We start from the raw sequence: 71351 nt of genomic DNA on the forward strand, positions 1-71351 counted from the left end.
AATTCTAAATGGCAGGTGCTACTTTCTTTGAAATAATCTGGTTGGAAGGATATGATAAGACATTTCCCCGATGCACAAAAATATGTATTGTTGTTTGAACATATATTTCTTTAGATATAAGCTTTCAAACGTAAATTAATATTGAAAAAAAAATCTTTTTATTAGTGTTTAGCAAGCTTGTAGGAAAAATATTCTTCAATAAAGATAGTTCCTCTTACAGTAAGTCTTCTTACAGTAAGAAAAGGAATCAATTATTCTTAACAATGTGAGTACTTTGTAAAAATAAACCATTAAAATAGAAGCACATAGACATTCTTTAAGGAGGACACATTTCAAAAGAGATTTTGCCATAACTTTTCTATTCTGTTCTCTCTTTGTATGAACAGTCGTGCAAGTTCAGTGTGAACTTGAATGAAGAATTCTATCTTCGATTTATGTACGGTTATTTAGTACAACATTTTGTGTTTTATTTATATGCTCTGCAGGATAAATCACCATGAAATACCTCAACTTGGAAATCATGATTAAATTTGTTTGTTTGTTTGTTTGTTTGTTTTTCCAAAGGCTGTAGAGCCAGCACTCTTTCTCTCAACTTAGACCATTCAGTGTATGATCTAGTACTTTGCAGAGTTTGGATCCTAGGAGTTTTCAGTTAGAGGGTCGGGAGCTTGTTGTAACTAAAGTGAAGGAGATATGTGCCATGGTGAAGAATGGATCATTCTTCCTAAATAAAAAGCCTAGCGAGCTGTAGTCAGGAAACAGATTTTGAAAATGAATCTTGGATGACAGATTATTAAAAGAAAGGAAGTTAGAGTTCCAGAGTTCACTGCACTGTCAGAAAATGCAAACTATTTCTTTAGTCCAAGTGATGGAGGATGCATCAGGTTGCATGCTTTTAGCAGGAAGTTTCTCAGCTATGATCCCCGTTCATAATTTTTAACCACAAAAGAGGAATTAATTTCATGGTTCCATAACTTTTATTATTTTGAGGTCAAAGCAGAGCTTCTCTGAACGTTGACCCAGAATATCCAAAGTATATTTTCAATGGAGACATTCAAAACTGTATATATTAATGTTGTCTAGAAATATAAGCAATTATTAACTTATTACAAAAGCTACAGTGGATAATATATCACAGAAGTAATATTTGAATCATAGAATACTTTAGGTCAGAAGGAATCATCTGATTCACTTCCCTGTTCAAAGCAGGGCCAACCTCAAGGACAAGATGTAATAAATGATTGCATACCTTGAACAATTTTTTTTTAATTCCTCCTAAAAGAGAAGAAACTCTGACACACAAACCTGTAGATGGTTAAGTGCTGAGAATTAGCCGGTATGGTAGAATAAAATGGAGAATGATGTATGGTCAGGGAGTTCAGTGACAGTGCTTTTTTGAGGGCAGAAGTACGCTGTGCTACTTAATGCTAGGGAAGACAAAGTAAAAAGAGAGATAGTGCAGTGTATTAGTATTTGCAGTGCAAAAGATTGATGGTGCTGTGGGATGGAACAAAAACATAAGCTGCCTACTGTCTGAAGGAAAAGAGGTACAGTAGGTTTATGAAACAAGTAGGTTTGAAACTTTTTGTAGAAACTAATAAATTAATATGTAACTGTGTTTTTCATCTGGGCGTGCTTACTGGGGTTGAGATTGAAGCAACTGTTTTGATATAAAAATTGTGAAGTGTTTTTTCATAAATGTTTGCTGACAAATTGCCGAAGGTTGTGGGTTTTTTGTCATTTTTGCCATTACAAAATTGTTCTGCGCTACAAATTATTGGGGAAATACTAATTTCTAGCCTGGACGTGTGCATTAATGGAGTAGGAAATTTAGCCTTTTTTAGCTGGCAGCTTCTGTATTTTTCTGTAGTTCTTTAATGAAGGACAAGGAGAGATGGGTCTAAGTCAAGTTGAAAGCCTTTTATGGACATGTATGCATAAAAATACTAATGTATGTGTCTGCCTGCCACAGTGAAGCATGCATCGCAAATTAAGTTGCACAGGTGAAAACTCTACTTTGGGTTTTGTCCCCCCGTTCCCCCCTGCCCCCCGCCCTGAGTAAGTAATTTAACAATCTTGCACAAATGGTATCTAGTTCAACCCCTTCTAGGTAAAAATCAGTCTTGCTTATATGAATATTTCACCTTAGTGTTTGAACCCACATTCTCAGTGCTGAGAAAAACATTTCTATGACCTCTCTAAGGTATGTGCATTTACCAAGGGGATGAACACTGTTTCTGGAATATCGTTTACCTTTTCAGTGTACATGAAGCTGAATCTGTTGCTGGGGAAGTGTAAACACCGAACAAATTATTGAACTACTGCTTCACTTCCTCCTTTGAATTGCCAGCAAAAAAAAAGTTGTGCTCTGGAAATGTAACTATTCAACATATATTTTATTAATGGATTTCAACCTGTGGTGTTGGTTTGTGTGTGTACGTGGGTGAGAGGGCATGGAGGGGTAGGTGTTAAATCGAGCTATATCTATGACTGGTTACTATTTGTTGTTCTCAGAACATGCCTGGCCAAGAAGTCATATAGTGCTGGTTTAATCTTCCTGAAAGGATGAATTCAACTTTTTGAGAAGAAAAAAAAAAAACGACAGTAATTAAGTGCTAACATTAATTTCTTCCAGAACTTTTTTCAACTTTTACTGATGTAATTTGCATGAATATTGTAATAATTTATTTGTTGAGCTGTCTTCCATTGTACAGTCAGTAGCCAAACTGAAGAGAAATAGAGGAAGAGAAACTCTGTGCACTCACAATCACAAAAAGAGTACAACGTCTTCTTAGGTAGAATTGGAATGACATAACTTTCTTCATCTTTTAATTTTGTTTTCCAGAATGACAAGTCCCCAGGTCGTTCCGCAAGTCGATCGAGTAACATTTCAAAGGTATGTAAAATCTATTTCCTTTGTATAGAATTTAAAGAAAACTAAGTTTATCAAATATAATACAGTACTTTGCTCCATTTAACCATATATGCAGATTCTGATGTTTTCTTTATAAACATCAGATTTTAAGTTTTTACTGCCTAACATTATGGTTTCCATGTAAAATCTGTCTTAAAGTATAAATATTCAGTTAGTTATTACTGTAATATGTGTAATAATAATAAATAAATAATAGTTGCACTTTTTTCACCTGCTTTCCAAAACTTCTTACCATTACATTAACACTTTGTCTTAAGATAGAATTGCTGCTTGATTTTGCTCCCCCTGCCCTACCCAAATACTAACAGCTGTAATGCGTAAAGTTATGAATGTGTCATCATTTTGGACTGAATCCTGAATTCCTTTTACAGGGATTTATGGTTCACTGCAGCCAGGACTTTATATCTAGATGCTTTTTAGTTTCTAGGAAACGGAGAAGGGAAACTGTAGGGAGAAGCAAAATGTGATTTGTACTGGAGTTCTTCGTTTTTAACCCCCCTTTTTCTGTATTTTTGGTTCAGATGTGGCTGAAATCTATGCCAAAAAGCTAGGATACACAGGAGGTAAAAGCTAAAAACTCAATAATGTTTGAATCCCAGCCTAAACATCTGCCATGTATTACGTTTGTATCTAAAGATTACATATTTTGCATCCAGTGCAAGCACAGTATCCTTAGGTCCCTTCCCCGCAATATTATTGTCCGTGGGGTACACACTGTAAAACTGTTTTCTTCTCAGAGCTGTAAAAATAAAAATTGTGATTTCTTAATTAAAGAAGGTTAGGTTCTGCTCTTTTACATTAAGAAGGAAAAAAAATGCAAGGAAAAACATGTACAGTATATCCAGCCTGTTGTAGGAAATGGCTGAATCTCTTCCTGACTTGTTGCCTATTTTTAAAAAGTATATAGTTGTATACTTACAAGCTTGATCACAGTGAATTGTATATATTATTTTCACTAGAGTTTAAAGTGCATGTCTATAGTTATGATTACTGTAAATCTATGTTGATATTTCTTTTTCTGCTTTTTTAAGTCAGTTGCGTGGGTTACACTGTGACAAAGTATAAATATATTCACTGACACGAGACACATGGCGGTGACTAACATTTATTTTGAAGTAATTTCTGCAGAAATCAGTATAGGTGCTTATTAGAAAGGGGCGCTTGCACCTTTTTTAGTAGTATGTTAATAAGCAAGGTTTTCAGGCATGCACTTCATCTGTTTCTGATGTATAGCATCATTCATTCTTTGGGATCAATTTTTCTATGTGAAGCTACCTGCCAATGAAGCTTTTCAAATGCTGAAAGACACTTGATTGGAAAGCCGGTTTCCAGTTTATTGTCTGTTTCAAAACGCTTTTTTTGTAAAACGGGAGGGTATATACATGTGTATACATAGAAGAGCAAACACCTAACTTTTCAGGTTAATATCACATGGCACAAAGTAATAGTAACAAATATTGCACCTCAAAACAAGATTTGAAGCTTCTAGATGATGTAAACTATAACCCAAAGTCAAGAATTGAGTTCTGTGCAGTGTTGGATCTTGCACACCACAAAAATTTCAATTGACAGAAAAATTAGAAAGTCTTTATCTAGAAATACAAATTACAGTAATCAAAACATATTGTTCTGACTTTGTATCTTTTGCTGCTTTCATTTGCCTGTATGAATAAACTAAAAAGGGTCAAATAGAGAGTTACATTTTAATAGTTACTGTGTATAGTGTATGCCACCCTTGGTTGTATATGGGGCTCCTGGTCCAGAGCAGAGTAGACGTTCCCTGACATCACTGGATTTTGTACCACTGTATTTGTGAAATGGAATATAGCAAAGATTCTGCAAATACAGATTCATATTTCATAATGCCCTTAAGTTGTTTATTCAGAGAGGACACCTGAGGTTTGCAGTGTATGCTTGGGCAGTTTTGCGTACTAGGTACATTAACTCTGAATTACATGGTATTACAGATTACACTGAACTGTTGAACATTGAATATGTCTTATCAAGACATAATGAGAAGGAATTTCTTTGGTTTGCTTGTTATTTACCAGGTACTAGTTAGTATATACCTGTTAAATCTATAGATTTTAAAATCAAACATTCCCTAGACAGGCAGGGGGGAAATCCACACTTCAATTTTACCATTCACTTTTGCTGTCCATTGAGAGCGCAGAAATTTAGCATGTTGCAAAGACTTTTTTTTATCTTGCATATAAGTTTCTGGTAAGAATTTCAGTAATAAACTATTTTAGGCAAATAAAAGGACAAAACTTAAAATATTTAGAAATTATTTTGATACGAAATTATTTGTAAAGTCTACTGTAATACATGTTACTAAGTAAAAACAGTGGCTGGCCAATACGTTTCTGTATATGTAGTATGATAAGATTAAGCCAACTGGAATATTTACAAATTATTTTCATGTAACTACAAAATTATGTAGCTCTATCTGTGAAAGTATTTTTTTTTTTTTTACTTGTATAATGGAGTATTTCGTCAATATGAGGCAAAATCCTGCACTTTCATTCTGTTAATCTGACTCAGCGCTGAATCAAGTACTATTTTATTTGTGGGCAAGAGTACAAGAACAGTGAAAACTGAGTGTAGTAGGGCTATAGCTCCCACTGCCCCTTGTCCCCATAAGACACTGTGCTTTACCATTACTGCCCTTGGCACTCCTGTGCCATGCCAGCACCATTTTGCTTGGCGGGTAGAGAGAGAGCGCATTTGTTCAAACTAATTTGCTGATCCATCGCTGTGTTCTTTTCCAGCTCATTACTGTGACCTTAAATATCCCGCTTGTGGGGTAACCACTGAGTTAATTGCAGGTTTTTGAAAGTAATCTTGCATCATTTTGTACTCTCAATCTTCTGTACTCCGCCCAATTCTATCTGCCTGTTTCCCGGTACTCCTGACTGACAGTCAGCTGTGGCTGTCTTCAGTGAATATCCACCTGGGACATTCGTTCATTCGCTTCAGCCTATACATCAATAAAACTGCCCTGGGAGAGCAAGTGCTTCAGTTGGTTTTCCAAGCAGAGACAATTAGGAAAATGTATCAGTGTGATTTCTGCTGCACTTCTGGCAATAACCTAGATTTTTCCTGTAGAATCAATAAATCAATAAACAGGTCTTCTTGCCTTCTGCCCTGCTAGTTTTGGGAGTAATAGATTATATTTAGGACTTACCTGTACTTCATATTATCTTGTACTGACAAAGTGGAGCCCTAGTTACTAACTATGGCTTTCAAAACCTATCATCTACTGTAATACACATAAATAAAAACATAGAAATATTGGAAATGCGAGTTATGAACCAGGCTTGCTATTTTGAATTTTTTTTTTTTTTTTTAACCCTTAGGCTTTACTGTCTCCCACCCATATCCCATGGTGCTGGTAGTGGAGGCAACTTTATTCTTCTTTGTAAGAGATAGTCTTGTTCTGGATTTCAGAATTAGAATTATCTTATCTGGCTGTGTTTAAAATCTGAGTAAATTAAAAACTTGACCTTGTTCATTAGCTATTTGCCACTGCTTAGTTTTGTGCACTGTAGATTTTTTTGGTAAACTTTTTATGTCTTCCTAAATATGTGTATAATTTAAGAGGAATGCTAGTCTGAGAAGGATCTGGTGGATTCATCTCTTTCTGTTGTGGTTAACCAGTGGAACAAATCTTATGTTTGAATTACAGTCCGTAGAGGTTATGTTTATATGTGTTTCTGAGGCTGCCTGGTTATGTTCAAATGCTTTCTGGAAGAAATGTTTCTAACACATTGTAATTATCTTTCTGCATGTTAATTATGATACAAGAGCTCCTTAGAGAAGAATGCTCTCTCAGCACTGAGGTTTGAAATTCTCTGATGGGAACTTTGGGCTTATTTTTCAGTGCAGACAAACTCAGGCATGGAGCAAATTGCCTGATTTTTGTTTTGCCTCAGTTGCTTCTCAAAAGCCTGGAGCAGGTGTTAGAACACTTCTTATTTACAAGTCTCTTAAGCATCCATCTAATAAAACTCCATTGAGTTACATCAGGAAGAAGTGAGATGATCGTTTTGGAATATTCAGTGGTATAACATTCATTGGTCTAATTTAGAGTACGAAAAACAACAGAGAAAGGAAAGAAGGAAAGAATTTATTTTACTGTATGTTTATGCAATTTCTATCCTGGTTTCTTATGTCAGGTCAGGCTCCTTTCAGTAAGATACAAATGAAAGATACAAAAGGCCCAGCATGTCAAAGTAGTGTCCACTAAAGTTTTAGATGAAAAATTTATTTTGCCAATTTATTGAGTGTTGATTTGAGCTACTTGGTTTGTGATTTTGAAATATGTTTCACAAACTGAGTACCAATTTATGTAATATGTAATACAATATTTTATCCTTTTGAATTATAAACTTCCATTTAATCTCTTCCATTAAAATTGAATGTTCTTTCATATGAGTTTTGGTATTCTTTAATTTTTCATCCTCTCTCAGTACAAGGTGAATGTATGAAGAGTCCTGTATCACAGTTTGGGTGATTTACACAACTTGAAGCAGAACTCACTATTAAACACTATGCATTTTTTTTAATTGGGTAAACATACCACCGTGTCTTTGGCAGTGAAACCAACAGAGAATGCATAATATCTTCTGTCTGAATTATTGTAAGCACAAATGATAGGTTTTATAGTGGAAAAAGCATAATGGACCTTAAATGTTCTTTTTAAAGAAATTCGTATCTGGGACTTGATAGCCTGATAGGGGATTGCAGCATCTCCAAGATACCTGTTGCATGACTGAATCCGAAAGAGCAATTGTGTGACCCCTTGCATTTTGCTACCGGGGACTGCACTGCTACAAGTTGATCCACACTTGTTATTCTTCCTATTCTTCGCCAGTTTCACACTAATCATAAATGACAATTCTCTTCCAGATTGGTGTTTATTTTTCAGGGAACCATGTAGTTCCATCCTTTCCAACCGTAGCTTCTAGATTACTGTAATAAGCAACTGAGAGAAAACTTAGAGCTTTCAAAAAAGAAAATAAAACAAGAAAAAAAACAAGTCCTTGCTCTTGTAAAGTGTGAAATGTCAGCCTTCAAAAGTGCTATTACAGTGAATAATATCGTGTATACAAAACCGGCATTAAAATATGAGTGTAAATGTTATGTTAGTCACCTAAATGATTCTTCTTGCTCATAAACAGAATCATTAATATCAAAGGTGAAGACTAACGTGGCACTTAACTCTCATTATGATTCTGTTACTGTAAAAACCAACAGCACAAAGTAAACAAGTTAGTGAAAAGTATTTTGTTCATAAAAACATAAAGCAGAGAAAGGCAAAAAACTAGAACTGGATACAGTGGCATAATAACTATTGCTGCACTTTTTTTTCCTCTTAGATGTAAATGTTTGATTTCTTTGCCTAAAGAATACTTTGTGGCTTGTCCATACAATTTATTCTTTATTTACAATAAGCTTAAAAAAAGGCATGACTGCAGAATTTACCTAAGTCTGCCTGAAATTTGAACGTCTGTATAAAATTGCATTAAATACAGCTCAGTTCCAGGGGACAACTGGTAGAAAATAATACATTTTCAATTTATTCTTGGATGTACTTGACCTGTTTTAAACTCGTGTTCTAATGAGAGGGAATACATACAAAAATACAATTATATGTATACAATAATACATACAATTATACAGTTTCTGTTTTATTAAATCACAATTCTTACCAACAGCGTATTCTGAATGTGCCACATCTGCTCAGCCAGACAAAATTGCATATATGTTTGAATTGTGTTAAGTACTACAAACTTCGTGTGTTTATACAAGCTTACTTTGTGTGTAATGCCTATATATAATTTCCACTTCTGTAAAGACATTGTGTTATCGCTGATTTCAGTCCTATCCTATGATATGCAATACCATACAGGTGAAGTAGCTTTGATTTGTTTTCACTAAATGCGGTATGCAAGTTATGACATATGCTTATTGTTTAGTTTTCAACAAGAATTATGATCTGTAACATACCTACTCCATATGTATTCCTGGAAATTTTTATATGGCATTTATTTTTTCACCACAGCACTCAGAAGCACATTTCAGGTCTTTGTCCTAAAAATAATTCAATTAAGCAAGCTTTATTTTTACAGTGATACAAAATTATTATTGTAAGCTGAGCAGCTTTTGGAAATGCCTTCCTTATTCAGAACAGAGGTAGTAGAGGACTGGTGGTTATCAGTGAGGCCATTTTATAGCAGCTGTCCATTACATCTGGTTTGTTAATTTAAAGCTTAACTCCATTCAAATATGAGTGCTTTGCACTTGTGGAATGTGTTTTTACTCAGCTATTCTGTTAGGTCAAAGTAGAGCCCTTCTCTCTTCTGAAGAAGAGCACAACTTGACTCATGTTCTTGGACTAGTTTCAACATGATGTGTTAAGCAATAGATGGTCAGTGAGGACTCTCTTTTTTGTTACTATCTGGAAAATTCTATCAGATTCTGAACACCAAAGTAAAGGCAATCTTGATTTGAAATTGTTATTGTTTTCATCAGTTGAACTTCATTCTGTCCCCCATTTCTGTCTTTGCTGTAGTCTTTTAACACAGACACGTGTGTGTGATATTAAAGTCCTCTTGTGTCGGATAAACGATTATCATCTCGCTTGTCCTGAAAACTCTGTATTTACCAGTATTCTGTTTGAAAAGCATACTAACAAATCCTGTTGAACATATAAAAAATAATTATAGATAAGTGCCCTGTCAAGTCTGTTAATTGAATTGCATATCCTTGATGAAAAAGTTCATCTAAACTGGCCAAGACAGCAGAAGGTGGTGAGTGGGGAATCTCTCTCTACGAGCAATGTTTTTGAAATGCCAAACTTAATCAGCTGGAGTTGGCGTTATCCCTCAAGCATCTTCCTTGTGTTGATGGCATAGAGAAATGAGCTGCCTTGCTTATAAATGAATTGTCGGACAACTTTATTTTGAATTACCACATTTAATTATGCTGCTGATATAATTTGCTATGATAAAATTAGCACAGTGCTTGTTTAGTTTTCCCATTCCAATGAGCTGTACAATATAGCTGTCTGAAGTAGACATCTGTTTAAGGAGTACTATTTTTTAAAAAATTCATTATTCTGCCTGCCAAGTGGAATTGGAGTCCACAGCGTCAATCTGATCCCTCTATTCAATAAATACAGTATCTCAAAATATTCAGTGTGCTAAATAGCAATATAGCAATGGGATAGCAATTATAGCAATAAGATCTGTGTGCTTGAGACCGTTTCTAACATCTGTTGTGTATACAATCCCATAAGAGCTGGACTGATACGATACGAGCAGAATATATTCAAATGACCGTGTTTTGGTTTGTCAGATATGCCTTTAAAATAAACTTGATGCCACTTAAAGGATTTTGTATTTTGTTGCTAAAACCAGCAGTAAAGATGATTAAAATTAAAAGAAAGCTTATATTATGAGCAGGGATGATGGACTTGTTCAGTGCTGTGTTTTGTGGCAGCACAGTATTGCAGAGACTCTGAGGTAGCACCGGCTGCATGAATGTGGAACTTGTGCAGGGCAGCGCTTGGTTGGGTTCACCAGCCCACCCTGCCGCTCAGGGGAATCAAAACGCTGTACTGAGACAACTGTATCCCTTCTAGGATCTAACCTGGAACTTCCATATGGCTGTATGCTGTGCTCTGTAAATACACCAGCTGACTAAATGCTACTTTAGGTATCTTCACTGTGAGGCTGGACCTAAGAGAACACACTTTTTTTTTTTTTTAAAATGAGCTTGGGATGTATAGCTTGTAGAGGAGATGGCTAAGAGGGAATATTACCGAAAGAAATGAGGTAAGCCCAGAGGCAGTGTTGGCAGCAGAAAGCAGATGCAGTTTATGATGTCAGAACGTGGATAGAGTGAAAAAGCAAAGGGGTCTTGGGGTAAAGGTCTGGAATAGGCTTCCAGCTGAGTTGGAATTTGCAAGTTTTTAAAAACAGCTTGACTAGCTGTGAATGATCGTATTCGTATGACATGTGGTAGCAGGGACAGACCTGACGTTAACAGGTCCTTCCACTCCTATTTAATTTACAGAGATAAGACTGGAATCGTTTACAAAATAAGGCCCTCCGGTACCTGTGAGGTCATAAGTAAACTTCAGGTAATGAATAACAGAAACACTAACTTTCTCGGTTTTAGACATCACTCCATCAGTTCATTTTACCATTAAAAGCTATTTTAAAGTAGATAAAATCAAAATTTGTATTTAGAAGTTGTAGAAAGCTATTGAATGAAACTTGCTCACAGATAAGAATCTGAATTATCTTGTGCATAACTTGGCATGTTGGAGTTTTCTTGCTTTGTTTTTGAGGACTTAATTGGTGCATAAGCTTTTCGCCTGCCCAGATGTCAGGTTTGCTCCAATGGGGATTAGACAAACAAGCAAAAAGCATTCATTTTTTAAAAATAATTCGATGTAAATTATTTTAGAAGGGAATAAACCTTCCTCTGAGTTATGTGCAACTAAACATAACATCATTATGCCAGTACAGGGGAACTAGAAAGTAAATTTGACTGAGCAGGGCTGAAACAGTCCAGACCTCTTTACAGCTGAGAGTGAAATGTAAGATTTAAGCTATCAAACTGGTAATGTAATTTTTATCTTAAAATAATTAGATTTCCACCTGTCTCCAGTCCCAAATAATAAGTGTAAAAGCTTTTCAAGAAATTTGGTTTAATTTTTGGCTTGATTCCAGCCCTCTTAAGAACCCTCTGGCTGACTTCCTGCTTTAATAGCTGCTGAAAGTTTCTTGAACTTGTGCAGACCTACGGTACGGTTACTGGGCCAGCTTAGCCGTTCTCCTTATCCCTTCACAGGGTAATGCTTGTGGCAAGGTGACATACATCTTGCCTTTATGGCATGGGCATGACCTGACCACTGCTTAAGATCAAGCCAAACCTCTGCAGTACACAGATCCTGAAAGAAGCAATGGTACAGTCCTGCAGCTCTGAGGGGAAAAAAGATATGGGAGCTAGTCATAGGGGATGAATTCGGGAGTCCACACTTGATTCTAGAGCTGGATTTCTTCATCAGTCCTTCATCTGGGGTTTAGTCTGGAGGGACATTTTTTCACATAGCAGCAGCATGTAGCCCAACAACGTGCCCCTGGTGCTGATGTCTGCATCTTTCCTCATTAAGTAGCTGCGCGAATGGCTTAAAGTATGCCTAATTACTTAAAACTAATCACAGAGGCTGAGGTGGAAAAAGATTATATACCCAACCATACATATACCATTTGTTTCTAGTGTGTATGGAAGAACAATTCATATTCCTTCACAGTACGTGTAATTGAAATATTGCTTTTGTAGAAAAAGAGGTATGAAATACAAACAATTTCTCTCACTGATACTTGTCCTTTTTTCCAGCATTAGATTGCATGTAGACATACTAACGTTCCTCCTCTGCCTGATTGACCCAGGCATTGAAAAAACATTTGAACATAAGGATTGTCTCCAAATGCTTTATCAATTTAATTTCTCATGTTGGCTTAGTTTTCATACCTCTGAGTTTCATTTCGTGGAACTAGTACTAAAGAATTAGTAAAATTTTTGGTGTTGTGATATTAACACATCAGGAGGTAAAAAGGGTTACTTGAATTCCAAAAGCTAGAAGATTGTTTTCATGCAAAAGCACCGTTCTTAAGTCTCAGCTGGTATTCCATTAAAAGCAAAAAAGCACATAGTGGTGACTGATGTTTCCAAAAGATCTATGCATGAAATATAATGGATATTAAGAACCTGGGATAAAAGTGACGTGTCAGCAGGTATACTTGCTGTATTTATTTATTTTTGCTTGTACTATTAATTTTCAAACTGACACCACAAAAATGTCTGTGAAAAGTGAGCTAGAAATAATTTTAATTATGGACTCTATGTGTGACTGTCCTTCCGATTCTCTCCCCGTCCCACTGTGAGGGAGGGTGGTATTTGGCTGCCTGCCAGGTTAAACCACAACAGTGACTGAATTTGATTTGCTAGTACAAAAGATGACAGCCTTTACCTCTTTGTATTATTTGTACTTTCTACTCTTGCTTAATAGTCATTCTTCCCTTGCGTCTGGTGTGTGATCTTGTGGAACTCTTAGGCTTATATATTTTGTCTCCATTTGGTAGTGGTGCTCACAATGCGATAGGGTTGCATACTAAAAGCGTATCAGCTAAAGGAAGGTCATAGCCTTAAGAATGATTTGTATTGAACCCTCTTCCCACAGTACTATACCTTGTGAGTGATCCTGAAGAATCACAAAGCCTTGGATTTCAATTCGGATTCCATACAGCTATGCTGCCAGTAGGCTGGCAGTGAAGCAGATTGAAATGGTTTGCTGTTAACACGGTCAAAATATGTTTTCAGTGGAAGTAATGAACAACTGAGTCTGCAATTTGTAGCAACAATCTTATGAGCAAAATGTCACATACTAAACGTGTTTTGTATCTCTCCTGCTGTTTGAGAATGTGATCAGCTCTGTAGAGATGCAGCCTGCACTTTGGTCTTCTCAGGCTCATCAGTTTAACATTTTTCAGCTCTTCTAGAAGATTTGATTGCCTTGAAAACCTTTTAAAACATACTTTAATTTTCTCACTGTTCTGTCAGTCCACTTAACATAGGTTACCTTTGTGCTCTTCATCACTCAGCAAAATGTAAATGCACTTCACTCCATTTTGAAAGGAATCATCATGGCTGTTTGATTGCATGAAGTAAAAACAACAGCCTTTCCCATCAGACATTTACAGTAGATCAAAACCAAAATGAAAATTCAAATGTTGAAAGCTGCTTCCTCAAACAGTGACAAAAAGTAGTCATGAGCGAATGAGAGCTGAAACATTTCAGTCATATTTAGTTCCACAAATAGGTTTTGCTTTTGGTCAGGCTTCCTGTATTTTGTGAGCTTGCATGTGTTCAACAGTGCGCTATGAACAGCAGCAACAGTTACTTTAATTTTGTAATCATGTGGCAAAGCAGTAAAATATCTGCAATGTATTTCATGGACAAAGATTCCAAACTGTCTAACTTATTTCAACAGGCAAGCAGTCCTACAACAGGAACAGCTCCCAGGAGTCAGTCACGGTTGTCTGTCTGCCCTTCCACTCAGGACATTTGTAGGTATGTGCTGACAAAAATATACTCTAATCTGGCTGATACTTGTTAGTTGTTTTTATTAAATAATATGTAGCTCTTGCTTCTGCTTAACACTATTCATAATTTACATGGACTTTAGTTTTCTTTTGATCTCTCTTTGTTTTGGTTCTGTTTTTGCTTTTCAATCTCATGTTTTTCTATTAAAATTCATGTTCTCATTTTCATCCTTTTTTTGTGATTTCTCTCTTCACCCACCCTTACCATTTCCATCCCTTTCCTTTGCTTACTGCTTTGTCTAGATCTACTGCCTTGCATGATTTGTCAGAAGATGAGCTTGAACATGCAACCCCTGTCATGGTGCTGACCCCTTCTAATAGGGAGTCTGGTAAGAAACAAGTAAAACGAAGGTTTAGGCGGAAAAAAGAGACTGGAGACAATGGTGAGCATACAGAAAAGCAAGGAAAGGGGAAAGACTGTAAATTGCATCCTGAGCCTGCGAGATCCCGCTGGAATGCATCTGATTCATCATCATCTTCGGATGAGAGTCAGTGGGCTCAGGCTAGGAGGAGAGCAAGAGAAAAGGCCAGAATGCCCAGGAGAGGGAGAAGGAACAATAGGTCATGCAGAAACCAGGATGGGTCCTCAAACAATAACGCTGTTGAAGTTGTCACCTTGGGGACAATGGGGAAAAAGAAGCAAGAGGTATCTGACCCTGAGAATCCTACTTTAAATCACCGCCGAAGAAGGGTTCCAAGGCTTAAGGAATCGCAGTCTTCAGCATCCTCTCAGGAAGCAAGGATGTCCTCAAGAAAATGTGGGAAAAGCAAAGGGAAAAGCTACTACAGAGATCGGCAGCCTGCGTCTTTCCTTAGACACAGTACAGATTCGAAGGACTGCTTTGCAGAGGCAGGCTCTGACAGTGATGCTCTGGCAGTCCCAGATAACGGAGCACCTGCTGGGGCAGGGCCCAGTGTGACTGATGCTGTTCAGAAGCCTCCAGTGTTGTATGATGACTGGTCTGATGATTTAGAAGTATGCAGGTTAGTCCCTAATAAGAAAGATTTAACGTTCTTAAGAGGAGTTTCTCACCGCCATGGGCTGAGTGCCCTTCTCTTGACTGCTTTCTGTCACTGTTTCTCAGTAATAAACTGCTGGGCAGGCCATAAGAAATAACACAAAAACCTTTGCTACAGAGAAGCTAGTGTATCTCAATCTGAAGACATACTTCTCTTATTTAAAAACAGTAATCCTACAAGGGGACCAAATGTTTTTCTTTGCTCCATTTTTCGTCATGAAGACGGACACACTGTGTCCTCTGGCAGGGTATTACTGTGTTTTAAATCTCCAGCCAGAGGCAGAGAATGAGGCAGAGTGCCAGATAGCTCAATACAATGGGATATGGAGTTTTTCCTCCTTAGGTGATCGGTTCAAATCCAGCTTTGGTCCCTCTTTGTCATTTTTCATTGGCTTACATGAAATAAATTTATGGTCTTGATTCAGTGTCCTCTAGAGATGCCATTACCACAGCAATCTGAGGGACGCTGCCTGCAAAACACCCTCTCCAGTTGTACGGGACTTTGCACTGTGAACGTGCAGGGGCTGTTCGTTTGGTACCTGTCACAAGGATTGGAACGATACAAACGATGATGGGGCAGAATAAGCATTAAAATAATCTTTGGGAAAGAAAAAGCAACACCAACAGTTCTCTCTAGTTCAGAAGTTCAGGCTTCTGACAGTCTGATATCTGTGGTGTGAAGCATGCAATCAGAAGGTGAGCGTTTTCCCCTGGAAATGAGAGCAATCTGGCCAGTTCTCAGCGAAAGAACAAATTTGCACTAGGCAGCTGGGTGGAACTGAGTTACTTAATTTAGTGGTAAATGAAAATGCACCATCCCCTAAGTTTAACAGAACTGAAACAAGTGTGTGTGTTTTTTTTTTTTTTCTTTTTTCTCCCCAAACTTGTGAGCCAGCATTGACTCTCATCTACAAGGTACATGAGGATCAGGCTTAGTTTCCTGATATGGTAACCCAAAACTTCTCACTTTTCTTTACTGGGAAGAAATTTGCATGGAAATGTAAACACAGTCAGAATGAGGAAGTTCACGATGCCACATCATGCAGTTTCACGGTATGCTTCAACCTAGTAACGCACTACAAAGATCCTAGTTTTAAAAAGAAAAAAGATGACATGCAGCCATTGTGCTTTTTCACAGCAGGAGATAGAAGCCATTACTAATACAGCTAGTGCTATGCACTCCGTGTTACGCTTACCAATCAAGAATGGACATTTCAGTTGTCCGATCATTGTCATGATAATTTAAGATTCTTTAGAGTAAAGTCCAGCTGTGTTTGTACATCAGCTTGTACATCAGGACCACACCCTTGGCTTGGGACTTCTTCATCTTACAGAAATGCAAAGAAACAGCACATTTTTGAAGCACTTGGAGTATGTCTACACGGTATGATGTAGAGATGTGCACAGATAGCTACTTCAACAACTTCAGAGTTGTCTTAAATTTCTGAACCACTAAGCCTGCATGCATTAAAGATCCAGTGTAGCAGGCAGAGTACATATATAATAGGGCCATTTAATAATTATTAACTGAATATGAGCTACCCAAAAAACTGAAATAAATTATTTCAGTATGGGTCTTCATATGGGCATACCTATACCGTGTTAAAAAAGAGAAATTAAAGTCAAAGTTTTGTAATTGTCTCATGTAGATTAATCCTAACTGTTGCCTAAGTCCCCAGACTTAGACTTTGTTTTCAGATGGAAAGTGGACTCCATTCTTTTATCTGTCTTCTTGACCCATTCAATTTCATTATAATTATTCAGGCACTTTTTGTATGACTTGGACCTTGGTTCAAGGATGGACTTTTTGGATGTGCATGCAAACTTTTCAGCTAGGCTCTTGTTTAGTAGAGGAAGGTTGAAAACTTTTGATAGGTATGTGTACCTAGGCTCACTATCAGTGGAGATGCTCTTTGAACAACCAGAGTTAAATTCAACACAGTTGATAACTGGGCCTGTTGTGCAAAAATTGTCAAGAGAATCATGACTGCATTTTTCTTCATGTCAGGGGTAATGCTATTTTTTTTGTTGTTGTCATTACTAGGTGTATCATAGTTATGATAATACATCTAGGAATAACATTACAAAATCAAAAACGTGTTAATTTTTCATAGCTGGTACATTGTCTTACCTAATCAATTTGCAGACAGCTGAAGAAAACGGAAGACATGTTTTTACTATCAATTCAGTATAGATTGTAGTTTCTGTTTTTCAGGACAGGTCCATGCACTTAATTGACTCATGATCTGTGGTATGTTTTTCTTCAGATTCACAGTCTTGCATCTGAAACAAAAAAAGAATTACATTTCAACGCAGATGTGTGCATATGCAGTAATCATTTTTCTGCATGAGAAATAGAAAAAGGAGTTTTTTGTGATGTTTATTTTAAGACTGGAATTAACACAGCTGGTTGTGATGTGGAAAATCTGTTTTCTTTAGGTGTTTCTTCAAGCTTTTCATCCTAGGTATTCTAGTTGATGTGACAAAACTGGCTGAGAGGAACGGCTCTCATCTAGATGGGATTGTGTGGAAATAGCAGGGGAACAGGGATCTTAATCATCTCCTGGTGCCAGTTATTTTGTCTTTAAGTGTTTGGGTAGGCAATTTTTTTTCCTTTACTTCCTCATGAATTACTGGCAGTGGAACGCACTTATGCGTGCACATAAGGCTACAAGCAGTTTCCTCAATGTGCATTTAGCTGCATGAGCGGGAAATGTGACAGGACTCACCCAATTCTAGCATAAGCACATTAGTCAGATAAAGTATAGTACCATGGTGCAATATATACTTCAGCTAGTCTAATGTAGGCCTCTTGGTCACTTCAAATGAGACATTTCACCTTCTAGTGTCACTGGTCCTCTATTTCCAAAATGATGAAACAATGACATGACACCAGTGATGATCTTTACAATCTGTCCCCTGAACATACTCCTTTCTTCTGGAGTCCATTAGAAGGCAAGGTTTCTGCTTCTGGGATTAAGGACAGCTACATAAGTTCTGACAATGCTGAGTTGTTTTGGCACCTAATTTTTTTTTTTTTTTTTTGAGATTCACAGGATAGGCTTTCTAAATCATACAGTTGGATCCCCCTTTTCCTAAGTTGCCCTGTGCCTGAGATTTTCTTTGTATGTACTTTATTCTGGAATGTGCCATGTGGCTTGAGGCACAACCTCAGAAATAGCTTTCTTTGGTCTGCATGGGGGTAATCTCCCTGAAGGGAAAAGCTATGTGTGGGACACAATAAAGTGAGTGGATTGTGAGGATTTAGTCCCATGGATTTTCACATGGGAATTACTAAGGAAAGAAAAGTGGTTAGTTAATATTACCACTAGTGTATCATAAGTGCTTTGTGTATTGACTCTGAATTGCTGTCATGGTATTTTTATTATTTATGATTCTATAATTGAAAGATATTTTCTGTTTGACTAGTTATGCTTTTGGTGTAAAATCTTTTTGTAGTACTGATGCAGTCATTTCAGCAATAACACTGAACTGTAATTAGCTGAAAGAAACGACACACACTTAAATAAGGTGGAGGTTCTCACTGTGAAAAAAACGCATATCGGAAGTAGAATTTTAATTTTGTTGAACTCTATGAATGAATCTGTATGCAGTCAAGTAATGGCAGACCTTTATTTGAGGAGTAAATAGAAGAGTAAGGCATGCCAGAATACTGGTAGGAATGGAGAGAAATAGTAAGGGAGATGATGAAGTTAGTTAATGACATCTGCAGAATCTACTTCAAGTATAATTTTTTTTAAATCAGCTTTAAAAAGCTAGTGTGTTAATGAAAAGGCCAGTATAAACTTAGGAAAAGACTAATATGGGTATTTCTATGTGTTAACACAATCATAGCTAGGAAGAAATGGTGTACATTGCACTTGACAAGAGGCAATATGATTATGTAGTTTCTCTCTGTGAAGTCAAGTGTTGTAACAGGGGTTTTTTCATAATATTATTTAGCAGGACCTGCAAAAGTAGTATCTTGCATGAAAATTCTTACATCCTGAAATATTCATGTAGTAGAGCGTTCACAAAAAATCAACAGACAGAAAGCCTCTTGGGAGGAAACAAGTTCTCATGGACTTGAGGAAAAAAAGAGAAAGGTGAACAGAAGATAGATATATAGGCTCAAATACTACCATTGAAATTTAACACTCATTTTAAATATTTATACTGAAACCACGAAGTTGGATCCAGTAAATAATTTAAACTGTAGTGCAGAATACGTAGACTTGAAATACCATCCAGAGCCCTCTAAAATCACCAAACACTGGAGGATGCTGAACTGCCGGACTGTAGTGTTTGGCTGAAGAGGGTTTTTAACCTGTTTCCCCCTGGGATGTTAGTGCTTTCCCTGGGGTCTCAGGATGATACATTCCTTCATTAGGAGCCAAATCTCTGGATCTTGTCCTGCATGTTGGCTCCTCACCCCTTCCTTTTAAAGAGCTGTTACTGCTGCTTACTTTCGTGTTCAAAGTCATCTTTTTGCAAGGTGACTTTCTGATAGGAATCTCCTCCTTTTTGAGGAATCTCTCCTCCGTAGGATGGTCTAGTCGTTCATCAGTCTTTGAAGCAATATGAAATCCTGGTTAATTCTGTTCTCCACCTGATGGTTCAAAGCCCCATCTGTCACCTCTTTAGCCATCTGGTTATGCAGTCTCTTTCGGAAGCTCTCCCTGATTCAGAAGGATGCAAGGAGAGCCGAAACAAGGCAAGCATGTCTTTGTTGTGGTTAGGGTCACTTAACTGGGGGAGAACCGAGTCCTGGTTTTTGCTTCTTTCTCTCAACATCTATTATTATTTTTAATGCAAATAGGTGAAATGGTACCACTTCCTGCTAGAAAGTTTGGGTGTGAGGAGACCCTTGGCTTTAAGGGTCCCATTATTAAATACTTAAAGCTTGCATGTGTTCTGTAGGGACTTTACTTACTTAAAGCTTTGACTTTCGCTAGGCAGATGGGAGGAAATCTAAATCCTTTTTTAGGATGCAGTCCCTAGGTCTTTGAACTGTGTCCAGTGCAGTAAATCTTGTCTGACATGTATCTTGAGTTGCACTGACAGTGCATCTAAGGCAGGAATTACTTGTAACTTTTTAGATGGTTAGGTATCCTATTTATCACCTATAATGGAGGATTAATAGAAGAACAAGAAATGTTGACACAATGAAAGATTTAGTGTGCTTTTGCTAATGTTGTTTGCTCTTGGGTCTCTTACAAATTCTGATCACGTTTGCAGAAATCAAGAGAAAGCTTTACCTAGACCATTATGAAATTCCACTGGTGTGGTGCAACATTTTGAAAATATTTTTTCCTCTAGTCAGATAAAGGCAGCTGACTGTATAGCGTAATGGAAGGGCAGGAGTGACAGGGAAGAGGTATACAAATTGATTACATTCGGTACGGAGGATTAATGTGCTTCATTCACTCTGTGTTTAAATGGAGAGGAAGACCAATTTGTCATTTAGATTACTTTATGATTTAGCAGTGGAAAGAATGGAAATGAGATTAAAAAAAAAAAAAAAAGGCTGCAAAATGAAAGCAAGGGAAACATGGCATGCTGTAACCTATTGCAGGGTGAACATATTTAGTGAATTTAACTTCTTTTTTTCCAAGTGATAAATTATGCAGGACCAGAGTTTGATATTTTTTTGGTTTCTGTTTATGAATGAGTTAATTATTTGCTGTGAGTTGTTCATAAAGTTGTTTGGTTTAATTTTAGGTTCTATCTAAAAGCACTGTAAGCACTTTATAAATTGGCAGAAAGAGAAAATGACCTTTTTTGGACAGGAGAACAGTATTCTTAAGATTATCAGACAGTAACGACAGCAATTTTGTGCATTCTTTGCAAACCTGTGGAATTGGTTCCTTTTGGTCCAATTAAGATAACCTAGGAGCTCATGGTATTTCATGCTGGCAGCTAATAATCCTCACAGCCAAAAATCAAAGCCAGGGATTCAGTTGGTCCAACATTGTCCAACTATGCTGTTTCTCCCTGACTAAGCTCCTGTTAGTAATAGTGAGATATAGCGATGAGGTGTAACCATTGAACAGGGCAAGAATTTGTCTTTGCATAATCATTATGAGTCCAGGTATGCTTTCCAGTGAAGGTCAAGATTTTAACTGCCTTTTCAATCATTTCTCACCAAAAAAAATATTTTTGGAATTAAGGCATTATCTTCCTTGAGCATATTTATATGGAGAAGATATTTGCCCCTTTTATTATGGAGATTCGAAAGCATTTCTGTTCTGCTGGTATACTTCCAACCGCAGGAAAATGACAGTATGGGTATTGGGCATCTGCATTAGTTTATTATCATGCTCTAGTTTACAGTGCATAGAAATTGCATCACAGGGGCCGTAAACGTGTCACAGTCACAAGGTGGTAGCTCCTCCTAATTTTGTCAGTGAAGGGGTCTCCACTAGTGCTTTAGTTCAGATGAGGAGCCTGCTTTTGAAGCAAATCTGATCACCTTTACTTTTACCATGATTTAGACCACACTGAGGATGGGTCTCATGGTTCTCCAGCTATATTCCCTTTGAGTGAAAGTAAACTGAAAGACATATTCCTGGTCCAACCTCAAATCAGTATCAAATCACAGCAACCCCCACCAAGATGTCCCTGGTGTAGATATCAGGTTTTTAGCACTAGCTGTTTTTTTCAACAGATTTGCTACACTTTCACTGCAATGCTTGTTAACATAGACATAGCTGTATAGCATCCAGGAATATTAGAGAACAATACAGTTTTTATACAATTATGTCATTTATAGCCCTTAAACATTATCATACATCATTATCAGTATGCCCATGCCCCTGTATACACTGCTATTTCTGAAAGCCTCAGAGGCATTCCCCTAGGTTGTACATTTGTTAATGAGAGTAAAATTTGACCTGGTGTATTTTTAAGGAAGTCTGTAAAAGCTGTCTGCGCTATGTTACTGTAGCTAAACACTTTGTTTATATGTAATGGCCAAAAATCCTTGAAAATTTTATTAGGTACTGAGATGCAGTGCCAATCTCAAATACGGGATCCACTGAACGAGTTCTGATGGTGCAGAATTACTGCAAACTCTTTTCCACCAGTGCTGTTCCTAATGACAAGGCTCCTACGTAGCTCGAAGCACAAGCAGGACATGCTAATTCATTCTTAATCACCTTCCTTTGACAACAGCCGTCTATGGAAATCAGCTGTACAGATACTGTCATAGAGGAGCGCTTGCCAACTGGGTAAGGGTAGACCACTAAGTTTCACAATACACACAAGACTCCTGCAGAATAAGTGCATTTTATACTTCACTGCAGTGGCATAGAAATTGACCTGTTTTCTTAATTACTGAAGAGTAAAGTGGATTAATGAAAGACAGGTTAGGATAACTGCTGTTTTTCCAATGAGAGTTGAGATTAGCAGCTCTTCTCTTTAATGAGTAAAATTGTTACCTTGCATATGAAGGAAAAGCTACAAACCTGTTGGAATCTATCTGTATCTCTTGCAATAAGGATCTCGGATGGTGAGTAACCATCTAGATTGTAATTTTGGTTGCTATGATTTTGCCAAACTAAACCACTGTGGGGAAAACATGAAAATTTTCCTTGTGAACTCCTTGCTTCATACTGGTTTTAGATGACCTTTAAATTGAGATTATGTAAGAAATGTTTGTCTGTATGGAAAAAAAAAAATCTTAATTTGATGAGAAGCGAAGGACAGTCATCCACGATAGTGCTTGCTGTTTTTCTGAAAATCAGCCTAAATCCAATTAGCATATGAATGTCTACAAATTGTAGCCATCTTGTTTCGTACTTCCCTTCCTGCCTTCTAACTTTTGCAATGAAGAGGACCAGGGGAAACAAGGGAAAACAGTTCATAGTCATGGAATTAAAGACACTGAACAATACCAAATTCTGAAGATGCCTCACTTCTGAGTGCTTAGTTTAGCAGCATCTCCTGATTTTAATCCAATAAGAAATTTCTCTCATTTATATGTATATGGTGTCAATATGCCCTTCAGCGAAGTACATGGTGTACCTTAAACTGCTAGCAACTTTACCTACTCCTTTTGCATAGTCATTATGGTATGAAGTTTAATACATCACATACAATTTCTCAGTGAAGCATTGCATTATTATTAGGTTCTCAGCATCATTTGAATGTGCCTTGAATGCAATTAATATTTTGAACAAAAATAAATACTGAAAAATAATTCTAAAATGTTCTCAGTAAACTTCTTTAACTTTTCATTTTTACATACATCTTTATTTCTAAATTGAACTATTCTTTTTCTGTTTGAGAACTGGGTTTTATGTAGGGAACATACAAGAAATCTGCAACAGTTTTTATATGAATTATGCAAAATCTTTCAGAAAGACTAATTTTGTTTTCAGTTTAGCATTTTTTATTTTTTTCCTGAAAAGCGTTTTTCCTTTTTGCTAGTTTATTGCATTATAAGTTAACCTGCTATTTAGAATGTCCCTCAAAGAGTTTTTATGGATTTTTGTCTGATATATGCACAACATTGGCATGAATTTCTCTATTTGGTACATCTGTGTGCTGAAGGTTGTAGAAACAATTCTGTGCTAGAAAAATATGTGCTTGGTAATTAAAATACTGGCATATAAAGCAAAAACTTAAGCATAAGAATGACTGCACTGTTAAAGTATCATTTCATAAAGTTGCACAGTGAGCTTTCCTTAAAGAAAAATAAATATTCTGTGATCTCATGTGTAGGGATATGTCTGTAGGTGTGTATTATACACACACACACAAAATTGATCTGAATCAGAAGATCATTTAATAGCTCATATATGCTGTGTTGTCTGGTGTACACGTGATTTATAGAGCAAAAGCTCCTTTGGAGCCTGGTACTCTTCCCCTAGAGAAGCAAGGTCCTGTTCATAGGCAGGAATCTTGAAGCACTAAGCTGTCAAACCTACCAAAAAAAAAAAAATTATGCAGGCTCAATTTATGACTATAAAGGGATTCTAACTAAAAGGATTTGGTCAAATAGCTGACTTCCTTCCCTCCCCTCCATTTCCAGATAGTCAAAAGTATTGCTCTATAATGAAGGCCATTTATCTGCTAAAGGACTAGAAAGTTGAGAAAAGCTGAGTATGTCGATTCTGTAGGTGTGTCTGAACAGGTGAAACTGCAGCTATTAACCATGACCAGTGCTGTACTACAATTTGTATATAAATCAGTATAGATTTAGCAATTTTTTTTTTTTCTTTATAGTGGAGAGTGGCTTTTTTTCATTCAACTCATTTCTAAAGTATGTAAGCAAATTTTACTCTCAGGATAAAGACAGCCCTGTAAAGAGTCAGTCTGATGGGTGAAAATTTTGGACAGTTGTGATCATGCAAAAATAGGAACGTAGAATGGAAGTTCTCTGCCTCTGGCTTGGTTTAGACTCAGATAAGTCTATGCTTTGTATCCCTACCTCAGTTCTGTTTGCACAACACATTATTCAAAACCATTGTTTACAATTTATTTTCTGTAATTTGTGATAATTCCAATTTAGTACTCATAGCTAAGCAAGGGATTACAAGTTATCTGGCCCAACTCTTTAAAAGATATTTAAGCAGTTAGCCCACAGTCTGTTTCAATAGCTGTCAGGCACCCACATGTCTTTAAAGACTGTGATTGTGAGTTTAGGTGGCACAGATTTCTTTTATGCTAATTTCTCCTGGCTAAACAAATAATGAAGAGCTAAACTGTACCAAAGAGCATTCAATCTAATGAAAATCATGTGTTTGGTTATTTTCTCTGGACTTTAATTCCATTTGAAGTTTGTTTTTATTCTCATCACATATTTCATGGTTAGAAAGCTAGAAGAGGCCATTAGATTTAGTTGGAGCTTCTGTATAATGTAGGTTCTTAATGTCACCCTGTTATTTATACGTTTAGCCTGTAACTTCTGTACAATGATAGCACAAATAGAATGTATAATTCATATAGTGTTTTTCTATAAAACTATTTCTACTGAAGAATATTTCTATTCATTTCAGATTTGCAATGTCACTCTATTTGAAGATCCCAGTGGAGTTTTAAGCTTGTATTTTAGCTCTTAAAATAATTTTAAACAATTCTGGCAGCAGCAGAAAAAAAGTCTCTTGGGGACCTAGCTTAGTTGTCTAATTTCTAAATAGTTTAAATGCTAAGCCTGTAAAATAAATTATGTATAGCTTGAATTTAAATGAACAAATATGACTAGTTTTCCTTTGGGAAATAGCTTTAATTTAAAAAGAAAATGATGTTTTTTATGTAACTCACAGCTGGGAATGCATTTGTTAGCAAAATAGCTATTTGGTGTTTTGAAAATTTAGTTCTGCTTAAGCTACAGGCTCAATAAGCAGTCAGCACACAGACAATTTCCATATAAAAACTAAGCCACTGATGCACCTGGCTTGGCTGGGTTAGTAAAGAAATGACTGTAAATTGAGTTCTTGTAAAATGTGTCTCACAAATGATGAATGTGTGCAGGACAGAAGTTGTGGGTATTTTCTTCCCTCTACTCCCATGGGGTATAAGATGCTGATTAGTGTACGGGCACCACTGTAGACACTGAAAACCTGGCTTTTGCGTACCAGGTTTCCAGAGCTTCATTTTTTTGGCTGGTTTTTTTTTGTTTGTTTGTTTGTTTCTCATGCTATATTTCTAGCAAAGCAGCTTTGTTCTGCTTTCCCATTATTGTAGATTCATTTTCTCATGGCTCTAGGCTATGCCATGGAAGAACAGTGAAGCTGCTGTTTTTGATCCATAGATCTTTCACTTAGACACTGAAATCTCCTCCTCCCCCTGCTTCTAGGCTTGGCAGCCTCAGTGCTGTGCTGTGGCCAGTCTTCCACAGGGTGTCTTTGCTAGGTTGCCTCCCGATGTAGGCCAGGTGCTCCTCTGCTGTGAAGAAGGTCGCCCTTCTTCCCTAATCTGGCTGGTAGGAAGACAACCTCACTGCAGGGCCCTCCCCAGCCTTTTTCCTACCCCAGGAGCTGTGTGGCCACAGTTTTCTGCATAAAGGGGTGAGTTATTCCTCAGACCTCTTCAGCCTTCTCTGCATGCACATATCTGAGGGTGCCTTTCCTAGGTGCTAAGTTTCCAAGCTCTAAGTTTCGTTTACGTGACACCAGGATCTGTGCTGTTGTTGCTACTTCTCTATTTTGAAATAACATTTCTCAGGCTTCAGCTTCACACACACACACACCCCCTCTCCCTTACATGCCAATTTGACTCTTAGGACATTCGCTCGGGCTTGGGTGCTTTATTGTGTTTTTCTGGGGTGGGGATGGGAGGGAGTTACTCTTCGTTGAGGTGAACCTCCTTCACTTCAGGTATTTGGTTAAGCCTTCTGGTCACCATAGGGCTTCCTCTGCCCTCAGAGAGATGCTTGCCAATAAAGCTGTCATTGGTTTTGATGGGTGAATGTTTTCCTGATATGATCAGGAGTCTGTTTGGAAGGGGGAAAGATCACCAAGACATTTGGACATGTGTCACAGAAGAAAACCATCAGATTGTGATGTTAGGACACTGAGCATTTTATGAAAAAACACAACATGGAAAGCTCTGTATCCCATTACAAGGTAACAACAGTTCTGGGACCAACCCCTACCTTAGGGTCTGCTTACAGCTGTAGTTTTTGTTTTCCCAGATAACACAGCTATCTGCTTCAAAGGGACAGGGAAGAATGAAAAAGAGGAAGGACCATGACTTCTTAACACCTGCCTCCTAAAAAGTGTGTGCATGTGTGTATACGCTGTGCCATACGCATTACTCCAGAGTACTCAAAACTGTTCTCTAATCCTTTTAACTGTGTAACTCCAAGGAGGTATCCTAGGAACTTTTTGTACTTTTCATACTGGATATTTTCAGCTTGGGGTTAGATGCTGCTAACTTAGAGTATTTTATTGGCATTATTTACAGACCAAGAATTATTCTGCTCTTAGAAAGAACACTGGTATTTGTCTTGAAGGTTTTGCCATGCATAAAAGGGAAAAACAGTGTTATTTCTATTGATTCACCTTCAGACCACATAGAAAATTCAAAGAGAAATAACTAAGTGAAGAGAAATTACTAAGTGGCAGAAGGGAATGAGGAATATGTTCCTGGGCCTCAATCCGAAAGGTCATATACTTGGCGTCTTATGAATGTCAAGTCTGAAAACGAAAAAGCAATGTAAATAACCCAGTGCCTTTGCATTGCTGGTTGGCAAGTTCCCTCACTAGCTCTTGCTGTCCTTCCTGTCAGGATCTGTCACTGTGAGGGAGATGATGAAAGTCCCCTCATCACACCATGTCGCTGCACAGGGACCCTGCGCTTTGTTCATCAGGCCTGCCTGCACCAGTGGATTAAGAGCTCAGACACGCGCTGTTGTGAACTCTGCAAGTACGACTTTATAATGGAGACCAAGCTCAAACCTCTTCGGAAGGTATGGTGCTTTTGAATTTAATTACACTCAAGCGTCAAATGGCCAGAATGGCTGCGCAAAATACTGGCACAATTAAAGAAGCATCCGCCTGTCCAAAATGGCTTTGTATTTACTGTTGTTAAATCAGTCCCAGTGATTTTATTTCTACATTTAAGTTAGTTACTTTACAGCAGCAGAGGATTTTGACTAAAGACTTTCTTTCACCACACATGCAATATAAATGCACAAATAATAGGTTTTTGTATTTAGAATGTTTATCTTCAGCTTTTTGTTACTGGGTGATCTGCTTATTTTTAAGCCACAAAGAAACCTTACTCATCATGTTTTGCTCCTGAATAACACAGGCCAGTTCACCCAGTAATTTTTACATTGAGCCCATAACTTCTGGTTGAGAATGACGCTTATTCCAATGTGGAGACAGCAATTACGAAGTAACACGGTCAGTCAATTTAGCTGCATCTGTTCTGTTAGACTCGTGGGCAAATTAATCACTTGTACAGTAAGATTAATTAATGGAATCTAAACTACAGGGCGACCTTGCATCCTGAAAGGCAAATGTATGTTATCTGTGCTCATCTGTTTTCCAGGATAAATCAATTTAATGGTACACGGGTTGTCAGTATAGGGAAGGTGAAGAGTTTGTTAAACATATGTGGGGTTGGTTTTCTTTGGAGTGAATTATTTCTCCTCTGATTTTTCTCTAAAATTGCTCTCATCCTTTTTGGGTTTTGTTGCATCTTTGAAGTTTGAGTTAATCTAGAACAGGGCAAGTTTTGATTTAGAATAAATTTCAATGTGAGAGCCCTTGAAAAACACGTAGAAACTATTAGCTTATAACTAGTATATGCATATGTAGTAGTGTTTTGATGGCAAAAGACATTTTGGTTTTGTCAGCTTTGCACAGGTAGCAGTGCAGAGAAAAGAGAGCAAATGAAATTCCTTCTCATTTCCCATCCAGAGAAATTATCTAGTAAGTCCCTGATGATAAACCACTTTTGAAGAGAGAACTGGGATTGATTTGACAAGCAAAGCTTGTGATAGGAAAGGACACAGTTCTCAAGTGCCAGGTAGATCGTGCCAGGTAGACTGGAATTGAAACGGATGTAAATAAAAAACTGATGGCTAAAAACTTAATTATATTGACTTAGTTTTTAGCAATTGCAGATAAATTTTAGCTATTGTGACAGGAAGGAGATAATTGTATAAAATTCCCTGCCTATAGCATGCCTTTTGAGTTTTTTTTCTGTGTATGCGTTTCTATTTTCAACACAAATTGCTTTAACCTTCCATCTAACAAATACACTCGCAACAGCCACTTTTCCCAAGAGAATATACAGATATCAGTATTTTTAACAAAAGCTTTTTCCTGATTGTGTTAGATAATAGAGCGTCTTTAAAAAAAATGGAAATAAGATTTATGGCATCCAAGGAGAAAAGGAGTGGAAAATGTGCGTAACTGTTGATATCAGAAGTAGGCACTTTTAACTGTCTGTGTCTCATCATTGCCACCCCCCCGCCCCCTTTTTTTTGTTAATTGAAAGAAATTAATGGAATAGTGACAGATTTAGAGTGGTAATGTAATTCCTGCAAGTCTGTCACTGCTTAATTGAATGATTACCACCTTATTCATCTTACCGTTGTTTCTCAGGTGAGGTTTTGATTTCCGACATAGGAAAGATGAGCCTCTTCTTTCAGACAGGATATTTTTGTTTGTGCTTAAAGCAGTACTCAAATGTAGTTGATATATGCCTGACAGTAATGCTGGCAGCGTTATCCCCTTCAAATGCATTGCTAACAAATATTTGTCTGTGTAGTATAGACCCAGCATCTAATTACAGATCCCTTCTTATAATTTACACCCATTTCAGAAACCAAAACTTGGAAACATTTTTCAAAGTTTTCAAGTTAAAACCAGATATCCTTTTTGCATTTATAGCATTCAACTGTGACGCCCTTCATATGTTATATTAAACTGAATATATCGTGCCTAGTAAGTGTATGCACTATCATCGCCATTGTTCACAAATTTATGAAACACTAAACGGTTTATGAGAAGCTGTTTTGTAAACCAAGCATTTTGAGAGCTGTAGCAAAGACAAGGTAAGGGAGGAAAGAGGGATCATCAAGAGACCTGCCGGGTAAGTACAGCTGACTGGTAACTTTTCACCCAAACATCTTTTATAAAAATCACCAAAAGTGCTGTTTTGTCAAAACGTATGTATTTTGCAAAAGTGGGAAGTTCCAGTGAAACACTGTCAAATTTCTTGCAAGCTTTTATGGTGCCCAGAACCTCAGCTGTGGGGCATTCCCTAGAAGTCCAGGTTGTCAGAAGACGGCATGAAGACTGGTTACCAGAGGTCAAAGTGCTGTCGGACAGGCAGCTCCTCCTGCCTCCTTGTTGCAGGATCTGAAAATTACTACAGAGAGTCTAGGACTTCCAGAGTTCTTGAGAGCTTTAGGTTTTGCTAAGGCTTGGCTATGTAGTACACCCTGAGAGCCTTCAGTCTCCAGCACTAAGTCCAGCCTCGCAGCAGTGAATTAAAATCCTCCAAATCTCCTAAGGATGGAAAATGAGGAATTCTCTGGTGGTAATGGCAGAGACGACATAAGCAGTGGCATTTATATCGGAAAATGATGCAGTTCTTGTCAGCTTTGCCGTATGCCAAATGGAAACAGCAAAATTGACAAAAAATTGATTTATTTTGCTAATAAACTTTGAGGAATTCCGAAAACATTTAATTTCAGTGTTTCCTAAAGAAAAGACCACAGATTTAGTTCCAACAGAAGAGTACCTATTCATTTCCATAAGAAACTTATTTTATTAAAAAAAAATTGAAATTTCCCTTAAAGTGAAAGTTTGTGGCCAGCTCCAGAAGATGCCATTTCCATGGCCATTAGACCTGGATTTGAAGTGGCATTCTACAAGCAAAAGGGTCACATCTTTCAACCAATTTTGATTTTTAATCTCTACCTTAGCCATGATGTGAGATTCTATAGTTTGGTTCTTGACAGTGCATTGCTTCGTTATGAAGAATTTTATCAAAATAACTGTAACATTCCAATCGCTGGTGTCCTGAAGGGAAAAACTACAGACCACAAAACTCAATTACAGGTATCTATACTTTTGTTTTTGCAGTATCACAAATGCAGAATTTAAATATAAAACAAACCATTTGACTCAACTGGTGAATTACTGTCTTTATTCACGCCTCAGCCTTTCATGCACCCTCAATGTTTCCTAACAGGCTTTTATCAAAGTCTAGGGTTTTATAGCAAAATCATGTTTGAATATTGTGTCATACAGCTGTTAGCACCCATAAGTGACAATGTGCAGCATACTAAGTTAACATAAATCAAGATACCTCTATTAAATCAATAGGCTTGTGCCAATATGCAACAGTTATTTAATTACAGAATCCCTGAAAGCACCAGACATCAAATAAAACTTAGTTTAATCATTTTAGTGAGTTTTTGCATTGGGGTAATCCTTTTAAGCATTGATCAACAGGCTTTGCAAGTGTTTCATCTATTTGAGCAGGTCTAATTACTTGGCTAAATATAAATTTAGAGATTAAATACTAAGCATTGCTTAGAGTGTCTGTTTTATTTCTCGTGGTCTCTGTTATGTCTATCTACAGTTATAAATAATACAGTTGCATTTGTAGCTTTACCTTTCAGCATTTGGAATCCATAATGCAGAATTTCTCATTTATAAAGTGACTTTATTTATCATGGAAGGAATTAGAAAGTGGCAAGAAGCTTGTGAGTTCCTTATTGAGCTCTCTCAGGTAATAGCTTCATCCTGAGAAAATAACTTCTTCTTTAAAAAGGATGTAATCCTGGTAAAGTAGCACCTGCATGTCATATCTCTTGAATTTGGTGTTTGAAGCATGGTAGAAACAGACACTGACTGAAAATACTGTGAGTATGAAATGGATTAAAGTGTCAAATTAAAAGGCGCTTAAAATGCAGAAATTTCTTCAAACGGAGATTTCTCCACAGTGTCTTGCTATACTTCAAAATACTTTTCGTATTTAAATTTTGCTGTCCATTTAAGACGTCTGGTATCTGATGAGATGTTTTACTTTGATGCATTATCCCAACAGATTATTCTGTGGTGTCGGATATGTCTATTTTCTCTCCTGATTTTGTTTTATCTTTGAAATTATTTACAAATAATGTCTTATTTATGTGAGGCATAAGCAATATTGCACATTGTTACCGTGTAGTTACTCTTGGTCATTAAGAAAGAGCGAGCTGATTTTTTGTTTAGGAAAGCATTATGTACCAGTTGAGGTTGATTTTCTTTCTGATTGAAAGGGTATCTGAATTTCTCCCTTTTAAAAATAGAGGATTGGGAGTGTTCTTTTAGAACAGAGTGATAAGTTTCTGTTAACTTATACAGAAGCAAAGCCAATCTTAAAATACTGATAATGAAAGAAACTTGATCTTATTGTTTATTTTGAATGTGTACATATACCTTCTAAGTGTTTACTCCTCTTGTATCCTGTATTTGTTTATAACAGATAAATAGCACTTCTAAATCTGATATGAGGTACATCTGTCTGGGTTTTACACCCTTGAACTCTGTGGAACTTCTCATGTACCCAGCTGCTGTCATTAGAGGAGAAGGAAGGAATGCTGTCTCTCCACTTGGTATCATTTATTTTATAAATAACCAGATTGTAATAAGAGTGGTAAAATGCCAGCTTTAACTTCCGTACAGGATTCAAAGGTTTAAGTCCCAGTTGGAGATACGTGGTTCACGACTGCCCAGAGCAGGGTATTTATGTCCTGGAGAGAAGTTATGGAACTGGCTCACTCAAAAAAAATTTCCATATGAAGCAAAACCCAGTTCAAGCATATCAGTGCCCCTTTGTGGTCGGATTAGTGATTAACTGGTTAAATCAGTGTGGGGAAGATTTCAATTGTTTGGTATGATGCTGATTTAACTATTGGATCAAAAGCAAATATTTGGTTTTACTATAGTAGCTTAAAGATACTCTGTTTGCAACCAGCCCATCAGATCAGCAGGAGCTGTGTAAGCAATTAAGACGCAGGGTTTGAGCCAACAGACAACTTGTGGGTAATGCCCAGCTGTAAGGGAGAGAAATCAGCAATTCCACAGGCTCCTTAAAAAAAAAAAAGTGAATTGCCTATGGAAGCAACAGAAGAAAATCAGAATGCTGCTTTGAGAGCTATGATAGACAAAAGGAAAGTCTAAAGTGAAACTTTAAGTCCCATTTCTCTCCCAGACTTAACGTGTCACTCCGAAGCAGGGACACATCTGCTTCTGCTCCTCTTATTGGAGTTAAAACTGCATAGGGTGCCTTCTTTTACAAAACAGTCGTCACCTGCACTACTCTAAATCCAGTTGTTACAGCTCTTAGCTGATGTGTGGGAGAGAGCCAGATTCAGCTCCCTTCTCTGTGCTCAACGCAGTCCTATAAAAAGAGTAAATCTTAAAAAATATGACTGCCTGGAGGAATTCATTCATAACTGGATGCTTTGTGGATAAATCTTTTTTTGATAAAATCTGGTAGCATGCATGATAAATTCAGTGACAGCAAAATATGTTAAGGGTGTTGATTTATTTTTGGTTCAATGCTAGCTAGATAATTCGTATTTACATTCCTTATTTAAGAATATGGCGATTGCTGCCAAAAATGATATAGCCTGTAGAGACATCTTTGCGAAATCCTGCTATGAAATCAAAAGTGGTTGCCAGTAGAAACCACTTCTCCTGACAGCGTAGACTCTCAGAACCAGAAATGACCTGCAGAGTCTCCCAGGAAAAAAAAGAAACTTTGAGCACTCATTACTGTATCTCTTGCTGTTTACTTCTTATTGCCTTGTGCTGTGAAGTATGAACCATCTGGCTTTTTCATCAGTTTTCTAATAAGGCTCATAATAAGAAGTGATAGCTAATATTGCATAGGTCAGGTAACATTGACTTGCTGTGGGATTAGTTCCCTTTAACCCAATTTGGTGAATACTTTGCAGTCCTTAACATAGAAGAAGAGCCTACATTTCCTTTTGATTTCTGGTGCAGCTACACAGTGTCGTCAAGGCAACCTGCTCCGGTGTTTTCTTTCTTCCAGTAAACTGTCTCAAAACATCGCTAGCCTCAAATCATTTCTTGTAATATGGGGGGTCAGGCACTTCACCAGTATGCACAAAGGCACAAAGCTATTACTTTCTTATTGGCTATCATGTCATTATAGTGAATAACTTTGTGCTCAAGGGAGAATGTGTATATTAAAGCTGTTAAGGTAAAAATAATTCTATAGCATTTATATCCTATTGTGATGCTTCGAGGATGCAAGGGACTACTTTGTTCAGATAGTTGTATTCCTAATTTTTGAGAGAGAGTGATAGATCATTACTGCTAATTTATCTGTATATAGATAGCATGCTGTAGTTTACAGAGTAATGTTGTCTTTCATTTTGTGCCATAACAAGAATAACAGATCTTAGTTTTCTCATAGTGGTAGAATTTGTGTTAGCTTTCCATCTCTTTTCTTTCTCTTCCATTCAACACAGCTTTTATTCACACAGCTGTTCCAGTTCCCGTGGACTTCTGACGAGAGATTCTGACCTCTTGTGCCTCACACCTTGAAACCATCATTACATACCCTTAGGCTTGCAAAAAAGCCGTCTTACTGTGATACTTTGCTGGGACACCCCCATATACAGCATCCTTCCTGGAGGTGGAAGGTGTTTTTATTGTCATTGCTTTGAACTTGCATTCTTTTAAGAAGCAAACAAAAAAATCTTATACCAGAAAATGGAATGAAAACTGTTTCCTCTTCTAATTAGCTGCTAGTAACCGAATTTGCTACTTCTGCTGCTCAGTAGCATTTACACAAGCAAAGGGAATTCAGGGGATTGTCCAGCTCTGGGTATTAGTGGTGTTACCCACTATTGCACAGAACCATGAACGTGAGCTCCGGGAAGTACAAATCCTTCTGTGCTTTCTGAGGCTGAAATAAACAGTTTGGTCTGAGCTGTTTTACACATGCAACTTGCATCAAAAGGTTTCACTTCCATTTTACTTAGGAGGTCCTACCCCTTCCTGCAGTTCATCAGCCTCTCTCTTATTTTTTAACTTGGGGTCTCCTTTTCGTTTTTTATTTCAGCCCTTTCAGAGTTCCGTTTTACAGCATGGCCTCATCAATAGTTATAACAGAGGAAGGGCTGGGTAGCTGAAGCATTAAAAATAATTTAGAGAATCTCTTGATAATGGCTTTACAACTAAAGAAAATGTAAGTGGAATGGTGCCCTGACACAAAATGTATAGCTAGTAATATAAAATTTAAAAAGCATAATCAACCCAAGCATTGACCTAAACCAGTCATTGTAATTCATGGACTTTTGTAACAATGCCATTTTTACTGTTTAATTTTGAAGCTAGGGATTTTACCAGCTCTAATGGGAGTGGGCCAGAGAATGATCTGATTAATGTATGTATTAATCTCTCACATAACTAACACATACAATTTTACAGTGGTTATTTGCCTCAGATTTATTTTGCCTGGGGCCTATTGATATGAGAATGATCTGAACTGAGGTTTAGTTCACAGACTGATGCTTGCTTGTTGGTGGAACGCATGCAAAAAATGGCTTCTCTTGAACATAGTGATGTTCTCTTGAACATAGCAATACGGTAGCTGATCTAAATTATGATCTAATGGAATAATTATCAGTTTATTCAGTATATGTTATGATTTTTCATGTTAATTTAATTTTATTCCCGTAGCATTTTATTAAAATTACTTGGAAAAAAAGAAACTTTTCCTCCAAGAATTATTCAGATCTTTATTAATCTGCTCCAATTTTTGTGTGGCAAAATTGAAATGTATGGCATTTGTTGAAGGTCTTTCAGAATGAATAGCTTCCCTCAGCTCTTTGCCAGAGCACTAGGCTCTAGTTTTGTGTTAATTACTGTAGCCTTTCCTCAGCACAAATTTCCTCTATTTCATTTTTATTTAATTGGATCAAAAGAGTCTGTCTTGTGGGAAAATTAAAAGACAGAGAAGGTAACTGTAGCTATTCATTGGGAAATCGGTATTCTTGCTAAAGTCATATTTATAGATAATGAAGCACGTCAGCTCCTTTTTTTAGTTGTGGTTATGTGGCAATTCAGACATATGCATATATACTGTATATATAGTTGCAAAAATAAGATACGTCTAGATATGTTTAAACAAAAATGTATTTAAAAATACCAGGGTTTTGGTATTCAAGGACATTTAAACCAAGCCACATCTTTGTAGCAATTCAGACTGATTTGATTAAGGGTAGCTCAGAAGTCGAGTTACATCTTCTATACAATGTAGGTCAGTTGCTCTTACAACTTCAGGAAGAAAATAATAACCATATAAAAAGAATTAGTGTTCAGGTTCGCTTGTACCATTAATTTAGTGGGTGATGGGCGGGTGGAGAATTGGTAAGAGCATCTTTGATCTATAAAAGTGAAGGCCAGAAAATAATATAGAAAGACATGCAAGATGTTCTTGAGGTTCTTCCAACAGTGAAATGACTACTCTTCATTCAGTGACTTTCAGATATGGCTGCTCTCCATTTCCAGTCAACTGTACTCCTTTTCTCACAAGACTCCTTAGCACGCAAAGGTACCTTTGTACCCTTCCTTCCTCTGCTTGCTGCTATACTTCTCTCCATTCCTGTTATGACACGTGATGCTGAAGGGCCTTGGGCTGTAGTGATGTAATACACGCTCCTGTAGGGCAGGTTGCACAGCAAGTTCTTCAGATAAATGGCTTTAGGCTTTTATTCTGTAAGATACAAATTAGAACTCTAAAGAATTTACATATTGGAAAAAAAAAATGGGAGAATCAAGGACATGATCAGCAAACAAAAAAGACCGAGCACATTTAGTACAAGGCAGTAATGAGAGTTTTTATATTTGTACCAGTCTAAGAGAAGGCAAACTTAGGTGAAAAGTATTTTCTATGTGGAAGGTCGAATAACTAATATTCTGTTGTAACTCCTGGAGAAGACTCTGTACATCATTTATAACTACAGCTAAATAAGCAGAAAGTATATTTGTTGATTTAGCTTTTCAGGTGTCACCAGTTTTATTTCACCAGCTCTAATTTCAAAATGCATGCTTCAAGATACTTCTCAGCAGGCTAGACAATTTGATATCGAGAAAATTAAGCAGTGTGATGAATACTGAAGAGAAGGTGATTCAAGTAAACACTCTCCAACAAAACTGTGATCATATATTATAACTATGTCTTAGGTACCTAAGGGAATAGTTCTTCCGAGAAATTTCACTTTAATTGGACAGGACTAAAGAAAGTGGAGAGGCGTACAAGACTATGTAATGGGATGTTGATCTCCAGCATGTTGCTATATCCACCTTTCTCTCTAATTTCTCTCCTTTTCCTATTTCTACCATGCTATCCCAGCCTTCTGTCCACATCCATCACACTATTTAAGACCAAAATACACTCAGATGTGCAAAGGGAGCCCATGCTACTTGGTGTTCAAAGACAGAGACTCTGGCACAGACTGGGAGATGGTTTGTTATGGCTGCTGTAGTGGAGGAGGGACTTGTGATTGTTTTGACCCCAGCACAATCATAGAATCGTTTAGGTTGGAAAAGACCTTTAAGATCATCAAGTCCACCACTAAACCATGTCCCTAAGCACCACATCTACATGTCTTTTAAATACCTCCAGGGATGGTGACTCCGCCAGTTCCCTGGCAGCCTGTTCCTATGCTTGACAACCCTTTCAGTGAATAAATTTGTCCTAATATCCAATCTAAACCTCCCCTGGCACAACTTGAGGCCATTTCCTCTTGTTCTATCACTTGTTACTTGGGAGGAGAGACCAACACCCACCTCACTACAACCTCCTTTCAGGTTGTAGAGCGTGATAAGGTCTCCCCTAAGGCTCTTTTTCTCCAGGCTAACCAACCCCAGTTCCCTCAGCCGCGCCTCATAAGACTTGTGCTCTAGACCCCTCACCAGCTTCGTTGCCCTTCTCTGGACACGCTCCAGCACCTCAGTGTCCTTCTTGTAGTGAGGGGCCCAAAACTGAACACAGGATTCGAGGTGCGGCCTCACCAGGGCCAAGTACAGGGGCACGATCACCTCCCTCCTCCTGCTGGCCACACTATTTCTGATACAGGCCAGGATGCCATTGGCCTTCTTGGCCACCTGGGCACACTGCCGGCTCATGTTCAGCCGGCTGTCAACCAGCACCCCCAGGTCCTTTTCCTCTGGGCAGCTTTCCAGCCACTCTTCCCCAAGCCTGTAGCGCTGCATGGGGTTGTTGTGGCCGAAGTGCAGGACCCGGCACTTGGCCTTCTTGAACCTCATACAGTTGGCCTCGGCCCATCGATCCAGCCTGTCCAGGTCCCTCTGCAGAGCCTTCCTACCCTCGAGCAGATCAACGCTTCCGCCCAGCTTGGTGTCATCTGTGAACTTACTGAGGGAGCACTTGATCCCCTCATCCAGATCATTGATAAAGATATTGAACAGGACCGGCCCCAAAACTGAGCCCTGGGGAACACCGCTCGTGACCGGCCGCCAACTGGATTTAACTCCATTGACCATAACTCTCTGGGCTCGGCCGTCGAGCCAATTTTTTACCCAGTGAAGAATGTAGCTTTCTAAGCCGTGGGCAGCCAGTTTCTCCAGGAGAATGCTGTGTCAAAGGCTTTACTATAGTCTAGGTAGACAACATGCAGAGCCTTTCCCTCATCCGCTAAGCGGGTCACCTTGTCATAGAAGGACAAATCTCAAATCCAGCATTGAGCATGTGTCATGGCTGCTCTTGTATTGCCTATAGAGTACATACCGCAAAATACAGCACCCCCACCTGCTTTGGTTGGAAAATGAAATCTCAGCTTAACTGGCCTTGCAGCAAAATTATGATCTGTGCTTTGTGGTATGGCAGTTAGATTGATTGATTCTTTTCTTTAATGGTTTTTTTTTTGTGTCTAAGTTACTGTTGTTTGAGAGCTGGACTGTGATTTAAAGGCATTTGCTACTTAGTCACTGGAGGAAAATGTCATGCCTTCAATTAGGTGTGCTGCTCTTTTGGAAAGACAGAATAGACAGAGGCGGGAGACAACTAGCTGCAAAGAGAATAAAAGTGACACACAAACTAGGTCCTTTCAATAGATAGAATGATTGTAGAAAAACTGTAGGGAGAGCAGGTAACAGTAGCATCTGCTTCTATTCTTGACTGACTGATAAAAGTTAGCGGAGACATAGATTCTACCCCCTTTTTCCTTGCTTCTTTATGGGTTTCCCACATGTAGCTTGTTTTTTGATTTTTGAGTAATAAAGGCATATGCCCAGGCACCTAAAGTAAGTCTTTTCTAGAGTTCTAGATGTGTGCCTCTTGTTCTTAGCGCCAGACATTCCCCATAGTTTTGCATTATGGTGATAGTTCACTCCTGACCAGTGGTTTAATGATTCACCTGCAGTTTATCTGTCAGGATTATCTTTTTAGATAAGGTAGCTGAAGCATACTGTGCTAGGACATAATGATCCTTTTCCTAAATAGCTTACAAGGCAAGAAAAGAAACAACAATTGTAAAAGAGAAGCTCATGATAGTACCGAAGGCTGATCATGTAAACCTCTGTTGAACAAAGAATTGGTTAATGTTGTTTCAGCATTCAAAGACGATGCTTGGAAAGTAAACACTTTGTAGAGTACTTTTGCATTCTATATATTGATGTAAAATAATTTCTAGCAGATGGGAGCTAGGAAGAAGCTCCCAATATGGAGAGATTATGCTATAATTACTTGCCACGGGGTTTCTTGCATGTTTCTCTGAAGCATCTGGTGTTGGCCTCTGTCCGAGACAGAGCATTGGATGAGAGGGACGTGAGGTCTGGCTATTCCTGTGTTTCCAAAGCATAGCATTTTTTTGTTTAGTCTGTGTTGGGATGATTAGGCTGCAGATACTGAAGTTGTTCTAGTTGGTAAATGACAAGTATTCTCAATAGTACTTCCAGATTGCAAAAACAGCTACTTCATTTTAGAAATTATCTTCTCAAATTACTTAATACCCCTATTTATTTTACACGGTTAAGGGTCTGCTAATTGATGACATACACAGCTAAAAATTGCGTAAGTTTATGAAGGGTGCATACTGATTATATCACTCAAGTCCAGCTATTTTAACTGTCACTTAAAAAAGAAATATAGCACTGTCTTGATTTTGATAAAACTGAATTATTAGTTCTTTGCAGGTGATAATCTTACGGTGTTTATCAAAGTGAGGTTTTTCATTATGTAGTTCTTTTATTACTCCAGGCATGCATATCACACATAAAAGTGAACTAAAGTGTGTTTGTCTTTAGAAATGCACCTGTTTCTGGTTCAGTCTTAAACTTTTAATGGGTGTTTAAATACACCACAGACATTCATTTGAATTCCAACCAGGTTTGTTTAGTGTTACCTAGGGACAGAAATAGATTTTGGGTAAACTTCAGACAGGTTTGCCAGAGAAGGATTTGTACCAGCTCATCTAATGAGCTAACTAGATCAAGGTAAGGTTGTGCATAGATATGGCTGTATGATGCACCATACGAAATGGGATTTTTAAAATTTATTTTATTTTTGTGTTCAGTGGCTAATGTAGCAGGGGTCTAATTCTGGTCTTCTATTCTTGATCCTTAGAAGAGTTTCTTCCCTGGCTTGTATCTTTTGACAAAAGGCAATGAGAAATATGTTTCTGTGTTTTCTGTGAAGCTGCTCAGTTCTTCCTCTCTGAACGTGCTCTGGATCTGTTTGGGGAAAAGAAAGCGGAGGAGGTGTTTTCATGGCCCAAACCCTTCTCTTTTCAGCCATCAGACCTGGCACATTCTGTTGGACTGTATGAGGGGAACTTCTCGACTTGGAGCAGGATGCAGCGAGGCATGCCTTGTCCTTCTTTAAGATGCAGTCCCTCAGGCACAGGCTGTACCCACATGTGGTTTAGACGGCACAGAGTGGCCCCAAATGCTTTTATTCAAATTACAAGGTTTGAAGTCTCATCTCTTATCAACACTTCAAATCTGCATGAGGCTATTTTGTTCTCCCGACATGTGTGGAGCGCTGTTGTCCTTTATTACTATTATTTCTTCCTCCTCCACCCACTGCACAAATTCCATTCCTGCAAACTACTTTCCGCCAGCTGGTAGGTTGATAGTAGTGAACAGTTTACTGTGGAGCCTGAGCCAATTAGTACTGCAACAAGTGACCGGAAAACCCTCCCTAAACCACAGAAAATAAATGACTCTGAGCTACACGTTCAGACTACTGACATATCTTCACTGCTAGGCTCACTTCATCATACACTGCTCCAGTTCTTAAGAACTTTTTTCAAAAGTGCTGGCTAGATCCTTCAGGCCTCGTTTGAGATAAGAAAGATGTTTTTCTGTGTATTCCTAGTCTGTGTGCAGAGTGCAGTTTCTACAACAGCCCCTAGTAAATAATTTTAGCCTTCGTTTTGCAGGCATGATTATTTCAAGATAGAGGTTGGCTCAAAGTCTTTCTTTTTTAGATTGTAGAAAGAACGCATGATGATTTTAGCACTAGGTGAGAGCAGAAGGAAGTCCTTCCAGCTATTGGTGCTGCTTACATTACATTCATTGTCATTTTTTTGCTAAATGATGGATAGGGAAAAGATGTCAGAACGGGAAAAATATTTAATATTAGCAATGTCATGCCCATACCAGATTGCCCTGTCATGCAATTTTTAAAAATAGGGTTCCTGAAAATACCCAGGAGTTAAAAGTCCAAGCATCCATAGCATGTTGCAAAGCAGCCCATTAACTTCACCTTCAATTTGGCATCCTCAGTGATGAGCCCCTGCAGAAGAGAGACCTTCGGTTGTAGAGGTGTGAATCTGCAAACATGCAGTAGATATGGAGTTGCTTCAGGAAATCTACGTAGACAAAATTTTGTGGCCAATGTGGCAGAAGATTAGCACTAGCAGGAGGCAACATGTGGACACAAAATGGTGGATGGGGGCAGGCAGACAGTAAATCTACAATCTGAGGGTGGGGAAAAGGAACACAGGAAGCAAAGTTTGCAGAGTGCAATTCTGTGGTGTGGTAACAGCTTTTGTGTGAGCAGTGTGAAGCTTTTGGTTCTGCATTGGGCCATCATGAAACCACTCTGCAGAAAGCTTAATGTATGGGAGGGAATTAAAATGCAGTTTTACTTCTGACTATAAGAAGAGAGGCTGTATTGGGATCTCTAGGATGTGAAGCAGCATCCCAAGCACCCCATCCGCAGACAATCTATTTTCAGAGGATATTAAAAAATACCATATTTATTTGTTGCATATTGATTAACCAAGCTTTTATTAGAAGTGACATGCAGGGAGGCAAGTTTTGGTCCTTTAAAATAAATATCAGGGATTTTCTCAGACTATGTTACAGGAAAGGGAAGTGGTTGGCTATGTATGATTTAGATGTTCCCTGTGAGTAGGTTATTAATTTTTTTTCCTTTTTTAATTTTTTTTTCTTTCCCCAGAAGACTCATGACTACATTTTGTAATTGCAAGAGTGGATTATGAAATCAGTAACCGTTCCCTTTAAGTGTCAGAGCGAGACAGTCTTTAAGAAACGAAACCAAAACATGAGGTAGAAACCTAGAACAGGGTACAGTTTTACAGCTGCCACTTTCAAGATTATTACAAATTTCTCTGGCAGTAAAGCATAGGAATTCAGGCTGAGGTGCATGTCGTGTTTTAGAAGTAGCTGTAAGTTGGGGTGGGAAGAGTGTTTCTGATCACATTTACAATCCAGCTTCTTTCCTTTGACAGTTCATTCTGGCTGCTGGGTAGGACCCTCTGAAGCAGGTAGACAGTCTCCTACCACCCTCCAGTGGTTTGCGGAGCACAGTGCAAGGGGTAATGTTCAGAAAGCTTATTCAGAAAATGAAAAGGGGGCTGGGGATATTTCCGGCTTTCCTCTTGGGATACATATTGCTGCATCGTGGATTTGTTTGGTGACTTGTGTAAAAGATCTTGTGGTTGGTTGTTAGAGGTTATGAAGTGTTTTAGCACACCTGTTCTGTGGAGCATAATGTATTCATGCGATTGCTTGCATTTGCAGGACATTAAACTATTTGCATCTGTGATGATTTCCAGTCTGTGTTTGCGTTGCTGCCGGGATTAAGGAATCTGTGGGTGGTGACAATCAGATGTACAACAGTGAAGGGGTGCTTTGGAGGAGGCTGGGCAAAAACTACAGTGTTTGCCTATCAATTTAGTGACTCAATAATTTGCAAGTCATAAGTGTCTCCTCTGGCTGTTACAGTCTTCCATTTCTTTCTCTCCTTCCAGTCTCTAGAGCACCTTAGGAGTATTAACATATAAGTTTCCAAGGAAAATTGCATCTGGGCACTTACTTTTGTGTTATTTTTCTGTTCTTGGTGGCATCTGATATTCTATCCATGGCATGTCACAGTGTCATCAACCTGATGATTGTACATTTTTCTAGATCACTGATGAAGATAATAAAATGTGATGCAATTTATTTTTATCTTGCCACCATGAATGTAGAGAGCCATGAGAATTGCAGAAGCTTCAAAAAACAGCAGAGGTGAATTTGTCAGTCGTTAAGGCGGCATTAATGCGCTGTGTGACATGGTAGCACCTGCCAGACTTACCCACCCAACTTTAGGCTATATCAAGTCCTGGACTATAAAGCACAAGTGAAAGGGGCTGATGCTTTCACTGCTCAATATATTGTTGTCTCATAGCCTTTGCTATGGATTTTCAAGAAATTTTTATTTCACATAACTGTGCTTTTATCCAAGCAAGTCTGTGCTACCATTAATGTTAAATTTTCAATTTAAACCTATTGCAAAAATCCTAAAACAGTGAATTGCACTTTTCTGCTCCAGGGCAACTTAAATTGCTGGCTTACCTGCTAACATCACTCATCTAGTAGACAGTGACAGTAGTCACTGTAGTTGAGAGGAGAACTGGGACTGCAGCTAGGACAGGGCAAAACAGAAGCGCAGCTTTGGGAGACACTAAAAGCCGTAAAACGCTCCCAAGTACTCTGATCCCTCTGCGTCTCTGCGTGTGAGCAGGAGTCTCTCCTTGGTCCTTTCTTGTATCCCCACTGGGAGTACAAGATGCTCTGCACAGTCTTCCAGTTCCATAGCCACCCATGCCCCGGTGGCCTCTCCCGGTCTCCTGCCAGCCAGGTTATTTCTGGTGTGGTAACGCGCGTGTGGATAGAATAGACACGCAGGCATGCTGTCTTGTGGGAGAAGAAAAGGGGGCAGAGAGGGGAAGCAGAGTCTGGGAGGCCTTGGCTTGCTTTCTGGCTGGATTTGATCACGGGATGTTAGCAAAAAAGGCCTACTTTAGCCCATTTCTCCTAGCTCACTCTCCCAATACAGCTTGCTTGTAAATCTCAGTAGAAGTTTGTGAGCTTGTTCCTTTATTTACCTATCCTGCCTGTTGGTTGTTTGGTTTTGTCTTTTTTTTCCACCTACAATATGTTTACATTCAGAGTAATGGGACCAGCATTCTTCTTTGGCTTTAAAATTCCATATGAGAAAGCTTTATTTGACTGGGCATTCAGATCAACACTCTAAGGCTTTGTGTATGTTACAGAGAGTAAAATGGCTACAATGAGACTGCAGGTATACATGACAATGAAAATTTTGCACAGAGTCTTCTCTCCAGTAGACCAAAAAGTGTAGCATTAGAGTTGAGATGACAGAAAATTTCTAAGAACACAATTCATTCTTCTTTATGTTCAACATCGATCTCTCACAAAGCATCCACAGGTAAGTGAAGAATTAAGGTAAAATCCTTTCTTCCATCTGGACAAAGACAACCTTTTCTTTGGAAAGAAAGCCTGTTGTAAGGCTTGAATTGAATTTTCACTGCAAAAAGGATGAAACTCTCCAGGTCAAATGCTGTGTAACCTGGTGACTGTAATGATATAAGACTGTGATGATAATGCCACAGTCTGTCTGGTCTGACCGCTGCATACTACCGACATGAACTACAATGAATATAAGGTTCTGGTTTTTTGTTTTATTACTTTTTTTTAACGCCTATAAACCCAGCAAACTTAGTTTTCACTCCTAAGTGGCTGTATCAGCTGAAATGAGGTATCAGATGGTGAATAAACTGCTAGCTCTGTCTTTTTGTATATTACTCAGGAAATATTTCAGTTCTTCTAAACAGTTATTTAAGCCTTGTGTTCGTGAAATTCTGGCAAGGGCTAGAAAATGCTCCAGAGATTGTGTTTTGAGGCAAGAGCTCTGAAACGTGCAAGCTTCAACTGCCATTAAAGAATGAAATTTGTTTGGCCCGGTATGTACTGCTGTAAAACTAATGGCAGGAAGAAGCATTTCTGCAAGTTCGCCCTCTTGGTGACATTGCACTGACGTGCCCCAGCTTCTACTGCAGTTGTGCTCCCTCGAAACGTGACCGGACAGCAAATAGTGTTCAGGCTAGAAGAATGGCCATATTGGTTCAGGTTAAAGTCTAAGCATCTAGCTTAGATGCCGTCTCCAACGCTTAACCCCAAGCCATTTAGGGAAAGCTGTAATTTCCCAGAAACAAACCAAAACAAAATTAAAAAAAAAAAACAGCTGACCAAAAAAAAACCCAAACAAGGAAAGCAAAGCCGAACTCATACTTTCAGAGTAAAGTTGTAGCACCTCGGTGCTCTGAAGCGGCCAGGGTTTTTGATCCAGCCTTGGCACCTGGCAACTGTTGGGGGCCGCAGCCCGAGTGTCCTGAAGGTCCGCGAGCGCGGGCAGCGGCTTCGCCGTCCCGGGGGTGGCTGGGGAGGCCGGGTGGCTGGGGCGCAGCGCGGCCGCGGGGAGGTGGCACTGTTGGGCTGCGGTTTGTACTCGTTTCACTCATCAGGTGCCAGCGACCGACTCCGAGATTATTCATCGGAATTGAGGCGGTTTGCTTTTAAATGTCGTATTCTTTCATGTTTTCAAAGGCAAGCATTTTAGTAGGGAAGGGTTTTATTTTAAAGAAGTGCTGAAAAAAATGACGTCTTCACAAGCGAGATTCAAAAAAATCGCCTCAAGAGTTGCATTGTTCAAATGCAGGGAATAGCCTATTTCGTCTTAAAATAGCCTTATCTTAAGCTAGGATTTAGTGCCATAATTCACAAACATACGATGGATTTAGTGCCATAATTCACAAACATGTGCCTGGAAGATCCTCCTTGCGTTACTGAAGCTGTTCGACTGCTATCATGTACGATCATTTCCACGTAATCATCTTTTCAGGTTTATTGAATTTAATCCTCATGCAGTTGCATTTCTTATGCTTTTATTTTATGGGAAGACTGTTCCACACTGCGGTCCTCTAATTTTAGGCAGCTGAGAATAGCTGACAATAGTTTAAGCTAATGTTTGGGTTTTTTCTTCTCTCATCACCTGAAGTGTGCATCAGGTAAAGTTAAAATAAGTATTCAGCTTTTTACCTATTAACGTGTTATGGCTGTACTGCAACGCAATTACTTTAGATGTCACTCGCAAGGAGACAGAAACAGAACGGAACTCTTCATTCCTCTGAATCTGTGAAAATGAGATCATTATGAATTTTACAGTGACAATGCACATACTACCGTAATGTGTATTATCAAAATGAAAGGATTTGTTAATTTTATTACTGCTTGGTTTTTTGGTAGAAAGAGCTACAATGGCCTAATCAGTTTATTGTAAAATTTTACAAGTCTGATTTTTTTTTATTACTTTTTTTTTTTTAAATTACAGTGGGAGAAACTACAGATGACAACCAGTGAGAGGAGGAAAATAGTTTGTTCAGTCACATTCCACGTAATTGCAATTACCTGTGTGGTTTGGTCATTGTATGTTTTAATTGATAGAACCGCTGAGGAAATTAAACAAGGCAATGATAACGGTAAGTATCTTTTACCTTCTTCAGTCTTGTTGATAATGCAATTGGTGGGTTTCAAAGGCAGCTATGTAACCAGTCACATTCTGTTCTTAAATAACAGCTCACTGATACATGGCTACATCAAATGCTTTAATGCAGAAGTAAAGAATGCATTAGTGTTAAAAGCTTATGTTATGCCCCTGCAGAGAGATCTCTACTTAGTGTAATCATTACAACAGCTTAACTAGCCTGCTGATTCTTCCTAGGTTAATCTCCTATTATCCAGATATTTCTAGAGCTCAGACAAAAAGACAAGTCAAATTCAAACAGCTCAGTGCAAGCTCAGGCCATAAACTAACAATTTATTTATATTACCCACTTGAACCTCGATATCCTGTAAAACACGATAGAGCCCTTTCATCAACAAGCTTCCTAATACAAACTTCCAAGAGACCGTGTTCCAGTTGTGTTAGTCCTTCATGTGGGACTTAAGTAGCACAGAAAGCCATTCCTGCGTCCTTTCGAATAGAATTTCACTGTGAATGTCCATGTTCCAGTTGTGTTTATTGTGAGGGTGGTCAAACACTGGAACAGAGAGGTCGTGGAGTCTCCCTCTGTGGAGATACTGAAAACCCAAATGGACATGTGTAACAAAATGCGTGTTTAGCATAAGTAGGTTTCTTTTTGGACTATACTTACCGTATGTGGAAACTGTATTCCAAACTGAACTACGGTTTTCCATTTCAAATCTAAGTCTACTCGGTCTTAAATTTAGTCTTAAATGTGATCATGATGATGAAGAGAATAAAAACCTTTTGAGTTTTGGTCTGAATTGACTTTAAGCACAGTAGAGGGACAAAGGGCTGTAGCTTTGTGCTATACTCTGAAGTTAACATGGAAAACAAAACAGGCGGAGCTTTGTGCCTTGCTAGTTAGATAAATATTTGATGATACTCCTGATGCTTGCCTTTCTTGCCTATGAGAGGAAAATATGTAACAAGCCTTAGTAAGTCACAGACGAATGTATACTACAAAGTCTTGTTTTGCGTTCTTTCTAAATGGGTAACCCTGTTTTTCATCTCAAAAAAACTGGCCCTGAGGACAGGACTAGGAATGGCTTTGAACTTCTGTTTATTAGTACAACTATATCACCCTACTTATTAGAAAGGGGAAAGGTATTTCTGTGGATTAGCTGAATTTACACAACAAAACAGCTAACATGAATTTTTGTTGTTACACAGAATGCGTAGGAATCACATTAATTAATCCTGGTAGGCTCAAAAAGTATTTATGATTTGTACAGAATTCAGTGTTTGCAAATGTAATGGATGATTCTCCACTAAAAAATGGACAAAGAGATGCCTTGGAGCTACTTACAACATGCAAAAATAAGTGTTTGTGAAAAGAACTCTTTTGCCCCAAAATTTGCTTGGGGCTACTTTTACGAAATCAAACGTGTATTTGGCGGGGGGGGGAGCGGGGCGCAGAGGGCAGAGACATGTATGTAGTTTGCTTTTCTCTCCACCATCTCTGTTTAAATGGGAAATGCTGGGAAAAAGACAGTGAACGCTGGAGGAAAAACACTTTATAAACATATTTTGAGTAGAAGAAAAACTGAAAGCCCTGAATAATACTAGTACTGTTTGTTAATATTGTGTACATTTAAAAATCCCTTTTTTAAATATCTCTCAAAATATTTAAAGGGATTTTTTTTCTCCTTATGAAGGAATATGATGCAAATAAATAAAAACCTCTTAATTGGTAAACCTGTCACTGGTCTAAAGAAAGGACAATTTAAAATATATTTAAAATATTCTAGAATTTATATGGCACCATGTCATGGTTTAACCCCAGCCAGCAACTAAGCACCACACAGCCGCTCGCTCACTCGCCCCTGGTGGGATGGGGGAGAGAATCAGAAGGGCAAAAGTGAGAAAACTCGTGGGCTGAGATAAAGGCAGTTTAATAGGGAAAGCAAAAGCCACACGTGCAAGCAAAGTAAACCAAGGAATTCATTCACTGCTTCCCATTGGCAGGCAGGGGTTCAGCCATCTCCAGGAAAGCAGGGCTCCATCACACGTAACAGTGACTTGGGAAGACAAACACCATCACTCTGAATGTCCCCCCCTTCCTTCTTCTTCCCCCAGCTTTATATGCTGAGCATGACGTCATATGGTATGGAATACCCCATTGGCCAGTTGGGTTAGCTGTCCTGGCCATGCTCCCTCCCAGTTTCTTGTGCACCTGGCAGGGCATGGGAAGCTGAAAAGTCCTTGACTATGTAAGCACTACTTAGCAACAACTAAAATATCAGTGTGTTATCAACATTATTCTCATACTAAATCCAAAACACAGCACTATACCAGCTACTAGGAAGAAAATTAACTCTATCCCAGCCGACACCAGGACACACCAGTGGTAGGGAATCAAGCTTCACATAAATTTGCTCTGCATGAAGAAACAGGTCTAGGCTTAGCTGAGCTTTGTCTCTTCTAATAAAGCTCAAGTCTGTGACAATATAGCAATCCTGGAATATACCGAAAGGTACCAAATTCACTGTGCCATACCAGTTAAGCAAAAAATTATGCTTCCTGTATTCCCATGGAAGAAGCAGCAGCACATCTTTACTGCTAAGAGGTGGAAGAAACTCTGAAGGAAAGCTGAGCCATTTATTCAGCCTCTTCTGAGCTCAGCGCTCCAGCTGTGACTTGCTGGTTCTAAGTGTCATTACCCACTGATGGGGCTTAGTCAGATGCAAACTGTACAGTTTTCATAATTAAGAGCAAGAAAGAGACACTGATTTTTAAAAGTAGCTATTAAAGGGGAAAAAAAAGAAAAAACACATCACTGGATATGACACCTTAGCCAAATATTCTTTGTTACTTCCTTTTGTCCCAGGAACGGGGGATTGAAGAAAGGCATGACAAGCATTTTGTGAACAAATTTAACAAATATAAAAGGATTTGTCCTTGGCAAGTTCAACTAACCAGAGTAATAGCGGTTAGGGAGATACAAAGCGATTTACCATCTTTGTATGCTTTCATTTTGGTGCAAATTAAAAAAAAATTAATTGGCTAGCACTTAATACATTGTTACCATTTCTAAGTACTACTAAACATGACAAGGAAAACTACAGCTGCTTCAAACATTTTGTGTGCTTTTGCAATAATTAATATTCTTTTGGTCTCTATTTGTTTATTTAATTAAAAGCCCAGTTCCTATGTGTTTAACAGTAAAGGGGATACTTAGATTCGTGAGACTCACACAGCTGGCTAAAAGTAAAGACTTGCTTTTGAGGAGTCCAGGTTACCAGGTCTGGGAGTCCAGATTGGCTCCTCACTGAAGCTCTTCTGCAGATTGCTTTCCTGGCTGGAGTGGCAAAAGTTTCTTCCCCGTGTAAAACTTGGGTAAAACGCACAAATATCTCCAAGTTGTTGTGATGTATCACCAGTGGTTGAATACAGCATCTGCAAGGCACCTTGAATACTACACTCAGTGAGCAAAACGTTACTCAAAGACCTTCCATATAGGACCAACAAACCTATTCAGATTGTTCAGGCTGACAGCTTAAGCATTGATACAGCGGTCTGACTCTTGTGTATGGCACTTAATCTTTAAATGTGATGAGGCAATGTGTAATGGGAAGGCTGGTAGCTCTTTATGTTAGGCTACTGAATGGTTGAAAAAAGCAGATGCAGTGGTATGAATTAACGAGAAGGCTATTCTTAATACAACATTAATTTATTCTGTTAAAATTATAAGACCAAATTTAGGCCAAAGCAAATAATTTTAACATTACTGACATCATAATCAAGTTCAAATGCTCTCATCTCTAGCTTTTTTTGTGTTAGCAGGCATATATTTTTCTGTAAATATCAATGATGTGATTGATCAATACAACGAGAAAAGTAAGAACAGATACACCAAAAACTGTAAAGTTACTTTTTTAGTACATAGGAATAGAAGTTCTGCTTTTTGATGTAGGTGTGTTCAGGGGGGGTGCACAGACAGCAGGAAGAAGAGGCCAACAAAGGCAGGTGATGCAGGAGAGAAGAGCCCTTTCCACTAGTTTCTTTTACTATACACTGACTTCAAGATGAAGCTAGGACCAGGTAATAATATTGCAAATGTTGGTGTTCCAGGTACCCTAAACAGTGTCATGCTTCTAGCACAATTAAAAACAACAGTTGTCGTTGAAGATGTCCTAATATTTCTAGGTATCCAGTTATCTCGGTTTTGGTACTTGTATTTTCACGTAAGCAAAATTATTATTGAAGAACAGTAAAATGTTTTGGTTTTGACTGTATCAAGCATTATGCTTCCTTTGTGAGAGTGGGCTTGCATTTCTTATTTCACCAACTTGTGGTGAAGTCAGTTAAAAGCGGGAGGCAGATGTAGTTTCTTGGCTGGCCTATGGGATAGGAAACTGCCGCTGTTTTCTACTTGAGCCACAACTGCCCCAATTGCGTGTACGTACCTGGGAATTCTTAGCAAGTGGCTTCTTTTCAAAATATTTTTCCGAAACTCAGTACTTGATATTCAATGTATAACAATGATAATAAATATAAATGTTTCATTTCAAAGGTGTCCTTGAATGGCCATTTTGGACAAAACTCGTCGTGGTGGCCATTGGATTCACAGGGGGCCTGGTCTTCATGTACGTGCAGTGTAAGGTTTATGTTCAGCTGTGGCGCAGGTTGAAAGCCTACAACAGAGTGATCTTTGTTCAGAACTGCCCAGACACCGCCAAAAAACTGGAGGAGAAGAACTCTTCGTGCACTCAGAGCTCGGACGTCAAGGACGCAGTGGTGGTGCCAGTAGCACAGACAGGTACAAACTCTCAGCCGGCAGCTGAAGAAACGACATCTGAGGTGATGCCAGTTTGACAAAGGCAGCTCTGTTTCTTCCTTGCAGAATAAGGCGTAGTGTTTTCTGCACTACAAATGCTGAAAGAGAGTAGAAATGACTGTGCATTTTTTTCATTAAAAAAACAAAAAAACCACACAAAAACCAAAACCCTACAAAGAAAATGGATCCAGCAAAGCAACTTGTTACTGTATGGAATGTGACCGTTCGTGAAGTAGTTTCTCAGCTAGTCAGCAAGTGTAGTGAAAGTGGAAGTGTAGAAAGTGCAATAGAGAACCGGTTTAACAGATAATGCCAAACCAATGTGACAAGAGTACTTTTTTTTTTTTTTAAAAAAATTGGATGGCTGGGAAAGTAGAAACAGACCTGATATAATCATTTTGTTTACAGAAAACAAAAACCTTTCATCTGTTTACTACTAAAAGTTGTATTTGCTATTTATCTTCTTAAAGATACACTTCAAAAGGGTACCAATCAAGTTACATGCATTAACTGAATTGAAGTATAAAGAGCTGTATCACAGCACTCACTCTCTAAGCCTCACACGCACACGTTCATGTGACTGCACTGGAGCCTGAATGTTTGGGCAGCTGTGTCAACTAAGGATATTTGAAACATTTGAAGGGTAGCATTGTTTTTAAATATGCCTGAATTTTTGAAAAGTAAGCAATTCCAACCAGGATAAACTCATATCTCCATAAGCTACAGATATTTTTTTAAGCACAGCTGTCAGCAAAATAAGTACAGGAAGGAGACAATGTATAGATACATATTTAGAACAGCAGCCCAGCTGTTTATTTTACTTTGCAAGAGTGAATTAGACATTAATTGAATATACAAAGTTTTGAGGCAGAACTATAAATGAAAAAATGTAGTTTACTGCAGCATTGCACAAAAGTAAATTGCGTATTATCAAAGGTCTGAAAAAGGATGACATATAAGGAAGATGGGAGCCATTTCTGGTTTTACTTTTTAAGATTCATGATACAGAAAGGTAGACGTAAGAGAATATACCTACGTATCTTACGAGAACATTAGTTTTTATCTCCTTGTTCTGAAAAGTTAGTTTTTATCTTCCTGACTGAAAAAATAAATCAATGGTTTCCCTCTGTACAGGTAAACTCGAGATGTTAGAAATTCAACAGTTCAGTTGTTAACTTTGTGTTTTGAGCATTCTCATATAAAAATGACGTGTGAATAGCATTAAAGGGTGCAATAGATAAATGAATGTAGATATAATACTGTGTCCAACAGGGTGAAGTATATATAAAGAAACAATTTTGTGATTCACTTCTCATACCTGTGACGTTTACCATCAGGACACAACAGCAAGTATTCACTCGGAGTAGTTATGTGCTGGCATGGAAAGTCGGGGGCCTGAACGTAATGTATATTTTAAAAACAAGTTAAAGGTTCTTTTTTGGTCTTGTATTTGGGTAAAGGAGGAAAAGCAACCAAGGAAATAAAGAACCAGAGTAAAGAGGATAGGAGATCACAGGTTCGTTCAAAGGGGGAAATCTGCCACAATTACACGTGAACTAGACTTCTGCAGAAGCCTTGCGGTTTCTAATGGTACATTTCCTCTTTACAGACTCAAATATCTACAATTAAATAACAGAATCTATGATTAAACAACAGTTATCCCATTCTTGCAGATATCCAGGGTGCTGGGCCTAAGATGTATTGGAGTTTATATATTAGGCATTCTTCGTGAATGTGTTTACTGGCTTAAGGCTCAGGGAATACTGCACCTAGCAGCGTTAGCAAGAAATGTGTCTTTTATCAGACCATTATGTTCTTTTGTATTGGAATTGCTCGTGTAATTTGGCTGTGACTAAGTGATTGTCATCTGGCTAGACAGGACACAAAATCTTGGTGCTTGAACAGGTCCTAAATACATATTAATATTTGCTCTAAGTTACCCCAGGTGAGTTGGATTGATGTTTAAGTTTTTCACATAATGACATGCACTTTTCACATAAAATGACTTTTCAATTATACAATTGCGAATTGGCATTGCAGCAGCGTCTTATTTGAAATCTCATACAAGAGTAACAAAATAATTTCTCTGTTTATAATTGTGGAGGAGACTTCAGAAGGTCTTCAGAAAACCATGGCAGTAGTAAGGAATGCCTCATAATTGCACATGTTTAAGATAGTCTGCAAGGCATGGTTTTCATAAAAGTGTAAATCTAGTTGCTAAAAAGTAAATCTCATTATATCTGAAGTTGGACACTTAAAATTACTAGCTGCATCTCAATGTTTAGAATGATGTTTACAATAAAGCCTGATGAATCATAGCAAATTTGACTGACAAGGAACATTATTATGGAAGATAATTAAGAGTTTTCTGAAATAATCAGAAAGTTTCTTACTAAATGACAGTAACCCTGCTTCTTTAGCCAGCTTGTTCTTTGACCTGCTGTAGCATCATGACCCCACTAAAAGTACTTTATCCCCTATTTTGACAGTTTACTGGAGACTAATTCACATTGTTTTTTTCTTGAACAAATATAAAATTCAACTCGAAGAAAAAAATGCCCAAGGCTTCCTGAAGCGGATTTAGAGCAACCAACAAGATTACTGTACATTTTTAAAAATACACTGAAGAGTCAGCAACAGAACAGACAACTTGCAAATTTTATACTAACAGCTTCAACTTCAAAACACTGTTTTGGCACTCATCTCAACTACGTGTGCAACTGAGCCTACAGTTAGTTAGATATAAGAATGGAGAAAGACTTCAGCTGAAATTCCTCCTCTCCCTTTGAAATATTAATTTGGACAGCAGAAAAAGGAGCAAAATGGGACAGTGTCTGCTGAGACGCTGCAAGAGAGATTACAGCAGGCTTGAAGCAGTCTTTAACCTTTTAAAGCATTACAGTATTAGCCCGTGCATCCCTTTCTCTTCTTAGGTGCAGTGGGTACTCTAGAGCTTTCAGGGATTTCATGCAGGATTGGAATTTGTTCCTGAAGCAGGGTGGTTCCTCTTCAAGAGGGCAAGGAGCTATTCACACCAGCATGCCTTGGATACAGGTCTGCATGAATAAGGAAGGTGCACGAATACAGACACTAGACAGCTGCTTATCAACCAGTGCTTTTTTATTCCCACACAAAGCACAATTTTCTGTATTAATTTAATGACCACAGGATTCTATCCTGCAAAAACAGTATACTGAAAGTTTTAAGATACATTCTAAGACTTTTTAATGAAAATGATATATCAAATAAAAATCCGTATCAAACTGCCCGTGTAGCCACCACAGTGCATCTCAGGCAAACACGCGGACAGCGGAATTTAGCCTGGCTAAACCCACAGGGGCAGAACCTTGCTCTGAGCTGCCATGATGGAGAAGAGCTACACCTGCATTCTTGTTTAAGCAAAGTTGTAGTGAAGGTAGGTAGAAGAAACCTGGTGTCAGATCAGATCTGGAATTCTAAAGAAGATACTCTTAACCTGTGAACATGCACGTTTCTTTTCCTGTTTTAAGTTAAAAGCATTATGAAGTTTATTTCAAACTGGCATAACATACCACTTTTGACTATCATTACCATTACAAAGATTCTCAACTACTCCAATTGTGCCATTCACACACTGCTATATCTGAAAGCAGTGTTTATTTTTGTTGTGTAGAAAAAAAATAGTAATTCCCCATCACCAGAACAAACCATTTATAATTTCTAATAATGCAACGAAACTTATTCTATGATGAAAATATTTTACTGTGTATAATATTTGGAACTATGAGTTTGTGGTACTTGTTTAACTCCCTCTCTTTTGCAAAAGAAAAATTGTATGTTCTTGTGGGTGAATGTGTACTGAAAGACAGAAGGTAAAGGAAACAAAAGTAATATATCTGCTTATTGTTGTGAAAAAAATGTATTTGTATTAAACAAATGACCCAAATTACTGTAGTATTCTACATTTGTCACTTTGTTATATAGAGCATCACATGCTGAACGTGAATTGGCAACACCACACTCTTGCAAGAAAGGTGAACAATATATTCAGCTGCATACTTAAAATTAATAAACTTGCTGGCTCAGAGTGGCTAGTTTTGGGTACCACACCTTGGCAGAACGCTCGGGAAAATACCTCACAGTACAAAAACACTTGTAAAGAACTATGGTTGTTAACTTGCAGAAAGGAAGACTGGGAAGGGGATGTATAAGAACAGGCTTCAACTCCATAAAGAACTCCCAGAAAGCAACTGGTTTTACATCCATAGCAAAATGAACAACTAGCACTGGGTTTCAACTGCAGGAGGGTAAGAGGAAGAAAACTTCTTAAGGAGAGCAGTGCCTTGGAATGAACTGTTTGTTATATGTGATAAAGCCAATTCTACATTAGATAGTTGGAATGAATCAGGTTCCTTTTTTATTATTTTAGAATTCTACTTGGTGAGATTTTCTCCTTTTCCAAAAACCTTAAATGCTTTTTTTAATCAAAAGAAATATTGCATGTTTGCATTATAAAAGAACCTGTGTACTTTAAGTCAGGTGTACAACCAAAGAAAGTATACTATCTTGATAGATACACAGCATTCCAACCAAACTACAAATTTAGTTTTCTAAAGAGGGTTGTATCCATCTACCTTTTATCTTTATCCTAGATTGTCAGCTGGGGAGAGAGCGGGCTAAGTTTCGGAACCTCACACTTCTAGCTGGAATAAGTCATCATATGGCTGTGACTGCTAAGAATATACATTCAAAACACAGGAGAAGTGTTCTAACAAATCACATTCCCTACATCCAAGGCCAACAGATGATTGTTCATTTTGTTAAAGCTGCCCTAACTAGCTCACCATTTAAATCAGAGATGGATTAATGAATCTCTACAAGATGTAATACAGAAGAGACAGCATAACCAAGGAAATTCCAGTAATAAAGATATATTCATTTCCATTTATTACAGCATATGGAAAAATAGAACCAAATTTGGTTTTAGAATTAAGACAATAAAGGTATAGTTCACTATACCTTTGCTTTGCACACAAGAGTTCAAATCTCTTGATGAAGGGTACTATTAGAACACAAAACACATCTCTGTTCAGTTTGCTCTCTGTGTACACATAAAGAAACACGCTATACAGTATTTACTCACACCTTCCTCCCCCCAAATATTGGCTGTTCTGCATGAACTTTATCCAAAAGCCAAAAAAAATTGTCAGTTAACAAAGACTCATCCGAAGTACTTTGAATGGTGTACCACATCTGCTACCTATGACATGGAGCTCAGAAAATAACCTCGGATAAATTTTACACCGTGGTTGAGAACACAACGGTTCCAGGTCTGCTGGAGAGGGTGGGCCCTGGGACGAATATGCCCTTCTATTACTTGCAAATACTTATGACTGATACTAACTGAATCACAGAACTTCCTTTTGTTTTTAAGCAGCTCAAAGGTAAAATATATGAAAATACAATAATCAGCACCATCCCAAATAAAAATAGGCATTATCACTTCATAAATTTTCAAATCAGCGTGTTACTGTCTTGGTTGACTATGTGTGAACTTACACAAATAGGAGCTGATATTAGTAGAATGCTGCCACCTTTCTGTATTTCTTTAGAAAATGCTACTGTTTTTAGAGTAATGCTGGCACTGGTATAACAGCTTAGTTGAAAGTTTAAATAGTTTTATTTTTCATTTGTAATAGGTAACTTGTTATACATTAAATTGTTCCTTTTAAGAAAACTGGGCAGTATTTGCAATACAAGCAGCGAAGGCTTAGGGAACCTGATTACAGGACCACTATCGTAAGTCTCCCAGAGTCAGGCAATTTTTAGAGTTTCATTATAGGAACTCTGCACACGATCTTGCTAGCTGTATTTAAGGCAACAGCTTAAATTGCAGTGTATAAATCACAACACCTCATTAGCAAAGTTTCTTACCTTCCTATAACTTACTTCTTTTTAGGAAGAAAGTCTGGAAGTCAATTATAATGAATTTTTACTCTTGAAAGAGCTAGAAGATAGAAATATGATGTATGCATTGTAGCATGCTGAGACTGACCAAACCAGCCCTTTACTAGAAGGGCTTTCTTGGCCCTTTACTAGAAAACTCAGCCTGGAGGATTCCTTAAGTGGAGAACTTTTTCTGCTGAGAAAAAAACAATAATGTCTTTTTTTTTTTTTTTTTTTCCCCCCAACTCCTGCCTATCTGCCACGTGTCCAGCAAAAAAGAGTTTTGTAAAAGTTAGACTCCAACATAACACATTTTCGGATCCCAAGCATTACAGAGATGAGTACACATGCTATTGCAATCAAAGACAAAAAAAAAAAAAAAACCCACACATAAGATACTCTTGAAGTGTATTCCTTGAACTACTTAGGAATGGCTGAGAAAATGGTTCATATATGTTGCCTTTTTGACTTGTTGCATCCCACTGCACATCCTGGCATTCCATAAGGATTGACACATACGTTGGTGGTGGAAAAAAGAAAAAATACAATAATGAGGCTAAGTGTTTCACTGTATTCTTGTTTCTCCACATCACAAATGCTGGAAGTCTCATCCCTTTAGAAGCAACTTTGTGGACCAGATTGGAAAGCCATGGTGAACAGTTCCATTAATTCAGTCACATTTGTTTCCAACACTAAAGAACTGTAAATTAATTAATCCACTGCATACAACCAGCCTTGAGAAGGATAGTGTTTTCTATTTTGTTTTTGGGGGGTTTTTTTGTTTGTGTTTTTTTTTTTTTTTAAATCAACATTTGCCTTGTTTACATGAAAAAATCATACTGCTATGGGAATTAAAGTCAGCTGGTTCTTTCCAACTGAGACCACCAATAGAGAAAGTTCCAGAATCAGAGCGCAACTAACAATTCAGCTGCTACTGAAAGTTTGAATGCAATTCAGCCAGTTCCTTAGAGAAGTCTTAGCTCTCCAAGGCTGGCTGGAGTAAAAGTGTAACTTAGTAAGTACACTGCAAAGTACAGTGTAACAAATACATTAGAATACATTAAAATACATTAAAAAACCCCAAAGTTCTTATATAAAAGTGGCTTTCCATGTTAAAATGTTACTATCTGATTGAAATTTTATATGCTTAATATGAGCCCTGATAATTAAAGAAACTTGAGTTTTAACTAGTACAGCTTTTAGTTAACAATTAATAAAAACAGGGACATTGTGAAGCAATATCTGACAAGTTAAGAATGAAAGAAGTCTTCCATAAAATTAATCTTTAACCAGAAAAAAACTGTCAATTACAGAGAATTACAATAGAGGATTTAGCATTAAAGTCTGTAATCCTTAGTTACAAATGAACAGAATTTCAAGGTATTCCCTACAGCAAGTTTGTAAGAACAGAGAACAGCACATAAATATTTCCCGTTCCCGCTGTTAAGAGCAGCTGCTTTCTAGATTTTAATTTTAAAGAAACAGAGTAACAATTCAGAACTCCTGAGAGCATTCATCCTCCTTTTCCACCATAGGGAAGAAACTCATCAACATACAAAACCCTAATTGGATTATGAAACTGATAGAAGAGATTCCATTATCTTGTCTTAGTAACACACATGAGGCAGAAGAGTCTCTCTACCCCCACTCCAGGCTTCTCAACACAAAAACTCTGAGCACAGAAATAATAAATAAATAAATAAATAGCTTTGGTGGTTTTTTCCCCCATTGCCACACTAGTATTCTGCAACAAAACTCATCTGGTGAATTGGTCTTGCACATTATCAACTTAAGCCCAGATTACTTTTCAATTCAAATACAAATGTTTGACAGCTACATACTGTTTTTTCTCATAAATCAACGTAAGAAGTTCACACTTAGAAACTGTTCTTTTTTCATTACTTATGCTGCAGGTCAACAAGACAGTTTAAAAGCCAGCTAAACAAGCAGTGAATACACAGACTTCAAGGGAGAAAATCCACAAACTCAACAAAGTCCAAATTGTAAACACGTTCTTGAAGTGTGAACAACAGATGTTAAAAAAGAAATCACTTCAAGTATTTGACTATCACATCAACCACACAAGTAATAATTACTTTTTTATAATGCCTTATTAGTGAATTGTTTCAAGGAATATAGAAAATCTCATTCTCCATAACTTTGCGGGACAATCTTTTTCAAAACATTCACCGGGATGTCAGCCTAATATACTGTCATTACTGTGACATGCAACCTCCTAGTTACCTTACTGTTCATTTTCCTTCTGTATTTTACCCAATGTGATGGGAAAGTGACTTTTTCTGCAAGGTTTTAACTTACAACTTCAAAGCACATCAGACACTCCATACAAGCAAAAATTTAAGATGAATCTTCTGAAAGGCAAAATCTGTCAAACCACTGAACAAACACACACACGGCTTTAGTTCAGACCAATTACCCTGGCTCAGCTTCCATCAGAGTTTAACACCTCAAGTTTTATAAATCAAAACAAGCTGAATTCCACAACACAGCCCCATTTAACAAACTTAAAAAAGTATCAAAGGCCTGCCCTGAACTTCAGCACACTTATTTCTAAAACACAAACACAAAGGAGTGATGTGATGGCCTAGAAATATGGCCGGTGTCAGAGGATAAGACCTCTAGCCAGGTTTAAGACTTGCAGTCTGTCTGAAGATGCATTAGATCACTCACGCATGCTTCAGGTCTGTTAAATTTATTCAGGTTTCTTCTTTAATTTAAGGAGGACAATGGTTAATTCTCTATTACCTAAATAGATTGGTTTCCTAAAACATGAAAAGATAGCACAAGCGTATTTTGTAAAGAGGGAAAAACTTAATATAGATGTTAATAGAATAACACTCATCAGTAATACTTACTGCGCAGCTAAGAAAATACACACCTGGTTATCTGTAAAAGAAATCTGGGAAACCCACATAACTATTTACCATGACAAAGCCTTGCTGTTTAACACTCAGAACTGTATTGGGAATCAAGTACTAGAGAGATCATCCACCAGGAATAATTAATTCCACATAATTAACAGGCATCTGAATTGTGACTGCTACAATGTGTACAGACAGTACTGAACTGTGACTTCTCTGCCCAGACAATCTAATCCGCACTAACAGAGACGTCTTACTTAATCCCTGCTGTGAAATTATCCCTGGCTTTGCCCTTGCGCTCCCCCCCCGCTTTTTTTGTTTGTTTTACGGTATTTAAAGTGAGAATCTGCTACGAACCTTCCTAAAAGACACATTTAAAGGCATCTAAAGAGTTGCTTCATAAAGCAAGCCTGCTATTTAAAAGTCCTAAGCAACTGAATTTTAAAATGCACAGCTTTCTCAACAGAGGGGTCAGTGAAAAAAAAAAGACAAAAAATACATTTAAAAACAGACTGTAGGGACTTTAATTGGCTTCTGATCTGAATTCTTCAATACAGAGTGATGAGGGCAGTGTAATTCTGTCAAATTCTCTTGACAAAACATTAAAATACTCAATATTTTATTGAAGTCCTTCCAGCTCTCTATGTTCCTGACAGATTCTCAGATAAGAGAAGGTACAGGAGAAGAGTTCTTCATGATTAACTGATGCTCCATGTATCTCATCTTCTGCATATACATTTCCACCAAATGTTTACCAGGGTACCTGCCATTTATGTACTAAATGACACATTCTTGCCACTACCAGGAAAAGGTAAGGATTTCCCACCACGAAGTATTTCTAACAGCTATCTGAATCCTGACTGCTCTATGACCAGGGAAGAGGTACTACACTAATCAGGATTTCAAGATATAAACTACAATTGCTTTGTCAACTCAGGAGCCTGCATCCTAAAAAGAAGGTACAGTATGAGAAGTAAGGACACAATTAAGATTTTAAAGTATTTATTTATATTCAAAATTTTTTCTCCAATAATGTACAGTTTTACCTAACAATATACTGTTTACTCTTTACCACAGGTACATAGAGAGCTCATAAAAAAATGCAACTAGAAAAGCTTTTGCAAATATAGTTAGAATTTATTCCTGTTTCCAGTGATAATTAAAATAGATTTCTTACAATTCCCTTCAGCTGTTTCAGCTCTTGAATCAGCTGGTGCTCATTAGGCCACCTCTTCTGCTTTATTCAATTCTTCTTTAGCTTCCACATCTGCCCCCTCAGGGTGACTGCAAGCAGCATCCCTAGCTGAGAGCTTTTTCATTTTGATGTTTGGCAGTTTCCTCAGATCACCATCCCATTCTCTTAAAGAAAAAAAAAAAAAAGTCACAAAAGAAAATTACCAATAGAAATAGCAAGACAAAATGGCAGAATTAATTCACCTTTCCTCAAAGATAGTAACTCAAGTGAGGCTGTTTTTCTAAATTATACTCTCAGTCCCACTGCAGTATGAATAAGCACCAATGTTTTCACCTGATCTTGTACACTACAGCAGCTATAATTTGTCTGTGAAGAATTAAGTACCTTCAGATTTGACATTCTGAACAAAAAATATGTCTGATTCACTTTATTCCCACAGACTATTTGTATCCTCCATTACTTTAGGCCACCTGCTTTTAGGTTTGATACACTAAACTCCAAATCTTGTAAGCAACGGAAAAGCAGTTTGGAAGAGTTTCTTCATTTGGATGCTGAATTTGCAGAGCTAATGTACATGTACATAAAGTCCTTCATTATGATTTATGGTAACTGTTAACATCTTGTATGACTGACTTCAAGGGGACACAAAATGTTAGTAAACATTAATTCACATGATAAGTATATTATTTCAAAAGGCACCATGAAGGAGGAAGGGTTCATTTAAATATCACAAGTCAAATCCAGTACTCAATTAACAGAATGCTTGCTTGATTATAGTCAGTGCACTTCATGGATAATTTTTCTCAAGGGCAAAGACAGTATTTGCCAATTATAAGACAGACATGTTTTTGCTCTACCAAGGTAATAAAACAACACTTCCATCAGCTGTCCCAGTACAAGAAGTCAATTGTGTATTTAAAAACACAGCAGCCAGAGGCCTGTCTCTTCTTTGAGATTTCTGGCTTTATTCCAATATCCTGTAAGTATGAATTCTGGCTATATACCACCCCTCAGAGTTGATGGTATATCACTCCTGGCAACATAAGCATTCATAAATCTTTTTTTCCCTTTAAAGTAACTCATTTGATAGAGCCGTCAGCAAGAGTGTTCATTCAATCCATTACCAAGGCATATTGGCTTGCTGCCCCAGATGAGCTAGCAGCAAGTTTCACAGCTCCTACATCATTTAACTGGATGCAAGTCATCAGTTTGCTTAGGATTTTCAACTAGCATTACACACAAACCCTGCTGCAGACTCTATTACACCTAGAGTTAGATCTTAGAAAACATGACTAAAAACTTAGTGCTGTTTTAGTTACTTAATGATAAGTTCTGACTATAAATAACTTAGGTCACTATGTTATATGTCTACAATTACCATCTGAAATCTCATTTCAGATAAGAAAACAGTGTAATTCCATTTATCAGTAAATCTATGTCTTGATCCTTAAACACTAACAGTAAATGCTAATTCTTTTTGTGTAAATCAGTGAACAGCTGAGGTGAGAATTTTAGGTAAAGAGAAAATATTCTCTAAGAATATCAAAAAAAAGATACTTAAGTTCCAGAAATGGCATTCTGACTGATTTCTGACCCTTCCAATGATTAACTGTCACCTGTGTTTAGCTTGTAACACCTAAGAAATGCCGAAATAGCAACACTATACCTAGTCTGCTTTTTCAAACGACAAATTCTTTGACAGTTCTGCATAAATTCTTTTTTCAGAAAAAGGACATACAACATGTCAATTTCAGAAACACTGTTTTGCATAAAAAGATTAGTAGTAATAATAAAAAGAACTTACCTGAAAAATTTAAGATGCTTTCTGTTCATAATGTCTGGGATTTCTAATTGGAATGAAATTAAGTTCTATTAGATATGTTACTCAAGTGAGTCTCATTTCAAAGAAAGAAACGTGAGCTAAAGCTCTGAAAATATTATTTCAGAGATTAAAAGACCAAGAAAATCAGAATGAAGATTCATATTAGAAAGTTTCTAGAGCAATATATAAACAGGAAGACCTCTCACTGCTAAAGAAAAGGAAGTGAACTTATACCTATGAACTGTTCCAGAATTCAAATGTACTAGTTACTGAAAATCCAATCCTGACAAATAATAAAAAGAGGGTGCTTCATTTTCTCTTAACTGACACATCTGAGAAATAGCAAAATTTTAAGCACTTAAAGTTTCCCTTTAAAAAAAGTCTTGTGAAGAATCTAAGAAAATAATTAATTTTTTATTTGTTTTAAAAGCATAACTAACATCCTCAACCAAGATCAAGGTCTGGTCATGCTAGTTTTTAACAGACATTCACTCACCCACATAATAAAAAGACAATTCTGCTCTGCAGAACTTACTATAAATATGCACAACAGATAAAAGGTAAAATAAGAAAGCTTAGTTTCAAAGCTGACCTAAATATACAAGCCTCACTCTAAATTAATGAGTACTAAGTGGTCCATAAGTATTTTGAAATGTTTTTGGAAAAAAATTTCAGAGCACTTAAGACACTATTGCAAGCAAGACAGATCAGCAGTAGAGTTAGGAAAGTAACTCTGATAATTCAAGTAAGAAAATGTAACAAACAGTTAAATACACTTCGTAAAATCTACCATTCAGTACAAGAATATATATGTGTGTGGTTTTAAAATATAAACACTGGGAAGAGTACAGTAAGATGTCAGGTGTTTAAGTAGAACATATTCTTGGATTCTGGAATATAATACTACTTCCTTCCACCTGCAATGAGACAGCCTGAGAGCAAAGAATGGCTATTTGATAACAATTAGTCTCACTCCAATGCAATCATAGTTTCCATTGTTAAATACCTGTTCTATAAACCACTCAATACTGGGAAACTAGCATGCCATGGTTGCTGAAATGTCTGTTAAATACTGCAGTAAATGCAACATAATATTTATGTAAACTGTTGGCATCTGTCTCCTCTCATGAGCTGATATTCCTCTAGGTTGAACAGAAACAAACACCAATAGTTTTAACGACTGAAAATTTTCAGTCTTCCCCACTAACAGAAATAACTGACATATACTCACTACAAATCTTTACCTTTGGTAGTAAAAAGGAAGGCAAACACCTTGTACAGAGACCTATGGGACAGACCTTTTTTTTTTTCCCCTCCTGGAGTAGCCACAACGTTCCTACTAGATAAACTCATGCAGAATTTTACCTATGATGCTGTCCTGGTTTTGGCTGGGATAGAGTTAAATTTCTTCCTAGTGCTGTGTCTTGGATTTAATATGAGAAGAATATTGATAACACACTGATGTTTTCAGTTGTTGCTAAGTACCCTCCTAGTCCAAGGACAGCTCCCATGCCTACTGACTGAGCTAGGTGCACAAGATGGGAGGGAACATAGTCAGGACAGCCAGCCCAGCTGGCCAACGGGGTATTCCATACCATGTGATGTCATGCTCAGTATATGAATGGTAGGCGTGTTCCAGGAAGTACCGATCGCTACTTGGTTATCGGTCAGCACAGGTGGTGAGCAACTGCATTGTGCATCACTCATTTTGTATATTCTATTATCATTATTATTTTCCCTGTTCTGTTCTATTAAACTATCTTTATCTCAACCCACAAGTTTTTCTCACTCTTACCCTTCCGATTCTCTGCTCATCCTACTGGGGGGGGTGGGGCGGGAGGTGGGGGGAAGGGAGTGAGCAAGCAGCTGCATGGTATTTGGCTGCCTGCCAGGTTAAACCACAACACATGCCTAAGCTGCTTTGCCTTGATTCAGTGTCATTCTTTTCTTGGTCAGTCCTGAAGTATTGCAAGTGACCTGTGTTTAACATCTTCACTAATTTGTAGAGATTTATGCCTTAGGAGCCTTGAAATTTTTGCATAGTATAAAACACATTATTGCCATCTATGAAGTGTACAGATTTCACAGCAACAGGTCGCTCAACAAAGACAACTGCTTGCTATCCCTGTAATGTTAAATCCTCTTTACTATTTTAGCTCTTAAAAACATGACATTTCAGGAACTTCTTATACTGTCCTTGAGCAAACCCTGAATATACAGTTCTGCCTTTGTTCATCTATCAATTTTCCTGAGTCTTACAGTAATGAATCAGATGATGCTATCAATGCAGGATTATAGATGATTTTGCTACTGCAGAATGTAGGATGATGGCACCTGTCACTATCTTTTTGGCCAAATAGTCTTTATTGTTCTGAAATTATTTCTTCCCTTCACATTGGGTTACAAAGTTACCAACTGAAGAACAATAATATATGCAACAGTTTTTGATACCAATTACATTGATTTCTGCAGCCTGCTTCTTGGTAAATAGATACAGTGATACTGCTCACAGCCGATCAAGGCAAGGCAAAGAAACATATACCTAATCTATACCTAATCCTTTTTTGGTCTGCTGATTCCTGGGTTCTGATAAACACCAATGCCACATTAGGTCCATCCTTCCCAACTAAGCATTGAAACAAAGCCATGGTCCCTCTTGTTTTCTTTGTAATTGTTCGAATTGCACTCTTGGCAGCACAGTGCCAAATGCTGAAATGTCCTAGCCTCCACATGAGAAAAAGAAGTTCTTCCCTTCTCTCAGATATTGTACAAGGAGCAATGCCTACTCTTTTTTGCCTAGGACAGAGCTTAGTGATATAAACAGTGAGTGTTTATACAGTGGCAGAAGTGGCACTGTGTTTATTTGGGCCAACTGCCCCAGAAATGTGCTGACATTTCTATTTGTTCCTTCTATCAAAGCACTGACCCAACACATGGTTCAGTATTATTCTCAGACAAACCAGGACTAAATGACAAGACTTTCAAATTAAGCCCTTTCAATTGCTTTGCTTTGGCTGAAAAAAACACCTTGGAAAGCATTCAATGGGTTTTATTAACTTACATAGGACATTTTGCAAACAGAATATTCTAATAGTTTTATCTAGCCTGTCATTCAGGGCTCTCCCCAGCATCACAAGAAAGCAGGCATTCTGAAGCAGAAGATTCTGTGACAAACCAAGATTTGGAACTGAATTGATCTTTAGTGCTTTGGCAATGGCAAAATTTGTAAGTTCTGCTTACATGTGTGTTTGCAATATGTTACAGAATACAAACCCCAGCGTGGCAGATTAGGAACAGAACTAGAAGCTCTAGTCCCGTTCTGTTTTGTGTGTAGAAATAAAGTAATTACATACTGCACAGTAGCTGATTTTTTTAATTATAGTGGAAAGCTGCAGTAGCACTGTATTTTCAGACTAATAACAATTCTCTTACTCAGAAGTATCTCCTTAGCATGCACCAGTGTCATGTTTTTTGCTGCTACTTGCTAAGCAACTTCTTAGGTTGCTTTAAAAATATTAAGTCACAGGAGAGTGTTTTCTGAACTAAAGATGGAAAAAATGGAAGATGGAGAAATATGGCACAGGGGTTAGTGGAAAAGAAATGAAGACAGTGTTTTGGGGAGCAGACACTGTCTTGCATTTCTAAGACGAAGTATTCAGTAACCTATGTCTTGTAATAAAACAGCAGCAAAAAATTTAAGTAAGCATTTTTTTCATGTTTCTGACCCTTTCAGATAATGTTTTATTTTCCTATCTTTCTTTTGAGGAAGAACAAACAGCACGTTAGCTCTCAAACTTTGTCATAAAGATGTTAGTGCTTAACACTATTTCATGACAAGGAAAAAGATTAAGGGACTGAGCTTAATTTGTAACACAGAACTTGCATACAATACTGTAAAGTCAGCACCTTTTCAACTGTTTGGATGGAGAAGCACTGGACCAGATTACTTCAAAGTTCTGATGGGCATCAGAAGTAAAAAGTTTCTGTCAGCTGTAGGTCTAACCGATCCTGCCTCTGTGCACAGGCTTCAGCTGCAGGGCTTCTAAAGCATAATTAGGAAAACAAGGGGATAGAGGAACCAATCCCCATGTCAGAGTGCCCTTCTAGAGCTGTGTCCCACAGTACTACTTTTTAACCAAGTGCTCTGTGAGAGTCTGCTGAGATGTTTTATTTCCTTCCAGAAGTATGCTGTTAATAAAAACATCATTGTTCTTCATAGCAGTAACATTTCTCTCTCCCAAAGCAAAGATTTGCACAAGAGATTTACCTAAATCTCACAAGGACTGAAATGTCACTGCTCTGACAGTTCTCTGCACGGAATATAGGCTGCATATATATCATATTGTTAGAACTGTCATACAGAGAAACACCCAAGTCAGGTCAAAGGATGATACTGCAGCCTGAAGTTAAAAAAGGAAAAGGATGTTAGAAACTCTAGATGCTCTTTAGATAAAGAATCATTCAGTTACACAATAATGATCGTTACAAAAAACCGCAGCTAACAAACACTACAGTAGTTACACTAGCAGATACATGTAAATGATACAACTTTCATCTTTTCTTATATCAATTTTCTTATATCCTGAAGTTTCAAGAATTAACTAATAAAACTGGTGCGTTTAGCTTTAAAGGCCATTTTTCCCCAGGATTAACATTATGCTTCCGAGAGAACATGCAAGGTAATTAGAAGGAAGTTATCAAAAATGTATGATGTTCAGATGAAATAATTATGCTTCTCTACCGAGAGCATGCTAACTCTGAGTTCCAAGGGCACATCCTGTAAATATCTAGGATTCCCCTTCAATAGCTTTACTATAAACATGTAAGACAAGATTAAAAAACAAACATACACAAGTGACAACATCAGGAAGAAAACTGCAGTAAAATTAATGAAGATATATTCAAGGAGTAAGGAAGTGACAAGTAGCTGCTAACAAAACTCAACCACCTCACACATAGACTGAATGTCCCCAGTATAGCTACTATTTTTTTAAAAAAAGACTAAAATTTACCATGCTTTTGGATATCTACCACTTTTGTAAACAGACAGTAAAGAATTAATTTTTCAAGAATTAATTTTTCATTTACATATATCTGAGATATATACACACACCACCAAATTTTAGGAGGCTTTCCTAAATGTAAACAATTCATATCACGTAGTCTCTTCATAGCAAATGCACATGCATACAAGAAATAACTAAGTTCAAGAATACGGGGAAAAACAGCAAATACTAAGTCAGTTATAAAAGCTCCCTTCACAACAGCTTCCAGGGATAATAATGAGCTAGAGCATAAAAGCACAGTTTCCAGCTGATTTCCATTTATCCCCAATCTCTAATTACAGTATTTAGCCACAAGTATTTTCTCTGAATGAATACTGTCCTAGACAGAGAGCAAAACCTGCAGCAGCTGTGATAACAAACAATGAATGATTTGAGAGTGTATTTAATATGTGAAGTTGCACCATGCTCTCTGAATGCTTTACTTACTAATACTATAATAACCTCAAATTTTGCTTACAATATTTCTGGATTCTTCTTTATTTTTATGTTGTGCTTGTGCATTTGACATTTTTCTATCTACTCCTATTGTTTTTTTCTGTCAGCTTTCCACAAAGCAGTATGGAAAAAAGGAAGAACTAAAATTTAAAAGCAAAACCAAGAAGGAGATTTTCTACAACTGAGCTATGTGATGACATTCATACTATCTACCTACCTATGACTCCCCCCCCCGCCTTTTAAGAAATCAAAGATTACACATGAAGTCACACAGCTATTCCTGAATTCCTCTGCCATTACAGGATGTGAAAGTACTAAGTAACACTGCCAAAATTTTTAGAGCCATTCATTTTCTTTATTGGTAAAATATAAATTGGGGGAAAAGGGAATGACACACAACCCAAACCTTGCTGTGCTTTGTATCCCTAACCAGAGAACAATGTAGATTTTTCATGTCTTCCATGATGTACTTTCACTGTTAGAATGACTGACTGCCTTTGAATAATACTTTAGCATTAAAGCCAAGTTCATCACTCAACTCTAACGTGCTTATTTGTTGAATAAAAATACATAAATTTCACTCCTATTTTGTACTTGACTCTCCTCAAAACAACTTTGCTTTTTGCACTTTCATTATCCCTTTGTCTTTCTCCCTTATTTCACCAGATTACTGCTGCTTCCTTTCAGCCTACTTCCAGCTATCAAATTTTCTATCTTTTATTTCTTTCTCACATGTTGCGTCTGTATGCTACCTCCAAAACCAAAAATACTTACAAAGAATTTAAGAGTTTCTTCTTAAAGACTATGCACCTTAAGAGGAAATTTTCAGCTCTAATGCTTATGTTGTGGTTTTCACACATGATGCTCCTCAGAAGATTTCATTAGATAATCTCCTGGCATAGACGGCTACCCCAAAGGAAGATAAATGGTAATAAAAAAGTTAATAAGAATATCTGGCATTATGATTTTATTCAAACTTGTGAAAACGGCCAAGGTAAATGTTTAAAAACTCAAAGTGCTTTCAGCTAGGCTCTTATCTACACGATTTTTAGTTTCAAATCTTCAGAGTTTTTGTGGATTTTTGATAATTAAGAGGTTAAGCGTTAGGGCCTTCACACAGACAGAGCATTTTCACTCCCTCCACCACCATCTCCAGTAAGTCAAAGAAAGGAGCATAACTCCTCTGCCTGAGAAGAACAAGAGGAAAAATGTGGTTTTCTACTTGTGGGTTATCATTTATGCCTGTAGAATAGAGCCTGTAGAGTAGATGTGTCACAATAGCTCACGATTTCTTCCTGGATTACCTAAATTTTAATGGGAGAACTCCAGAAATATTCAAATTTTGGAAATACATCTGTACTACTATTTCTGCTGCAACCATTCTCCCGCATGAAACACATCTCTACCTAAGTGGAATGAAGGGTCTCTTTCTGAAGATGTTTTAGGCCCACGAGTTCAGAGGCTTTGGTCCTCTTCAAGTTCATGAAACCTAAAGCTCAGTCTCTCATGATATGAAACTTGCTGAAGTTCCTCACGCCACTGGCCCACCTCAGGGGAAAGGGGCAAGTCAGGTGACCTGTTTATCCCTAACAGTAAGTTCATATATTATCAAAAGAATGTTAGAGGAAGCTGTGTATAAGGACTTCATTGGCACAAGTCCAGATAATGAAGCCCACCTAAAAAAAGTAATTAATTCGTAGAGGAAGTGATGTTGGTTGTTCCCCACATGAGCAAATAAATTCTTCATACTAATGCATGTTAAAACATGCACAGCCACTGAAGTGCATTTTTAAGACAAAAAGTACTTTGTATATAATGAAGGCCCAAGCAAGCTGCTGAACAGAATTTGTATTTGAGGCAGGTGCATTAAATCTCACTTTAGTTTCAAAAATGTATTATATATGCCTGTACTAAAGAGGCAGTACTAGCAAAAATGCAGAAAGGCAAAGTAGTAAAGCAGAAATATATGAGCCAGATCTCCACGAGCTTTTTTCCTTTTCTTCACCCTGCCCCTCCTCCCAAACTCCTCTGCAAGGCATAAATACCTAGCGGTTAGTTAATTCCTTTAACGAGGAAAATAAAAGATAATGCCTAGAAATTTCACTTAGATTCTAGCCTTGTGAGCAGGAGAAGATGTGACCACAGGATTATTTCTAATGTTTTTACATACCTATTCCATAGCCTTCATAGAGTTGTCTTTCACGTTCTATGGTCTGCTTGATGACAGTTTCCCGTGAACCATGCTGTCTTCCTTGTCTACCTTTAATACTGTTTTGTAATTCAATCTGCTCCAATTCAGCATTGAATCGACACATATAACTGAAAGAAGAAAGAAATAAAATGCATTTATGCTAGATGCAATCATGCAGAATTTTTGCAAAACAATTACTTCCATAATCTAAGAAGTTATTTTACTAATTGTATTTATTGTCTAAATTAGTCAGAGATGTTTCTTAGACTTGAACTATTACTTTAATCTTCAAACTGGAAGCTCCATTTAGGACTTCATTTGAATTATCTGCGGCTTACAGAAGGAATGGTTTTTTAATTTGCCTCTTTTTTTTTAAATATGTTTGCATAAAACAAACAAAAAAACCCAAACGCATTATTATAATTCACCTCCTCTGGAAGACCAGTGTTAAATCTAAGTATTCCTAACTTAATTGCTGAATTTCACCACCTCAATAAAAATTTTTAAAGTAAAGTTCTTCTTTGGCATGTGTTCTACACCATAGAATCATTAAGGTTGGAAAAGA

At 37.7% G+C, this 71351-nt stretch overlaps 2 protein-coding genes across 2 annotated transcripts; one reads left to right on the forward strand and one right to left on the reverse strand.

The window, feature by feature from the left end:
• Nucleotides 1-13892: 13892 nt before the first annotated feature.
• On the forward strand, nucleotides 13893-51308 carry MARCH1 (membrane-associated ring finger (C3HC4) 1, E3 ubiquitin protein ligase). Its single transcript, XM_009581260.1, has 4 exons — nucleotides 13893-14083; nucleotides 27369-27549; nucleotides 46299-46446; nucleotides 51007-51308. The coding sequence occupies exons 1-4, from the start codon at nucleotides 13893-13895 to the stop codon at nucleotides 51306-51308; spliced, it is 822 nt and encodes a 273-aa protein (XP_009579555.1).
• Nucleotides 51309-61297: 9989 nt separating this feature from the next.
• Nucleotides 61298-70914, reverse strand: TMA16 (translation machinery associated 16 homolog (S. cerevisiae); the record flags this gene model as incomplete). Its single annotated transcript, XM_009581261.1, has 3 exons — nucleotides 61298-61436; nucleotides 63077-63119; nucleotides 70766-70914. Coding segments are annotated over 3 exons (331 nt in total), but the record flags the coding sequence as incomplete, so codon positions are not given.
• Between the last annotated feature and the right edge of the window lie 437 nt (nucleotides 70915-71351).

Source organism: Fulmarus glacialis, unplaced genomic scaffold (assembly GCF_000690835.1).
Source record: "Fulmarus glacialis isolate BGI_N327 unplaced genomic scaffold, ASM69083v1 scaffold32767, whole genome shotgun sequence".
NCBI classification, from domain to species: domain Eukaryota; kingdom Metazoa; phylum Chordata; class Aves; order Procellariiformes; family Procellariidae; genus Fulmarus; species Fulmarus glacialis.

Coding starts and splice junctions, on each gene's coding strand:
- MARCH1 (XM_009581260.1), top strand. CDS start 13,893: ATGAACAGCAGCAACAGTTACTTTAATTTTGTAATCATGTGGCAAAGC. Junction 14,084..27,368: donor TCCACTCAGGACATTTGTAG/GTATGTGCTGAC, acceptor CCTTCCTGTCAG/GATCTGTCACTGTGAGGGAG. Junction 27,550..46,298: donor AGCTCAAACCTCTTCGGAAG/GTATGGTGCTTT, acceptor TTTAAATTACAG/TGGGAGAAACTACAGATGAC.